General features: G+C 39.5%; 1 protein-coding gene across 1 annotated transcript; it reads right to left on the reverse strand.

The window, feature by feature from the left end:
* Positions 1-20,032: 20,032 nt before the first annotated feature.
* On the reverse strand, positions 20,033-47,905 carry EOGT (EGF domain specific O-linked N-acetylglucosamine transferase). The gene is made up of 16 exons (XM_083351197.1): positions 47,809-47,905; positions 47,090-47,556; positions 46,094-46,194; positions 40,662-40,770; positions 38,826-38,920; positions 37,349-37,453; positions 33,350-33,456; positions 31,549-31,652; positions 28,118-28,210; positions 26,626-26,697; positions 26,387-26,473; positions 23,717-23,785; positions 23,558-23,619; positions 21,849-21,968; positions 21,009-21,111; positions 20,033-20,652 (listed from the first exon to the last, which is right to left on the reverse strand). Exons 2-16 carry the CDS (start codon positions 47,297-47,299, stop codon positions 20,506-20,508), a joined length of 1,584 nt encoding a protein of 527 aa, XP_083207323.1. The 5' UTR covers positions 47,300-47,556; positions 47,809-47,905; the 3' UTR covers positions 20,033-20,505.
* Between the last annotated feature and the right edge of the window lie 6,022 nt (positions 47,906-53,927).

Here is a 53,927-nt window from a genome sequence, read left to right on the forward strand (position 1 = left end):
CTTATAATAGTGTCCTCCAGTGCTCCATCTAGTAGGGTTAGCACAAATGACAGCAAAGAGTTACATGTTTTCATATAAGAGCCCATTGTAAGTGGTTAGAATGCAGGCTAACTCTGCCCACAGCCTGGAGTTCAATCCTGACCAGCTCAAGGTTGACTCAGCCTTCCATCCTTCCGAGGTTGGTAAAATGAGGGCCCACATTGTTGGGGGCAATATGTGGAGTCTGTAAACAGCTTAGAGGGCTATAAAGCACTATGAAGCTGTATATAAGTCTAAGTGCTATTGCTATTTCAATATCTTTTTGGTGCCATCTGGATTAGTGCTAACAAGACATAGAAATCAGATGTTAAGAGCCCACAGTTAAGAAAAAGTTTCAGCTTCTCTTATCCACATTCTTCCAAACTGCTTTCCTGCTAATTTTTAAAAATTATAAGTGGTTGCCACTCCAAATGGACACTTAATAATTAATACTGCTATTTCCACTCCCTAATTATTTATTCAAACAATTTATCATCTCTTCTTCAGACCAAAGATTTTCAGAGTGGATAACATTTAAAACACAATAAAACAACAGAAACAAATAAACAAAACTGCCAAGCAAAAACATATTAAAGCTCTCTTGATTAGGAGGAATTACAGGGATAAAAATGAATATATTGCCGAGACTACATTTTTCATTTTGAATTATTTCAATCTGTATTGAGTAAAAAGGCATTAAATGACTGGCACTGACCAAAAAAGGGTTATATATGGACTAACAGAAGCCAAGGATTAAATTCAAGGGCTCATAGAATTCCATAGAATAAGATGGTCTGGCAGATAGTACTATCAAAACAGCTTTGACAGGAATATCATAGTGGAATATTTATTATTTTATCTATTAATTAAATGTATGTGCCACTCATCTCGATAACCAAAGTTATATTTCCTATGCTTCTATCACCTCAGTGTAAGAGGCAGAAATTTCAGAGGGCTGCAACGATTTCAAAGGGACTTCATAACATTAAGTCATTTATGAAATGTTTGAGTGAAAAGAGGAAGAGAGCAGTCCAAACTGTCCCCTCTTTCTTCATTATTTAATTTATGAGGGTTACCAGATGTCCAATAAAAGGAGTGCATGTCTATGATAAAGGGTCTGGAGGGTAAACCATATGAGGAACAATTGAGGGAATGGGAATGTCTATTATGAAGAGAAGGATTAGGAGTGATACAATAGCAGTCTTTGAGTATTTGAGAGGCTATCACACAGAAGAATGGGTTGACCTATTCTCCAAAGCACCTGAGGGCAAGACAAGGAGTAATGGGTGGAAGGAACCTTGTTAAAGAGGGATCTAACCTAGAAATAAGGAGAAATTTCCTGACAGTGCGAACAATTAATCGGTAAACAGCTTACCTCCAGAAGCTGTGGGTGCACTCCATCACTGGAAGTTTTAAGAGGGGACTGGACAGCTGTTTGTGCGTAATGGTGTACGTAGGATCTCCTGCTATGGGCAGGAGGTTGGACTAGAAGACCTCCAAGGTCCCTTCCAACTCTGCTATGTTCTATGTGTTCATGACCTCTGTCCAGCAGACATTGCCTTAAAATCAAATATTGCTTTTTTGAGTGTCTTGTTGGAGAGGGGGGAGTGAGGGTTTGGGTTTGGTTTTCACAACAGCAGTCATTCAAACTTTCATGTATTTTGTGACCTTGAAAATTATCTGGTTCTTTCTTCCCTTGTCTGTTGACAGACTTTACAGACTAGATTTGCATTATTCATTTCCCGATTCCTAGCAACTGGCTTCAGTCCAGCCCTTCAAATCTATGACCACTGTAGTCTGTAGATCAAATGACTTGTCACATGTTTCTATCAAGTTTGAAAAGTGTGTTGTCATTAATTATATATTATCATTACCACGTGTTTGAGAAAATAAAGATTTGGTGGGAAAAGTCTGAAATGGTATACAGTTTCCTGCCTGAGCAGGGGGTTGGATCATCATCATCATCATCATTATATTAAATACTGCAATTTGAAAAACAGTCTTTCTGATGCTGTGTATGTAATTTGTAGCCCTAAGTACATTATTTTGCTATTTTTGCTGTAACTTTTGTTATGGATGTCAAAAGTTAAAAAGTGTATCCTCCTTTTCCAATTGTCCATGCTGTCCTTTGCCTGTTCAGATACCTAGAAACCCTATGAGGAAGGAATTAAATTTGCCTTGATAAGAGGCAACAATTTGCTCAGATTACAAGATTTTATTAATCGGATGAAATTAAGATCTTTCATGTCTTAACCTCTGCACTTCCACACTTAAAGGGTTTCAATATTTTCACAGCTACAAAAGGATTATGGAAATGTATCTCCTTTCCTGCAAAAAGCCAGAAATCCAATGAATAGATTGTATCCTTCTTCCATATGCAGTGGCACTGTTGCAAAATGCAACAGTCTTAGAAAATGATTCATCATAGAATGGAACAATGTTGAAAGCCATAATTCCATTTCATCCTGAGATATGTTTATTAAACTTCACCAGCCCATATATTTCTTTAAAGTATACCAAGCTGGCATTGTGCATTTGTAACAGTTGCAAGGATTCTGTATGTTTTTTATCTGATTTTTGATCCCTTCTATAGGAGAGTGGTTAGCTAAACTGTGGGAACAGGTTTCAAAGACCTAAAATAAAAAGTAAATTTGATATGCAATTCAATCTTATTTGGAACCATTTAAGAAAACCATTCTACACATGAAATGGTGCCACATCCAAAATGTGGTTTATGTTTTAACGTGACATATAATCTACATATTTTTCAGTATTCTCAGTAATCACTATCCATTGTTTTTATTAGACATATGAGGGTTTTTTTCATTATCTGATATTTGTTGACTGTCAGGTCCTATTTTATCACTTAAAGGAAAGATACCAACAATTTTTAAAATATTATTTTGCACTTGTGCATTTTTTTCCTTGTTGATAATGATCATGCCCAACTTGTAAACTTAAATACATTAAATGGGAAAACAAACACATTAACAGTACACCTGCAAAAATTCTATGCACTCAAATCAATGGGCAAATGTAAAGGTCTTTAAAAAAAAGTCACTTCAAGAAAAATCTAATGGAATTCTTCCATCTGGACTTTGAAATATGAAAATAGGGGAATGGATTTTGCATGCCAGATTTAGCCTATTCACATTTCCCATTGATATTCCCTAGTTTACTCACCATGGTGTGAAGCAGGGCTTTTTTTCTCCTAGAATGCTCAGAACAGAGTTCTGGCACCTTTTTTGGATGGAACCTTGTAGGGTAGGCAAGGCGGGTTGTATGACGTGTGAGTTCCAGCACCTTTTTCTTTTACAAAAAAAGCACTGGTGTGAAGATTTGAGCTCCCAAAAGTCTCCAACCCAGCAGAGATAATGCTGAGAATTCTTGGGACTGAAGACCATATAGATAGTGGTAACTAGGTGTATTGCTCTGCCCCCGGCCCAGCCAAGTCACAAGTACTTTGGAGGCTCTATTTCAAGGCAATATGAGAAAATAATATTAAACACCAGTTAAAGAATATTCAAGAATACAAAGAAATTGCTTGCACTCATCCTGCCAGTTCAGGAACTCCAGAGATGAAACTACGCAGAGGCCTTCATAGACAGCTACAATGCACACCCTCCCAATTATGTCTGTATTATCAATGCATGTATTATATATTACAACACATATTAATACAACGCATGTATTATATAGAATTGATTAATTCTGTTGCATGAAGTTGTTCCAACTAGCTCACATAGACTGTTAAAAACATAATAAATCACACCCGTTTTCAATGAACCCATTTCACTTGATTTTGACAAGGACAGAAAAGGTAAATCTAGGTTATCCTATTCTGGGAATGCTTTACCTATTCCTGCCAAGGGTGAAACCATGAGGATTAAAGACTATTTGTTTACAACAAACAGCAACAAAATCATCTCAAGATGGAAAAAAAATCCTGCTCTACACAGGTATCCCATATCAAAGACTAGACAAAACAGAATATAGTCATTTACTGACTACAAATAAATGCTTTTTTTTATTCTACTTAACCATTTTATGAGTCAACTTTATATTGGTTAAAACACGAACCTAGCAATTGGGAGACTGGGAGTTCTAGTTCATGAAGCCAGTTGGGTGATCCATGGCCAGTTGTCTTCTCTCAGGCTTAGGAAGGAGGCAATGGCAAACCCCTGCCTAAAATGTTGCCGAGATAACTGGAGAAACTTGTCCAGACAATCACCAGGAGTCAAGACTGATTCGAAGGCCAACCCCTGCTAAAGTTATATGGGACTATAATGTGTATTCTGCAGCTTAGGGAAAGAGGCACATACCACTATCCAGTTCTTCCTTGCCAATCCTCTGGAAAAACCACTATCACTATACTAGATCGGATTGGAATTGATTAAATCATTTCGCTCATTTCCTCTGATTAGAACAACTTGCCCTACCTTCTACTCAAGGAACAATGTGAAAACATAACTTGGAAAGTTTCACACTTGCATACGGTGACCTAGTCAGCTGATACAGATGCCCAATAATCTATTTGATTGCAGTTCTGTATGCTTCTTTTTTTCCTTTTGTAATATACGCTTCTGAACCTTTCACTTGGAACCTACAGTTGAATAGGAAACCATAGTAGCCTTGCTTGAATCAGTAATCATTCTTTCTCTTGCCTCCAGCTGCCTATATTAGTGTGCAAATCCCCATTGCAGTTATAATCAGAATGGCCTTTAATTATGATTCTCAGAGCCAGCATGTTTCTTTTTCTTCTCCTCTGTAATCTAAAATGTGCCTGTTAATCAGGTCCAGAATCATTGGATTGGATTTATGATAATGAACCCTGACAAACATCCCTAGTGGAATATCAGCTCTGGGCACAAGCCTTCAATTCTGAGCATCATCCAATATATAGATGCCTACCTAAATAGCTGACAAGTCAGCAGCCATACCTGTTCATTTGCTTTATGGGTGCATTAATAAGAGATGGAATCTGCTGATTGAGCAAGTAAAGGTTTAGTAACTTAGATTTGGCTGATCAAAGTATTAGGTCTGAGAGTTAGGATATTATACTGTATATTCAGAATAGAATACAGAATAGCAGATGAGTCTTCGGTGCTCTCTGAGTTTGGTTGCTTTCTTGCAAACATTTCATTATCCAAACTAGGTAACATCATCAGTCCTAGGTAACTCATTTCAACCCTGAGCTTTATTTATACAGAATAACAGAATTGGAAGGGACGTTAGAGGTCTTCTAGTCCAACCCTTTGCTCAGGCAGGACACTATACCAATCCAGACTGTCCAGTCTCTTCTTAAAAACCTCCAGTGATGGAGCACCTACAACTTCTGAAGGCAAGCTGTTCCACTTATTAATTGTTCCCACTGACAGGAAGTTTCTCCATAATTCTAGGTTGGATCTCTCTCCATCTGTTACTTCTGGTCCTGGTCTCAAATGCTTTGGTAAACAGATTGACACCCGCCTCCCTTTTTCTTTGATAGCCTAACCCTCAAAAATGGGAAAACTGCTCTCTTATCAGCCCTAGTCCTTTTCTTCAATATGTAAATAATACATGTCAAAAGTTTTGACATTATTAATTGTCGCAAACTTAATAACCAAATAATTAGCAGTTTTGTTTAAAAGGGCTTTTGATTTGTTTATAAAAAGTTACCCATTTGGGGGCGTTTCCACTTGTTTAAGTATCTATATGAAGCCTACTAATTTATCACATATATATATAGATCCCAATTTCTGTAATGAATGTGGGCAACTTACACAGTAACACAATCCAAATAGAGAAATACCAGTTGAAAATGGAAGCAAAATAAATTAAAACTTTTTTTTTAATGGCAAGAAAAACCCCCCACAGAAAGTCCATTTAGTAAGCCATTATGTAACCATCTAGTAGGTTTCTCTCGATCATGGAAACACCAAGCCACTTGACAAAACTATGCTTTGAGGACCTCCCAGAAGCCCCACTGTGTTGGAGCCAGCCTCACCATACAACAGGTCCAGCAATTCTAGGAGTTCCCTCCAAAGTTTGGATATATGGTACACCATCAAGAAATGGCAGCCAAATTGTAACTTTTAATATAGCAGAAGAAATAAAGGGAACATTAAATAAATTAAATTTTAATGAGTTTCACTTCATTTTCATTCCTCTGACAAATATACATACCATCAATTCGTTGTCCTAAACTCTAGGCTTGTTTGTTACCCCCTCCCAATTTAAACAGTCAAGTATGGTCCACATCCCTACCAATTGTATATTTCATGGTGATTTTACAGTTCTCAAGAGATGGTGGATCCTGTGTCTGAGCCTTGTCTGAATGAGACTTAAGTTGTTTTCGGCTGTCTTGGAAGGAAGCATGGCCTGTTAGCTGTGGCCTTTTCCATACTAAAATTGATCTCAAATGGAAATAATTGGTTTAGATTTTTTTTCTCTTTGTGCATTAGAAATGGGGGTAAAATTCTTAATAGATTTTTTAAAAAAGCTTTTTAGGTTGGGCTGGGAGAGACTGACAGGATTAGAGCTTTTGGACTCCCCCATTTTTGCTTAATGACTACCCTCTTTAGAGACTGTTCAAAGTTATGCTTCTGAAAAAGTAATTTTACGGCCGGTCCTCAGACTTGAGAATATTGAAGCATCCTATAGTCGTGATCAATTGTTGCACACTTCACAACTGGCTTCCAACAAGCAAAGTCAATGGCTTGCAGTCAAATTGTGAGTCGTGATCATGTGACATCTTGCTTAACAGCCAGAGGTTGATTCACTTAATGACTGTAGTGAAAGGAAAGTTGTAGGTCTGGCGTGGACATGTGGTGTTTTGCTTAACAACAAAGTTGCCAGTCCCAATGGTGGTCATTAAGTGAGAACTCTTTATAGTACATTTTCTTGTTGTAATTTTGTTTCACTGAGAACCGGTTTAGTGTGGAGAAACAAAGCAGTAGATCATTTTACAAAATAAAGTTATAAGATGCCCCTTATTTCCTCTGTCAGAAAGTGCTGGCACCCTTCAGCAACAGAGTGCTTTGTGCCAAAGAACAGTCAGAAGGAATATAATAATTGACAGAATTATTATATTGCCAGGCATCATATTACTTTGTAAAGTAGTACATTTACATAACAAGAACAACCCACATGTGCAGCCATTCTCATCCGTATCACGATAAACTCATCTGAGGAAGAATGGAAAAGGTTAGCACTTGATCTGGTTGTCAGCTAATCTATTTAACCTATTCCATGGAAAGACAAGCAATTTAAGCCATGGCCATCCAAGGATGACGCAACTGCCTTTTTGCTAGTAAGTGACCCTTTCTGCTTTGTAACCTGCAGCATTTGAAGTTTTAATTTGTTTTTAAAGAAGAAATGTCTGTGATTAAAGTGGGTGGAATCTCAAGTTAGGCTGAACAGCCAGGGGACTTATCCTGAACACCTAGGTATTAGTAGCGAGGGATGTAACACACACACACACACACACACACACACACACACACACACACAGCACCCTGGCTTAAGATATATTTCCTATGACAGTTATTCGAGTATAATTCTTCATTCCTCAAGACAATTGAATCAAATTGAATACTTTATTTATCCAAGTGTGATTAGACACACAAGAAATCTGTCTCCGTTGCAGAAGCTCTCAATGTACATACAGAACAGCAGAATAATGACAAGTAATGAAAAAAGGGCCACACATTGTACAAACTAGTTTTGTGGAAAACTATGTGACTGGAGACTAAAACATATGAAGAATGGTTGCAGGAATTGGATATATCTAGTATGGGTATAAAAAGAAGGACTAAGGGTGACATGATAGCAGTCTTCCAATATCTAAGAGGTTGTCACAAAGAATAGGGGAGGGCCAACCTATTCTCCAAAGCAGGGCTTTTCAAGCAGTGGTATGGGTACCACCTGTGGTACATTGGCACCTGGCAGGTGGTACACGACCATCCTATAAAAGTGGTAGCAGGGGAGGGGAATGGCAGCACCATACAAGCCTGAGCGAGAGATGGCTGGAGCTGCAGGGCTGTCAGGGCTCAGTGGAAGCGCCAGGATCAGCGCCAGGCTCCAGCTGGAGCTCGGCGCTGATCCCAGCACTTCTGCTCAGCCCAGAAGCGCTGATCAGCTGGAATGTTGCAGCATCTCCAGGGTCTTGTGATTTACATTCAGATGCTTGGCAACTGATTCATATTTATGACGGTTACAGTGTCCCAGGGTCATGTGAAGTGACCAAAACCTGCTGCAACCACCCAGCAGAGGGGGGTGGAATAAAAACCAAACACCCCACCCCCACCTCCACTGCCAATCCTCAACAGAAATGCTTACAACAATGAAAACCTCGGAGAAGAGGAAGAGCGCTGCCAAACGGCAGGCAGGTGTCTTTCTCGGCTGTTGCTTGGGGGGCACTTTTTTCAGTGCCATTGTAACTTCACACAGTCACTAAGCGAACTGTTGTAACTCGAGGACTACCTGTACTTCATTACTTTTTTCCTTTTTTTTTTTTTGGTCATCAACTTTTCGACACCTTGTTAGGCGACTGGTGGTACTCGGATGTTGCCATATCCTAAAAGTGGTACAATGTGTGAAAAGGTTGAAAAGCCCTGCTCCAAAGCACCTGAAGGCAGGACAAGAAGCAATGGATGGAAACTAAGCAAGGAGAGAACCAACCCAGAATTAAGGAGAAATTTCCTGATATTTAGAGCAATTAATCAATTGAATGGCTTGCCCCCAGAATTTGTGGATGCTGCATCACTGGAGGTTTTTAAGAAGAGATCAGGCAACCAATGGCATAGGGTCTGTTGCTTTGAGCAGAAGGTTGGATTACAAGATCTCCAAAGTCCTTTCCAACTGTTATCCTGTTACGATTTGCAGAACTTAGAGGCATGGAAAGAGAGAAATTCCATAGTGAGCCCATCTGCTATAGGAGTATTATAAGATTGATGCCAACTGACCATGGATCAGCTCTGCAACTGGGAAGGACTCAAGTAATTGTATTAAAGCTACTTCCATGCCAGTCTTAGTACTGGTTTGAAGCCCAGAGTCATTTCTGCAATACTAGACTTGTATGAAAGGTTGAGTTGTCATGTGAAGATTTAATCACATGCTACATGGGATTCAGCCAGAGGTGGTGGTGGGGGGGTTGAGCCAGGTAAAAGCATCTTTCTGTAATGTCCTTCACAACCAATTGCTCTTTTTAAAGCACCAAGAGATATGTTATCTTTATATGCACCTCTGCTTTGTAAGTGTCTCACAAATGTCTCCCAACACAGGACACCCAACGCAGAGACTTCACCTAATGTTTTCAATTGCCATATCTTCTTCTGCTATCATTTGGGCAGTATTTCATGACAGAGATTACTAGAGACATTTAAAACCCCAAAGGTATGCTTAGTTTTTAAAAGGCCACACATACTCATAAGTTTTTTTGGGGTACAGCAATTTAAAAATTGAGAATTATTATAACACATAAAACTAATGATTGGCTCAAAATATGTGGATTTGTCCCCATCCATTTTTCTATATGAAATTATCAACTCTGTCCTTCTACTGTACATTGGGTGTGCAAGCCAAGATACCAGACTTACATGAGCCACCAGGAAAAGTGTCTCCAATGGTTCCACCTATTGTTTTGAATAGATACCTACTCCTCAATCACAGTTCATTTATAATGCAGTTTCTGTGCAGGATGAAACCCTCCAAGCACAAAGGGAATATTTTCACTGAAAAAGTCAAATGAAAGTCAACAAATGATAAGGAGAAATATACCCTGTAAGCAATGAAACAAAATGCCACTAATTTCCAGAACTTAGTGTAACTTGGAATTAAAGCAAATGCAATATAAAAGGACTTTCAAAGAATTCTTCAGCTGTAGCCCAGTACAAGCTAACCTCTAACATGTTTTGAAAGGCAAAGGAATTTAGATTTGCCTCCTTACCATTCCTTCTTAATGCGTGCTTTCCAAAGTCCATATGCTGCACCGTCCCCATTTTTTTTTAAAAAAAGGTTTTCTCCAGATTGTGTTGTTAACAGGAATGTTCTAGGTGATTTCATGTTAATACAATGTAAAATCAGAATAACAAGAGTTGGAAGGACCTTGGAGATCTTCTAGTCCAGCCCCCTGCACAACTAGGAGACCTACACCATTTCAGACATGTAGCTGTCCAGTCTCTTCTTAAAAACTTCCAATGATGGAGTACCCACAACTGCTGAAGGCAAGGCATTCCACTGGTTAATTGTTCTCAGTTAGGAAGTTTCTCCTTAGTTCTAGGTTGCTTCTTTCCTTGATTAGTTTCCATTCATTGTTTCTTGTCTTGCCTTCTGGTGCTTTGGAAAATAGGTTGACCGCCTCTTCTTTGTGGCAGCCTGTCAAATATTGGAACATTGCTATTATGTCACCCCTAGGTCTTCTTTTATTTTATACAAATTGATTTTATACATATCAATGCCCATGAATAGTTGATCAGTATAATCATGTGTCAAATGTGTCTCCTTAGAAGACCATATAGGAGCTGTGACTAGGGGGGCCTTCGCCCAGGTTCGCCTGGTGCGCCAGTTGCGGCCCTATCTAGACCGGGATGCCTTGCGTACAGTCACTCATGAGCTCGTGACCTCTCGTTTGGACTACTGCAATGCTCTCTACATGGGGCTGCCCTTGAGGACCACTCGGAGGCTTCAACTGGTGCAGAATGCAGCCGCGTGAGTTGTGTTGGGGGTCTCCTGATACTCCCATGTTACACCTCTGCTCCGCGAGCTGCATTGGCTGCCAGTTGCCCTCCGGGTGAGATTCAAGGTGCTGGTTATGACCTACAAAGCCCTACATGGCATGGGTCCGGATTACCTACGGCAGCACCTGCTGCTGGCATCAACTTCCCTCCGCCCAGTGCGCTCCCACAGAGAGGGCCTCTTCAGGGTGCCTCCGATCAGAGAATGTCGATTGGTGGCCCCCAGGGGGAGGGCGTTCTCTGTGGGGGCGCCAGACCTGTGGAACCGCTTGTCGGTTGAACTCTGGGTGGCCCCCGACCTTCGCTCCTTCCAGCGCGATTTAAAAACTTATTTATTTGAACAATCTGGCCTGGTTTGATGGGTTTGGGGTTGGATTTAGTTTTAACACACTTTTATTATTGTATTATATTGGGCATAATTATTTAATTCTTTTTAACTCTTTTTAACTTTTGTATTTACATTTTGATATTTATTGCCCTGTACACCGCCCTGAGTCCTTCGGGAGAAGGGTGGTATAAAAATTTAATAAATAAAATAAATAAATAAATAAATGCAAAGACAAGATATTTTCAGCATGCCTCAGCACTGTAATAAGATTAGCCCATGCTTTGTCTTTAGGGGGAGGGCGCTGCTTTTATTTATACAATTTCCCATTAATGCCCATTAATCTAATTATGCTTTCTTTGTCCAGTATTATGGTATCTAGTCTCCTCCACCAATAGCTTTGATACTGAGGTAATTATGGATGGGGATGGTTGGGCAGCATCTGTGATGAAATCACCTAGAACATTCCTGTTCACAACACAATCTGGAGAAAACCTTTTTTTAAAAAAATGGGGACGGTGCAGCATATGGACTTTGGAAAGCAAGCATTAAGAAGGAATGGTAAGGAGGCAAATCTAAATTCCTTTGCCTTTCAAAACATGTTAGAGGTTAGCTTGTACTGGGCTACAGCTGAAGAATTCTTTGAAAGTCCTTTTATATTGCATTTGCTTTAATTCCAAGTTACACTAAGTTCTGGAAATTAGTGGCATTTTGTTTCATTGCTTACAGGGTATATTTCTCCTTATCATTTGTTGACTTTCATTTGACTTTTTCAGTGAAAATATTCCCTTTGTGCTCGGAGGGTTTCATCCTGCACAGAAACTGCATTATAAATGAACTGTGATTGAGGAGTAGGTATCTATTCAAAACAATTTCATTGCTAATGATTTGCCACTTTCCTATTCTCCCATTAGTAAAATAGAAGGCAAATTTATTCAAACTGCCCTCTTCAAAACATTCTGCTTTGTAAATGGATTCCATTAGCATTGCAAATTCTGATCCTTTAGGTCTTGGGGTTACTAACTAGCTTAGGATACCGAAGGTTAAAGTATTTAATACAGTTACATGCACTGTTTACCAATACACTAGAATTTGCATTGTATGTGCATAATGTATAAACATCTTTCTGTCCAACAAGAGAGATGAATTGGCATTTTTATCCTAGTGCACTGGGATATATGACAAACTCAGTAATGTATGTGTTAAAATCATAACTAATTTATCTTACGGATGGGTCCAAAGCATAGACAAGTATAGGGACCTGATATTCACACTATGAATATGCTTTGGCCGGCATGCTAAGCCAAGTTAAGTTTGCAAATGTAAATGACAAAGTCGATAGATTCTTAAATATTTTTGTATCTGTGGAAAAGAAATTTTGTTCTGAGCCTGACTGCTTGCTTGCAGGCATTTCAATATCCAACTAGGAAATATCATCACTGTGAATAAGTATGTGTTTGCTGCCTGTATGCAGTAGCTTGCCTTGTCAGCTTTTATGGGGATTGGTCTGTTTGTTTATATCCCACCTTTATTATTTTTGCATAACTCAAGGCGGCGAACATATTCTACACACCTGCCTCTATTTTCCCCGCAACAGTAACCCTGTGAGGTAGGTTGGGCTGAGAGAGAGTGACAGGATTAGAGCTTTTGGACTCCTACTTTCTAGCCTGAGGCCTTAATCACTAGACCAACGTGGGTCTCTTTTTTTCCCTATACTTACCTTGGACACAGGATAATATCAGCAACATACATAATTGTGGACGCGGTGGCTCAGTGGGTTAGGACGCTGAGCTTGTCAATCAGAAGGTCGGCAGTTTGGCGGGTCAAATCCCGAGTGCCGCATAACAGAGTGAGCGCCTGTTACTCGTCCCAGCTTCTGCCAACCTAGCAGTTCGAAAGCACGTAAAAATGCAAGTAGAAAAATAGGGACCACTCCGGTGGGAAGGTAACAGCATTCCGTGCGCCTTTGGCGTGTAGTCATGCCGGCCACATGACCACGGAGACGTCCTCGGACAAGCGCTGGCTCTTCGGCTTTGAAACGGAGATGAGCACCGGCCCCTAGAGTCGGAAACGACTAGCACGCATGTGCGGGGGAACCTTTACCTTTACCTTACCTTATGACATATTTAACCATGTCAAGTACCAAACTAGCAGCAGCAATAATGTGCTAAATTTGAAGTCTGTGTGTGTGTGTGTTTTCTTGTGGCTTAATTATATAAACCAGCATAATCTGGTTAGTTACAGTATTTGTTTTGCATATTACATAAACAGAAAATCTATTAATTTTGGTAACCAGATTAAAAATGTTGTAACAAACAACTAGCGAGTTGGCATTTGAACAGCAGCATACACAATATCCGTAAAGATGTATACTAATTAAGTAGATTTAATTTGAGGAATCTGCAGACATCAGGGGATTGGGGAAATTTTGGGTATTGGTGTTTCTAAGGAACCAGACTCTTTGTTATCATCAAGCTTAATTTGAAAAACTGAGGCTAATTTATTTAATTAGGAGGATACTCATTAATGTTTTAATTGTGCCTCAGTCATTTCATACAAAGATGAGGTACATCACATTATCTCAAATTCTATTTATATCTAATAGCCATATACTATTGTGGGATGTCTTGATCAGATGAAATTAGACTTCTTTTAGCCTAAATTTCTTTTCTATATCCTCTCCTGCTTTTCAATAATGGAGAATTCTATGTGGCAGAATTGAAGAGCTTCACAGTCATTGCTTTAATGTCATGTGGCTATCACAAATATGGGAAAGGATACCTCATAAAGAAAGTATTAATGACATAGTTATAGCATAACAGTAAGATTTATGGTGACAACACTAAAGTCAAATAGAGTTGTCACTGATATGTCATGGAAGACTCGACTTTTACCCATCGGATTGCCTCAGAAGTCAGCTTTCCTCAAGACTTAGAAAAAGCTTTAATCTGACAGCTAAATCTATACATGGAGAAGCAAAACACACCATTTTCTACAGTTTATGAAGATCCAGATGCACTTATCACAGAAAAGACACATCTGAAATGTTGAGTCTCTTTAGTCAAGGTTAACATTTGCCCAGAAGGCAAATAATGTATGCCTGCTATTTGCATCACGATGTGCAGAGGTTAAATGTAACAAACTATCATCACGGAACATCTGCTCACAGGGACGCTTCCAATTAAAATAAACATTTTAATCTGCAGCTAAATACATTAAACTGTTTTTGTTAGCTTGTTTATACATTTTATTGTTGACATTTTTATAGTACTGTAGAATTATGTTTGTACGCCACCTTGAGGACCTAGGTGATAAAAAGAGGGGATTATACACTTTTGCACACTGGATCTATGCTTTCAAATAGATCCACTGAAATAAATGGAAATCAATTAGTGATGGTTAACTTAAGCTCTGTTGATTTCATTGAATTTAACCTAAATATAATTAAGCCTAGACCCAACCCATAATAATTAAATGACTCTGTTAGTGTGTTCACATCTAATTATAGGTGAGTAGTAGAGTTTCTGATCTATGGTTTTAGATCCTAAATTTCATTCTCCAGGGCATCTGAATTATCACTCTTAATTTGACAGTATTTTGGCACCATCTAGTGGCATATTAAATATTGAAAAATGGTAAAGGACCCTGAAAATAGATTACACACTGTAAAATATATATAAAATAACTGCGCAAAGCATCCATTCTATTGCATGAAACACATGGGGATGCAAATATTACACCTCTTTAAAGCAGCTCTCCCTAATGAATGGATGGGCATGTAGAGAAAGCAAAATCTCACACTGTAACCTTACTGTTTTTCAAAGAAATAGCTTTATCAAAAAATACCAAATGCTCAAAGAACAAACCTTACTGTTTTTCGAAGAAATAGCTTTATCAAAAAATACAAAACGCTCAAAGAACAAAAGCTAGTGTTTTATTTAAAAAAGCCAATAGCAAATGTGGTTCGGGAATAAAACAAAAAACAATCCAGAAACTGGTGGCACAGAGCAAGGTTTTTCAAATGAATAAGAAATGTTTTACTCGCTTTTAAAATTAACACAGTTCTTCTAAATCTCTATTCAAAAGTAAAATGAATTGTCCTCAAAATCCTTGTTCTTTTCACATGAATGGCTTCATACATTTTGAAATACCAGCACATAAATAATTGGAGTGTATGGAGCAACATTTCATAACAGAATGATAATATAAAAAGATCCTACTGTGTGTAGGTTACTGTTCTCTATGTATTGATTACAGGTAATCCTCAGCTTACAACCAGGATTGAGCCCAACATTTCGGTTGTTAAGTGAGACATTTGTTAAGTGAATTTTGCCCCATTTTATGACCTTTCTTGCTACAGTTGTTAAGTGAATCACTGCAGTAGATACGTAAGTTAGTAACACATTTGTTAAGTGAATCTGGCTTCCCCATTGACTTTGCTTGTTAGAAGGACACAAAATATGATCACATGACCCCGGGACACAGCAACAGTCATAAGTATGAACCAGTTGCACAAGCATCTGAATTTTGATCACACAAGCATGGGGCAGCTACAAAGGTCGTAAGTGTGAAAAATGGTCGTAAGTCAGTTTTTTCAGTGCTGTTATAACTTTGAACAGTCACTAAGTGAACTGTTGTAAATTGATGACTACCTCTATATCCTCCCAAAATATTTTCAGGCAGCACTTTACACTGTGCATCCCATTATTGTCAGCATGCATTCCATCCAAGTATTACAGAGGGTAGTGAGCACAGCACAAGACATTGTGGGCTGTTCCCTGACACCACTGGATGACATCGCCAGGGCTCGTTGCCTTGGAAGAGTGAGGAAAATTCTCAGGGATGACTCACACCCTGGACGGTATCTCTTTACTCTCCTACCATCCGGTAGGAGATATAGGAACATAGCCAGCCGTACCAACAGGCTGAGAAATAGCTTTTATCCGTGGGCTGTTAGGCTTTTAAATGGGACATAATCTTATGCAGAATTGACTTGGGAGGCCAGTGTGTGGTGTAGTTGGTTCACATAGTGTGGTGGGATGGAGGGTTTGTTGTCACTGTGTGTTGGGGGGAGAGAGCACGGGGGGAGGCTCAGCTAATCTCAATGTACACATGTTGTACTTTGACAATAAAGGTTTATTTATTTATTATTATTATTATCTCTTCCTGTTACACTGTAGAAGTGTAGTTTTGGAAATATAACAAATAGAGGGCTATTCAATTATTAGACAATTTGTGAAACAGCTCTATGAGCTTTTGTGGGGAGCAGTATTTCCAATGAATCTAACATCAGTCTTAAGCCTTGCATTATGTAGCCATGTCACTACACTCACTCCTTGTTTAGCAACTGACAATTTGTAAATAGGATGATGATAGTTTATTATCCAATCAAATACCATATTTACGACCATTTTTGTGCAGCTGACAACAGCGCACACTGGAATGAGTAACACTGGTGTAGCTGTAAGAGAGAACTTTATCTTAGTGTGCTCTTCACAGTGTGTCTCTTTTTCTGTCAGGTATTCACTCAGCAATCATTTCACTTAACATTCTGGTTGTTAAAATGGAACTCAGTCACTAAACAAAGAGTGGATGGAGAAATCCTTCAGTTTGCCCAAGTACCTAATTTATTCTTCTAGTGCTTATCCAGGTTTTAGTACAGGTTAGTACAGGTTTCATTCATTCATATCCATATATATCACCAAATGCTACGTATAAATTTTGATGTATCTCTTGAATCTACACATGGACAAAATATTAAATTCCCACTTCATGTTCATTAAAGAAGCAAGTTTCTGGCCTTTCCTCTGTCTATATTTTGGTACAACATTTAAAATTACTATAATGTGAATATTGGTTTTTGCCTAGCCTTTCCTCACAGTAGGAACAATTAACTAATCTCCAAAATCATCAGCACAGTCTTCCATTTCTCTTTAATATTTTGGGACAGTAATAGGTTCCAGCTCACTTTGCTTTCTTTGATTGTCTTTCTTAGCAGATAATTAACTTTCAGTGCTGGACAGCATACAGAGCTCTAGACTATGTGCTGTCCACTTAGTTATTATGATGACCATTCAGAGTCAGTATATCTTTCCAGGACAAACTGCAAAGCTTTAATCTGATGATTGATGAGAATGCATTAAGGTTCCTAATGTTTTTCCAATAATTAAGGATTAAATGTTTGCTCGGGAGGAAAAATGGTTGTAGAACATACATTTTTAAACCCTGGCACATCTGATAATAAATATTTACAGTCATCCAACATGATATATAAATGTCCAGTCACAAACAAATGCCTATATTTTACAAAGTAAATTTCCCTTTTATTTTATTTTATTTTTAAAGAAAAACACCAATACTGTTTTGTTTTTTTGGGGGGGGTTGCTTTCTTAATGATCTTTTGAAGAAGTTGGGAGGGTTTTGCGAAGAGTATAATTTTCAAGTTTTATCGACAAGAGTTTTCTCAACGAATTCCCTCATTCTAAGAAGGAATGACAAATCTTCATAACCCAGCCTATTTCAAAAATCTCTGAGTCATTTTTAAAGGAGTCCAGAGGCTGCTTTTTTTTTAATCTCCTCCTATAAACACAACAGCCAATAGGGCCACTCTCTGAACAATTGCTTTTGATTATTTAAAAAAGGGTCAATAATATCAATCATTACGTATCATCCATGTATTTATACTTGTCTACTTTTGCATACAAATAAGGATCACTTGTTTTTGTCAAGGGCGGAACACCCTAAATCAAGGTTGCAAGCATTCCAGCTACCGTACAAACATTCAAACAGTGCACATTAGAATCAGCATCATTCTTATGTTTTTTTATATACTCTCAATGGCAAGGGATGCAGATAAAATTAATTCTAATCAACTTTAGTATTATAGTTATTTCCATTAGAAACAAGAAGAAATTAAGTGACAGGAACCTATCCTAGTCCTATCTGGACTATCGGAATGTGCATTACAATTAAATGAAAAATAGCCAATGATGTACATTCATGGAAAATTATTTAGGAAATATTATTCAGTTGCAAACATTCTCCCTCCACCACCACCCCAAAAAACCACCATTGAACCACTTGGTCAGTTGTTTAAAACAATGGTAGCAGAACTCTAAATAGTATGTACACAATGTTGAGGGTTAGATAAGGGTTAGACAAAGTTAGAATGATTGTAGCGAGGTTAGCAAGATAAATCAAGGAGATTAAAAAGAGTGAAAACATTGTCCAAGTAAGAAAAATACACATAGTGATACTTAAGACAGGAGTAAATTGCTAAGATAAAACACAGTAAGATCCCATGGAGAAAACTACTACAGTAACAAATTAAAATATTTCATCCATATACCTGCCGTCCCTTGTGTAATGAAACGTACACCCACAAGGAAGCAAGCAGAGGAATGATTAATGCGTAAAACTAAATGTGCAGGTAGTCCTCATTTAACCATGGCAAGTGGGACCAATAACTTTGTCACTAAGTGACAATGACTATGGAGATTCTCAGTCATCCAGGTCATAGTTATCCCAAAGATGCTTTTTCACGAGGCAACTGGACTTTCTTGTTTTTCTTTGTAGACGTTTTGCTTCTCATCCAAAAAGCTTTTTCAGCTCTGACTAGTTTGAAAGAGGGGTCAAAGAGGCCATCTAGGCCAAAATTGAACAGCCCTCTCTCAACAGAGGGGGAGGGATCCGACATCATCTATCTCCAGTCTACAACACAGTCCTTTCAACAGTTCCAGGAAGGCTCCACACCCATTTGCACTACTCAGGTGTCCCTGAAGACACAGATAAGCCTCAAGGTAAGAAAGGCTGAGCGCCAAAGAATTGAGGCCTTTGAACTATGGTGCTGGAGAAGACTCCTGCGAGTCCCTTGGACTGCAAGGCATTCAAACCAGTCAGTCCTAGAGGAGATCAACCCTGACTGCTCTTTAGAAGGCCAGATCCTGAAGCTGAAACTCAAATACTTTGGCCACCTAATGAGAAGGAAGGACTCACTGGAGAAGAGCCTAATGCTGGGAAAGATTGAGGGCAATAGAAGAATAGGACGACAGAGAATGAGGTGGCTCGATGGAGTCACTGAAGCAGTAGGCGTGAGCTTAAATGAACTCCATAAGATGGTAGAGGACAGGAAGGCCTGAAGGAACGTTGTCCATGGGGTCACAATGGGTCAGACACGACTTCGTATTAACAACAACAAACTTTAACGACTCGCTAAAAGAATGCAAATGAAAGGAATATAATTCATTCTGCACCATCCAGTAAGAGCTGAAGAAACCTCTTGGATGAAAAGTGATACATTTTCAAAGAAGAACAAGAAAGTCCAGTTGTCTTGTGGAAAAACATATTTGAGAAAAGTGACAATGACTACACTGATTTATGACAACAGTTCCAGCAGCTCTAGTTGCCATTAGAAGAACCCTGCATTATGTCATGCGATCACCATTTATGACCTCCTGTTGGCTTCCCCATTGCCTTTGCATGTGGGAAGCTTACAGTGGAAGTCGCAAATAGTGATCATGTGACCACAGGTTGCTGCAACCACTGTCATTGTGAGCCAGTTGCCAAGTGCCTGAAGCATGATCACATGACCATGGGGATGCTAAGATGGCTATAACTCTAAGGATCAGGCTCCTCATTCAGCACTGCATTAACTTTGAATAGTTGCTGAATAAATGGTCATTAATTGAGGATTACCTGTATAATGACAGCTCTAAATGTGAAATGCATATAGCAATAGAAACAAAAATATGGATAAGCATTCTTCAGAGAGCTACTTCTCTTTTAATTAAAAATGAAGTTAGAGTGCCAGATCTGGATTACACTGCTGATTAGGACTGAGGCCCTCTGTGAATTTCATGCCAAAATCCTTCTCTCAGCTATGATTTGCTACTTTAAAAAAAGTGTAACATTTAAGCATGTCACACAAAAGTTGCATTATCAACCTGATTTCTTAGCTTTTTCATTACACAAAAAAATACTGACTAGATGCAGCTCAGCTGGAGGTTCATTTCTAGATCACTGTTAGTGCTGAGGAAAGGAGAGAGACAGGGAAATACAAGGCTGCAAAGGCCTTGATACAGGTCACAAAAAGAAGCAGGAGAAAAATGGTCCAGTGTGCTTATCTTTCACTCCACTGCTCTGGAGCAAAGAGGCTGACAATCCTAAAATAAATAGAAGATTATAGTGCAAACATGGTCAACTTAATAAATAGATCATGCATAATGCAAATTCCTCAAGTAAATTAGGACAGGGATTGTCAGTAAGAAAGTAATAATACAGAAACAACATGCTTGGAGGGAGACATTATATATGACTCCTGCCCGTTTAACCTTTTTTCCCTTCTCCTTCTTCAAACAAGTTCATAATTCATGATTCTACTTCAAAAAAGCTGGCATTCTGAATTCTTCAGCATTTAAAAAACTCTGCAAAGGAGGCCAATTATTTGACCTAGAATTCATCATGTTTTCTCCTAAATGGCCATTTGGAGTGTTGTGACACATGATCAGCTGCCAACAGAACCAGACGGACAAATTCTTCCACATCGAAGGCGTAATTTGTAAATTTTGGATGTTTTCCTAATGTCGGGTGATGCCCCTGAAGGAACAGGAGTTAACATTATTTTAAGGAAGCACTGAGGTAAAACTAGCACACTGAGTAATTATTATAATTCATAATAGCTGATTTATTGATCCTCTCCAAAACTACCATATCAGTCAGAAACCCCTCACAGCAACACTATTGACAGCCTAAACTAATGGCCAATTAATTTCATTATTCTTCCTCCCCCAGCTATTAATATAAAATGACTCCTTAATCAGAGCAGAGAATTTAATTTGAGCTGTAGAGCAGAATCATATTTCATGTAGAAGAACTGAGAAAGGTAATACAAAAACAATTAAGATCCAAGGAAATAAAGTCCTTTCCATCCATCCCACCCACCCTTCTAGTACCTCATCCTGAGGGAACACTTTATCCTTCTGCTGCCAGGTGATATAATGGATACCTCTCAGTCTTGCAAGGTCTAAGTAGCAACGTTCATCTTTACAATTGTACCTACAGAGATGCAGAAATGATGAAGGTTTATCAGAGACAATTTTACCAGAAAACTGTTTTGCTTGTTCCAGCTCTGTCCCTATAGAAAGGAAAAGCAAATTATGGAAAGCCAAAGATCAAATACTTCATGATTATCTTTGCCAGGTGTAGTTGTTATCACCTGTGAAACTAGGGAATAGAGAATGGAAAACTGCAGCAGCCACACACAGTTTTAAAACACAGGATCTTCACCGGCAGCAAAATTAATCCAATCTACAAACTCAGCCATGTTCTCATGAGAGAGAAGATAAAGAAGCAGCCACAAAGAGCAAGCATATCATCTTTGTGGTTGATATCCACAGGACTTGCCACAGACTGAAAGATCAGATGTGATTTTTAAGGTCTATTTAAAAATGATCCAGGCAACAACTAGTTTTCCTGACAAACCACCCAGACAAGGAGACTGGATTTAGCCTGGAGGCTGCCTGCTGTCAACCTCAATCCAATAAAAGTCAGCAAACAGGGTTACCACATCGATTTGAAGAAGCATTTCTGGATTTTTACCAATTATGACCAAGGTAATTTCGACTGCTCCTGGGACACAGGAAGTCGTGCCATCCTTCACTGTCACACATATATTAAAAAACACAAATTTGGAGCTTTCTCTGCAGCAGGAGATCCATCTTCATGTAATGCATGCCCACATCCTCATGCAAAGGTATTAAACATACAAGTATAATTGCCAAGGAAAGACTTACAGTTCAAAGATGACAGCCCAATCTGGCAAAAAAAGAAGATGAGTAAGGCCTGCTCCGTGCATTCCAATGAAGATATCAGAATTGTGGGTTATCTTCAGCTGCTTCTTAAATTCGAGCTCCCTATATAAACCATCACAAGTAAGGATATATACATATATTCACACACAGGCGCACATGCACACACACACACACACACACACACGGATATGACAAAAGTCTTCTAGGAACATAATGCGTAAGAAATACATTGAAATAAAAATGTCCTTAAGCTACATCACCCTGTGTATTTCTAAACCGCCTCACAACTGCGCTTCCCTAGTTTGCAGATCTCTTAAAATGTACAGTATAAATCAAAGAGACACAAAATGACCCACCAACAGTGATTAAACAGTGATTAAAAGCACTAGCAATAATAGGAAATGAAAATACAGCTGACAAAAAATCAAAGTAGAGCCAATGGCAAAACAGAAACAGGATTTCCTAAAGTGCCTGAAATAATAACATCTTTCAAAATGTTCATCCTGCACATTATTTCTGGGGAAACAATTTCACTGATGAGTACTAGCAACAAGACAGCTCCCATCTGGAAGAAGGTACCTGGAGGAGGGCCCTATGATTAAGACTGAAGGGTCAGTCAACAAATCCATTCACTGTAGCATCTGACTGCCTGGAAACTCCTTACAAGGCTGCCATGCAAATACACATTAAAAAAATGTATATGTCATTGTCTAACACTGGGCTTAGACAAGTACATTACTAAATTCAAATCCATGGATTGGTCTTTACATCAGTATGTTTTTCAGAAGTATATTCTAAGAAGTAAAAGAGAGCCTGTAATACATCATGGTGGTTCATTCATTAGAATGTGTCCTACAGCTTCAGCAATTCAAAGTAATTGGACTCTACCCAATGGTGGTTTTGCACTATAGAAAAACATTTTGGCTTGTTCCAAGGAAGATATTGAATGTTTGTTCTCAGCCCACTGCAATTTCTCTACAGAGGTTGTGGGGAACCTTCTGAAATACAACACAGACTCCTATTAAGTAAGGAGGAACAATGATGCTCTCATTCTAGCCATGTAACATGTAACAACTTTGCTGTACGAGTTGCATTGGATGCTGGTGTGTCTCTGAGTCCAATTCAGGATGTTAGCTATGACCTTTAAAGCTCTGCATGGCATGGCTATCTAAAAAACCATCTTCACCCCATCACATGAGCCTGTACCACCTGCTTAGAAAGAAAAAAATATGTTGCGAACCCTCTCAGTTAAATAATTTTTGACTGGCAGAGTCTGGGAAGAGAGCCTTCTTGCCCACTGGCCCTGCTCTTTGGAACATTCTCCCCCTCCCCAATTAAGAAAGGCAAGACCCCACTCTCCTGGGATTTCATAGCTAAAGACTGCTCTGCCTTATTGCTTGGGACTCACCAACAAGCATGCAGCAATGGGGCTGGTTAGCTCCTGAAACTCCCCTCCCCCTCCGCCATTTAATTAACTCTTAAGGTAAAAACTTTAATTCTCCTTGCCCATTTTAGATTTTAGTTTAGTTTTTAACATTTTACTTCTACACCGTCCTGTCAGGCAGATGGGCAATTCCTAAGATAGACAGACAGACAGACATAACCCAAACCTGTAGATACTGACATGTCATATACTGATTCGGTATGAAAAACAGCAAGCCAGCTCTACTTCTCCTTTCAGATATACTTACTTGTACTTGTAATTCACTATTTGGACATCAAATAATGGCAGTGTTTTCAAAGCATTGGCAAGCTAAAGAGGGAGAGGAAAAAACAAAAATGTTCAAGGCAGTATTAAAGTGACAACCATAAAGCAAAGAGATGTAACAGAAGAAAAAAAACAATCAAACCTCATTCTGGTTTAATATCTTTCTATACTCTGTACTCCGGGCAAGTATTGTAACTCTGATTTTCCCATCCTATTCAAAAACAAAAACAAACAAATTCAGCAAAAACAGTTCATTAATCAATTCATTGCACCAAAACAAAGAAAAGGACCAGTAGAGTGACAACAGCCTTAACAGCAACAATTAGTAGGGTGATGAAACTGTCTTTTTCTTTTAATCACCTCATTTATATTTATATAACATGCAAGGCTGCAAACACCTCAGGTAAAGTTTTAGTAGGGGTATTTGTGGCAAACAGCTAAGCCATTTAAGGGACTTTCAGCTACCTCTGTGCCTGAAGAGGCATAGGCTTTTAAATACTTTACATTTATTGAATATAAAATGGACAACATCATTGAATGCTATTACTGAATCCAAACAGGGCCACTTAATACACAGATGAGTAATGGAGGAAAAAGTAAGATTAGCCTTCCAAATAAAGTTATTTTCCTTCCCAATTTAAAAATCATTCAATCCTCAGGGGTAAATTGTGAAACAAAAAGGACTACAAAGGTTTAACGGCATGAAATCTATTAAGACCAGCAAGAAATGTATAGCTGTGAAAAGCTGGAAAATGTTAGCCCCTTGTGATAAATACGCTGTTAATACTTTAAGGAACTGAACTGATTTTTCTTTCACAGCCTGTAAAAACTGACAAAAATAACAGCCAAATTAACTGAAAATCAGCAAAATTACTGAACAGGAAACAAACAATGATCAAGGATGTATCAGGTGGCTTTCAACTCTGCAACGAACCTGGCTGAAGCCATCTTGCTCGTTTTTGGTTGCCACAAGAATGGGGGGAGGGATGTGGAGTTTTATGCTAGTCTAAACAATTCTCTGACCTGTGGGAACCAAGGCCATTTCTTTGCGTTAGACGGGGGGTTTAACCTTATGTTAGAAAGCCCGCCAAACTATTCCATTGGCGAACGTAGTTGATTGCATAGTACTGGGGTGGGAAGTTTAACTTTGTATTAATGTAACTTTTTGGAGGGAACTTTAGTCTTGGTTTCACTTTTGACCGTGCCAATACTTGTAACCAATAAACATGTTCTTAGAGGAAAACTCAAGCCTCGGAGTTCTGTTTTAGTTGGTCTTGTCTATAGAAACCACAACAGTGGCTTTTAGAGAATAGACTTCCTAGTAGAACAAAAGGAAACTCTTGACAGGTGAAAATTATTCTGGAGCTATTGGATATATCAGAGCTGCTGGACTTCAATGTCCAAGGTCCTACCCTAATTATCATTATATATTATTATTAGCTTGTTGCATTTTATATTCTCTTTCCTCTGTACCTCCATTAAGCATGCATATAGCCAGCATCTGCTTGAGCCCTGCAAGACTACCTGTGGAAGATGACCAGGATGAGCCCAAAGGAAGGGTCAAGGGCATCATCAGTCTTGAGTCCCTTCATGCCCATAAGAGATCTAAATCCATCCCACCTTGAATTCCATTGACTCTTATTATCTACTGCCAATTCACTTCGAACGTTTGACGTTCAGTTTCTTGTAGAGAGTGTTAGCATGCAATAAACCTGTATTCATTTGAACTGCTTCGGTTTCTGATTCCCTGCACAATACTCTTACAATCTTGTGGGTAACTTGAATTGAGAGGCAATGATAGGCTCAAAGCTACTCTCAACCAGTTACATAACTAGGAGGTGGGGGGCGGGGGGGGGGGCGGGGTTAACTTGTGATCTCTTCTGTCCTAATCCACTTTTCTGGCAATAGCCATATTTTCAAATACAGAATTCTCCATAGTGTCTTCCCAGGTAAAAAGAGGAGTACTTAAACTACAAATACACTGTTACAGGATGTCAGAACTGTGAGGACACAGTTTTTTAAACTTCTTTTTCTCTCAGGATTCCTTCCTACTTTTAAAAAATTATGGAGGACCCCAAAAGAGTTTTTGTTTATGTGGGTTATATTTACTGTATTGAAAATTATAATGGACACATTCATAGAATAGTTAGTTATTGAGCCATGTAAAAATAGCAACATTAAATCCATTAATACTAACATATTTTCCATTAAAAATCCTAGTATTTTTTTCAAATAAAGGTAACACTTAGAAGAGTCTCATTGTTTTGAATTTTTGCAAATATCATCAAAATCTTGTAAATAAATTTTGATTTCACAGACCCTTAAAACGACTCTCAGGGGTATGCTGACCCTGCTTTAAGAAACACTGTTAGGCTATGAGAAAAGTTTTGGAAGCAGAAATGGGGAGGGAGAGCATACAATTTCAGTTTCATTTCAGTACAAGTCCTCAAGTTACAACTGGTCACTTAGCAGGTTTCCCACCCACCCCCAGGTCACATGACTGCACTTTGCATGCTTGGCAATTGGCCTGCATTCACAGCTGTTTGCAATATCCTGCAGTCACATGACTGCAATTGCCGGAAGCCAGCATTTACTTCTGGTTTCTGGCAAAAAACACCCACTGAGGACAATAGATTCACTTAATGAGTGCAGTATTTGCTTAATAATGACAACGTTCACATTACAACCATCATGTTCATTTAATGACCACTAAAAAAAAGTTTTTGTTTGACAACAAGCACGACTTATGACTGTAATCCTGGCCCAAATTATGGTTTTATGTCAAGGATTACTGTTGTAACCAAACTAGTACCTTAGGCCCATCTTGGGTGATATTTAATCTGTGCAACACATGTTGGGAAAAGGCTCTGAATAATCCTGTCCCATGACAGCCGGAGATCTGCAGTTAGACCAGACACAAGAATAATGTGTAAACATGTTTATGCTTTAAATGAGAGAGAGAGAGGAATAAAAATCACCATGTTTATTCAGACCCAAATATTCTGCTTGGTTTAAAAAAAAGAGTGTGGTAATCTCTCCAGATTTACTCACCAATGGTGTATTATAAAACAAGCCAAACCTCATTCGAGGTAATAGTGTAAAAACTGCTTCTTTGAAGCAGACCTGGAAAATAAAATTAACCATTTACAAGGATTTTCTTTAATATATAAGGAGAGAGGCACATAAAGAGTACAGAGAAGAGCAACAAAGATGACTAGGGGGCTGGAGACTAAAGCATTTGAAGACAGTTGAAGGAATTGGGTATGTTTAATTTAATGAAAAGAAGGACTAGGGGTGACATGATAACAGCGTTTCAACATTTGAGAGGCTGCCCCCAAGAAGATGGGTCAACCTACTCTCAAAAGCACCTGAAGGCAGAACAAGAAGCAATGGACGGAAATTAATCAAGGAGAGAGGCAACCTAGAACTAAGGAGAAATTTCCTATCAGAGTTAGTGGAACGACTTGCCTCCAGAAGCTGTGGGTACTCCAACACTGAATTTTTTTAAAAAGAGACTAAAGGCAACCTCGGCTCTTTTATGACTCATGGACTTCAACTCCCAGAATTCCTGAGTCAGCTTACATAGGGTTAGGGAATTTCAGGAATTCTGGGAGTTGAAGTCCATGAATCATAAAAGAGCCAAGGTTGCCTACCCTGCTTGAGCAGGGGTTTGGACTAGACGTCCCCCAAGGTCCCTTCCAACTCTGTTATTCTATTACAAAGTAGGATCCATTAACACTGCAATGGAAAGTATTTCAGAATATTTTTGTAACATTGCTGTACATTGCCCAGGGTCACTTGTTTTGGGAGATGGGTGATTTCTCTTGTGATATGTGACGATTATAAACTCTCATAACATAAAATACTTTCAAGAAGTATTGTGTAATGTTAGTTTAATGGTGGAAGTTGTGGCACAATTTTGAAAGGTAACTGGCATCATGTTGCCATTCCAGACTGCATCTCCACGTACTAATTTCTGCTACCATATTTATTATTAGATTTCTGTGCTGTCCATCTTACCAAGCTGACTCTAGGCAATTATAGGTGGCTTTTGATATTGGCTTTTGCTATTCCTGCAAATAGTAGCAAATGTGGTTTATATTTTTATGCCCAGAGTGGCCTCTCATAGATTTTTTAAAAAAAATATTTAGAATGTCAGAAAATGATTGTGGTCATTCAACAATCTTTTCAAGTTTCATAAATTATGTTTTGTGAAATTGGGCGGGACTATTATAGTTTCTTTTCTTTTCCTTTCCTTTCCTTCCCCCTTCCCTTCCTGTCTTTTGGGATTCATTCCTAGCTTACATTAAACTATAATGTAGCTCCTTGGTTCATTCAAATGCAAGTAAGATGACTTCCTGGTTTATGCAACTGAGCCAGCTGCAAACAGGCAATTCTTATCTTTAACTATTACAACTCCAGCAATCAAAGGATCAGATTAAACTAATATCTATCAAACATTAGACATAACCATCACAAAACAAATTATTCATTATGTTTAAAATAAAACAGTAAAGTTTTAAAATGATAGAACGCTCCATACTCTTTTTGAATCATACGATTTCAAATGTATTATTTCATAGTCGGTAAATGCCTTCCATGTTTCACTGAACAAATCTCCATATCCATATGTACTCTGAAAAAAAAAACAAATGCCAATAAGATTTTCCTTAATATAGTCCAAATTTGTATGGGGTCAATTTCATACAATAAGATTAGAAAGAATTTTTTAAAGAATTCAGCATAAAAGAGATAACATATTAATACAGAGATATGGTAAAAAGAAATATATTTTTTTTCCACATATGTTTGCAATTTTATTTTAATTAATATGAAGGGTTGTTTTTTTACAAACTGGAAATATATTGGAGGGTTTGTTCATCAACACAACCAATGCCAGGGGTAGGCAACCTCGGCTCTTTTATGACTCATGGACTTCAACTCCCAGAATTCCTGAGCCAGCATGGCTGGCTCAGGAATTCTGGGAGTTGAAGTCCATGAGTCATAAAAGAGCCGAGGTTGCCTACCCCTGACCAATGCCAAGTAAAGGTCAGAGTTCAATACAACTGGAAGATACTAACTGACCCGGCAACTATATTATCATCATATACCGTATTTTCCGGCGTATAAGACGACTTTTTAACCCATGAAAATCTTCTCAAAAGTCAGGGGTCGTCTTATATGCCGGGTGCTGAAAATTTAGGGACAGGGCTGGCTGGAAAACCTGGAGCGGATCTCTCATTTAGTCTGCGCAGGGAAAGCGGGACCAATTGGAGTAGAAGCTGCAGTCTGTGATTTTTTACAGGCTGGGGTCTGGGCGTTTTTCCTTCTAAAGTTGAAGAGCAGCTGTAGTCTATCCCAACTTGAAAGGCAGGTGGGGAATGCCGCAGCCAGAGCAGCTGCTTAGCTCTAAGGACACATTTGACTCAGGAACTGGGCGGGCTGGCTGGAAAACCTGGAGCGGATCTCCCATTTGGTCTTTTTTTTTTAATCCCATTTATATCCTGCCCTTCTCCAAAGACTCAGGGCGGCTTACACTCTAAGCACAAATCAACGTGCTTAGCAATAGTCTTCATTCTATGTATATGCCTGCTTATTAGAGCTTTCACACACACCCCACAAGCAGCATTATTACAAAGTAAGCTTATTGCTCCCAACATCTGGGTCCTCATTTTACCTACCTCGGAAGGCTGGAAGTCTGAGTCAACCTTGAGCCTGGTGGGATGCGAACCTGCACTAATTGCAGGCAGCTGGTGTTACTTAAGGCTCTGTGCAGGGAAAGCTTTAGAGTGAATTAGGAAAAGTGAAAAAGTGAATTAGCAAAATAGGAAACGGTTGCTGGAATTGGGTATGTGTAGTTTAATGAAGAGAAGGGTGAGGGGTGACATGATAGCAATGATCCAATATCTCAGGGGCTGCCACAAAGAAGAGGGAGCCAAGCTATTCTCCAAAGCACCTGAAAGCAGGACAAGAAGCAATGGATGGAAACTAGTCAAGGAGAAAAGTAACCTAGAACTAAGGAGAAACTTCCTGACAGTTAGAACAATTAACCAGTGGAACAACCTGCCTCCAGAAGTGGTGAATGCTCCAACACTGGAAGTTTTTAAGAAGAGACTGGACAGCCATTTGTCTGAAATGGTATAGGGTTTCCTGCCTTAGCAGGGGGTTGGACTAGATGACCTCCAAGGTCCCTTCCAACTTCTTCTTCTCCTTCTCCTTCTTCTTCTTCTTCTTCTTCTTCTTCTTCTTCTTCTTCTTCTTCTTCTTCTTCTCCTTCTTCTTCCTTCTTCTTCTTCTTCTTCTTCTTATTATTATTATTATTATTATTATTATTATTATTATTATTATTATTATTATGTTTAATCCACTTGCACTGTTTTATGTTTACATGTTTGATGACAAACAGCCTTATGTTTATAAGTGACAGTTTTCCTACTAAGTACCTGCATGTCATAAGCATTTGAATTAAAATTATCATATTAAAATCAAATCTGATGTTTTTTAATTTTTATTTGGTGTGCGTTGGAAGAGGGGTAGTCTTATACGGCGAGTATAGCCCAAACCCTATAATTTAACAGGAAATGTAGGGGGGTCGTCTTATACGCCCAGTCGTCTTATACGCCGGAAAATACGGTACTTCAGTGTTACCAAAGGTCCTTTATAAATAACAACAATTTGTCATTTATATTTGCTCAAAAACAGGATAAATGCATGATTTTTAAATTGCATTTCTGCTTCATTACACTTATGTAGAACTTTCACAAGTTTTAGTAAAAAGCTAACATTTTTCAAACATTTGAGTAGAAAGTTGTACATGTTAAATAAAAAAGTTCAGCTTTACTTAATAATTTTTTAAATAAGGGTTAAACTAATGTGTCCAACATAAAGAGAATGCATAAACATCTTCAGCTTTATAGAGTAAGTTAAAACAGTGCACTGGCACCATCATCTGGCAATTGTAGGAATTAAATATACTATAACAAATTTGGGAAATAGCATAGTTTAGGACAGGGGAGGGCAACCTTGGCTCTTTTATGACTCGTGGCTGGCTCAAGAATTCTGGCAGTTGAAGTCCACGAGTCATAAAAGAGCCAAGGTTGCCTACCCCTGGTTTAGGACAAATTCCCATTACAGTACTATCTAGATGTTATCAAAAATGCACACACAGTGCTTCCCCCCCCCCAAATAGGTGATAGTCAAATGAGAAATCTAGCAGAAGAACCACATGTTAGACAGGCAGGTAGTCCTCAATTTACAACTAGTCACTTAGTGACCATTCTAAATTATTATGGATTTCCTAAAAGCTACTTACAACCAATTTTCAAAGTTATGACAGCCACACACATAACCCCACTGTCACGTGATCGCATTTGGGGTGCTTGGCAACCAACTCACCTTTATGACTGCTTGCAGCATCCTACAATAAGCAGGAGTGCAATTTGCAATGTTTTTTGCTGCTTTCTCAAATTTATTTCTGGCTTCTGGCAAAAAAACCCCACCCGTTGGGGAAAATTGATTCATTCATCCATAGCATTTTCTTAACAACCATGGCATTTGTTTAACAACCCACCACAAAAAATGTCAAAAAATCAGATCCAGTCAAATGATGCCTCACCTTACAATCACAAGCACAACCATAATTCTGGGCTGGATGTGGAGTGATTTGCTGAAATACAGACTCATAGATGCCCCCCCCAAAAAAAGATAAGCATTAAGAATATAAATTAAAATGCTCAGTAAAAAAAGCCAAATCTTATTGCTTGTGCAGCACCTTATACGAAATATACCTCATTTAAAAATACTCACTGTTTGCAATAGTTTACACCAGTCTATAGCTGACTAATTAACATTCCTCCCAAGGTAGCATAACTATAACTCATCCTAAACCTGGAACTGTTTACCTCACACAAAAATAATATCTCAAATAATGTTATGCCCTATCCTAACCCTAACTATCATTATGCTCTTACTTACAGTATCCCACATAACAATGTTGATATCAGTGCCGAAAGTGTTGGTAACATGCTGAGTGATGTAAAGATTCACAAAGTCACAAAAATGATGGTACATATTGACACCTAAAAGAAGGAAGACAAATTAAGCTTGTTGTAGTAAAGACAACTAGAACTACATAGTCATTTATAACTAAGGCTTAGGACTTTATGCAAAAACATATGTTCCCATAGGTGCACCCATGCCACAGTGCTAAAATAGAGGTACACAATTATGAATTATTTAATTAATTCATGAATCTGTCATTAAAACACATTTAAGAAGCTGAACAAGGATGAGCTTTGAGACCAGATTGCCCCAAGCTATTATTATTGGCAACATATGGGTTTTAAATGAAATCCAGTCATAAGAAGCTACTAATTTGATCAGAGCAGTAATCTTGGAGGATTTTATATTCTTGATAAAAAGGAACACCACTATCTTCAAAATGGCGAGTGTACAGAGAAGGGGAATTGGTGTGAACACACAGCCAACAGTTTGCATTTTAAGAAAACCTTAATGAGTTTAGTAAAAAAAAATCAAGTTATGATAGTTTGCGCAGCCCAGCTTATCCCACTGAACTCCAAGCTATACAGATAATCCACAACTTATAGCCTTCATTTAGTGACTGTCTAAAGTTACTATGGCACTGAAAAAGGTGACTTACAACCATTTTTCACACTTACGTGAAATTATTTCCTAACGCACATGAACAAATTGTTTTTGACCATCTGACCAAAATTCAAGCATCTGGTAACTGGTATGTATTTAAGACAGCTGCACTGTCCCGTGCCATGTGATCAATGGGGGAAGCCAGATTCGCTTAACAACTGCACGATACACTTAACAACTGGAGTGATTTGCTTAACTGTGGCAAAAAAGTTCGTAAAATGGGGCAATACTCACTTAACAATGGAAATGTAATATGCTTTGCTGGCTTGGGCTCAGTATGATATCCAAGCCTGTATATTACTAATTCACATTATGTGTGAATCAGGTCATTAAGGCGTGTTCATATCAATGGGAGCATGACTACAATAAGAGTTGACAGTTATATAGAAACAGTATTTTAAACAATTGTATAGATTTGTGTACAGATGGCCTTTAGATCAGTGTTTCTCAACTTTAGCAACTCTTAAGATATGTGGATTTCAACTTCCAGAACTCCACAGCCAGCAGCTGGGAAACTCTGGGAGTTGACTTCCACACACCAAGGTTAAGAAACACTAACTTTAGAGATTAATCAGAGTATATAGATAGTCCTAGATTTACCACCACAATTGAGCCTGGGATTTTAGTCATAAGTCATTGTGGTCAAAACTTGAGTCGCCACATGATCAGACTCAATTTTAAAACTGTTTTCATGATGGTCCTTAAGTAAGTCACTGTGGTTGTTAACCAAATCATACGGTCGTAAGTCTGAATGCAGCTTATCCAAAGGGCATTTCTTGCCGATAAACAGCAAAAAAACATCACAAAACATGAACGTATGACCACGGGATGCTGCAATTGGTCATAAACGCAAGCAAGTTGCCAAGCACATGAAATACAGTCATGTGATGGCAGGATGGTATAGTAGTCGTAACTTCGAGGACAAGTCAACAGTTACTTTTTTTAAGTCCATTGTAACTCTGAATGGTCGTTATGCAGCCAGTCATAAGTCAAGGACTACCTGTAGCTTACAATTAGTACCTCCTGATGCTTACAGAAATAGAGCCTGTCTTATTAGTATAGAGAAATGAGGTTACACTTTGGAATTTGAAAACACCGAAATACCTTGTACCTGCATCAAGCTTCATGAAATAAGTTGGTTTCTCAACAATGACCTCACAGCTGCCATCTTCCAATGGTCTGGAGCTCATCTCTGTGTACGTCTGGAGCTCCGCAAACCTGTTAGTTACCACCATTTAAATTAGGCTTCAAAAATGTATTCCAGGCTGATTTTTAAGCAATACACTTCTCCTACCGTTGTTGAAGTCTTACTAAATTTGACATTAAAATTATTTTTAATTGTAATGGAAGCCTCTTCAATAAGGCTTCAAAAGGTTAAGCTCTGCTTTGAACTCAGACAGATGCAACGTTTTTGATCTATAAATTAAAGGCTGGCAAAAGTAGACAGTATTCCCTCTGTCCAGGTTTTGTAGGTCCAGCTAATTGGAAGATTCATGTCAAATGTGTTTACCACGAATTTCAAGATATATCAGCAAAGACATAGTTATTAATGACTGCAGCTACATAACAGATAGAATTTGAGGCCAATTAGCAAGATTCGTGGGTGAGCCAGTTGCCATGAGGAATTAAAGGTAAAGGTAAAGGTTCCCCCGCACATGCGTGCTAGTCATTTCTGATTCTAGGGGCCGGTGCTCATCTCCATTTCAAAGCCGAAGAGCCAGCGCTTGTCCGAGGACGTCTAGACGCCAAAGGCGCACAGAACGCTGTTACCTTCCCACCGTAGTGGTCCCTATTTTTCTACTTGCATTTTTACGTGCTTTTGAAGTGCTAGGTTGGCAGAAGCTGGGACGAGTAACAGGCGCTCACTCTGCTATGCAGCACTTGGGATTCTACCCGCCAAACTGCCGACCTTCTGATCGACAAGCTCAGTGTCTTAACCCACTGAGCCACCGCGTCCATGAGGAATTATCAGCTTTCAAAAAACGCTGTATGGGTGACTTACCACAGGGTAGCTCCAAGTCCCCTTCATTAAACAGGATCATCTTGCAGGACTAAAAAAACTTGCTACTTTGTACAATTCCTGCCCTGTGAAAAAGCCTCCCCTTCTGAGATTCAGTGAACACCAACCCTCTTAGTTTTTTGGAAGGTCATTAAGACCTGGCTAATTTCCCTTGACATTAAGTAACAGAATAAAAGAATAACAGAATTGGGAAGTGATCTTGGAGGTCTTCTAGTCCAACCCCTTGCTCACACAAAACACCTTATACCATTTCAGACAAATGATTGTCCATTCTCCTCTTAAAAACCTCCAGTGATGGAGCACCGTAACTTTGGATGGCAAGCTCTTCCACTGATTAATTGTTCTAACTGTCAGGAAATTTCTCTTTAGTTCAAGGTTGGTTCTCTCCTTGATTAGTTTTTTGATTCGTCTGGATGTTAGAGGAGCTTATAATACATAAGTTATAACATCTATCCAAATATCTATGGCCAGTCTGCTTAGGTCAGGGGTGTCAAACTCAATTTCATTGAGGGCCACATCAGCATTGTGGTTGCCCTCAGGGGGCCGGGTGGGTATGGCCAGGGTGGGCGTGGCCTACTGGGTAGGTGTGGCTAGAGTGCGTATGGCCTACTGGGTGGGCGTGGCTAGCTCTACATCGTTCGCATCAAGGGTGCCTATGGGGGCCTGGGCAGGAGTGGGACAGATCTGAGGGTCTCTGGCAGAAGGAGGGTCTCTAGGCCAGGGCCAAGGCAGTGGGGGCCATTCCCTCACTGTTTCCAGGATGGCTTCGCGGGCCACATAAAACCACTTCGCGGGCCGGATCCAGCTCCCGGGCCTTGTGTTTGACTTGTCTAGCTCAGGTACTCACATTTACTTCTACTTAAGTTGCAAAATATGGATCTGGGGTCCAATATATTGCTGATGCTTTAAACTAAAATTGTACATCAGTGATTGCATGATCTCTGTAGATGCCATACGCATCTGCTAGAAATAAATGAAAATTGTAAGTCTACTACACAGTAGCTCACTTTCCTTTTGTATTGGATTATTTCTATTATATTTTTGCTTGCAATTTCTTTGTTAAGAAAAACATATTCAGTGCAGATCATTTGGGAGATGACTGGCAAGCAAGGTCACAGTTTTCATTTCTATTATATTTCTGTTTGTTTAAATGTATTTTAATAAACTGCCTAGATTTATGTATTTAAGATGGGCAGCCATACATATTTTCAAAATTAATAAATAAACAACATTGCTCCCATATTGCCTCCGGGGATGTGCTTTGAAAATAAAAATTGTAGGTAATTGCCATTTTGTGCTGTGTTTATAAGCTTATTTACCTATTCCCTCCCCCCCAAAAAAAGAGTGTGCTAAAGGCTAGGATAAGTGATGGGAAGCATCCTCCGCTGTTTTGTCTTTTGACAATAGAATTTTTCTAGCAAGCCAAAGTCGTAATGGCAGCTATTTGGTATATAAGCAAATTCCCCACTCTCCTGAGACACATTTTCTGAGCATAACCTGAGCATGCTCTCAATATTCCAAAAGTAAGCACCAGCTGAAAAAGGTGCAAAAAACTATCTTACAACATGGTGGCATAGTGGTTAGAATACAGTATTGCAGGCTGATTCTGCTTACAGCCAGGAGTTCAATGCTGATTGGCTCAAGGTTGACGCAGCCTTCCACCCTTCCAAACTCGGTAAAATGAGGACCCAGACTGTTGGCAGAAATATGCCAACTCTGTAAACCACTTTGAGAGTGCTGTAAAAAAAACATTAAAAAGGCTGAGCGCCAAAGAATTGAGGCCTTTGAACTATGGTGCTGGAGAAGACTCCTGCGAGTCCCTTGGACTGCAAGGTGATCAAACCAGTCAGTCCTAGAGGAGATCAACCCTGACTGCTCTTTAGAAGGCCGGATCCTAAAGCTAAAACTCAAATACTTTGCCCACCTAATGAGAAGGAAGGACTCACTGGAGAAGAGCCTAATGCTGGGAAAGACTGAGGGCAATAGTAAAAGGGGACAACAGAGAATGAGGTGACTGGATGGAGTCACTGAAGCAGTAGGCGTGAGCTTAAATGGACTCCAGAAGATGGTAGAGGACAGGAAGGCCTGGAGGAACGTTGTCCATAGGGTCGCGATGGGTCGGACATGACTTCACAGCTAACAACAACAACAAAGCACTATGAGGCACTATATATTTATTTTATTTTATTTTATTACATTTGTATACCGCCCTTTCCCTGAGGACTCAGGGCGGTTTACAGGGAATTAAAAATCAAAACATACCAAAGTTAAAAACCAAGTTAAAAAAATATTAAATTCACCCTGTACTCTTAAAAAACCCCAGTTAAAAATTTTCTCCTCAGCCTGGGCCCGGGAGCTCAAAGAGCCAGGTCTTCAGGCCCCGGCGGAATGATCGGAGGTCGGGGGCAGTCCTCAGCTCCACCGGCAGCTGGTTCCAGAGGGCAGGCGCTCCCACTGAGAAGGCCCTATCCCTGGGTGTCACCCGCCAGCAATCTCTCACCGGCGGAACCCTGAGCAGACCCTCCCTGTGGGAGCGCACTGGGCGAAGGGCGTTTGATGCCGGCAGCAGGTGTTCCCTCAAATAACCCGGACCCAGGCCATGTAGGGCTTTATAGGTGATAACCAGCACCTTGAATTTCACCCGGAGGGCAACTGGAAGCCAATGCAGCTCGCAGAGTAGAGGTGTTACATGGGAGTATCGGGAGACCCCCATTACAACTCGCGCGGCCGCATTCTGCACCAGTTGAAGCCTCCGAGTGGTCTTCAAGGGCAGCCCCATGTAGAGAGCGTTACAGTAGTCCAAACGGGAGGTCACAAGCGCATGAGTGACTGTGCGTAGGGCGTCTCGGTCCAGATAGGGACGCAACTGGCGCACCAGGCGAACCTGTGCAAAAGCCCCCCTGGTCACGGCTCCTATGTGATCTTCAAAATTGAGCTGTGAATCCAGGAGGACGCCCAAGTTGCGATATAGGTCTAAATGCTATTGCTATTGCTCAGTCATGATTACTGGAACAGAAAAAGAGCATCCAAGGTGCCTATTCTGCCGAGATGACTTGTGAAGAAATAAAAGAGCATACTTACAAGACTTACCAAGATTGCAAGGGACTCTTCTGCTGCCCTTCAGCAAGGAAAGCTTTAGTATCCATATTGCAGTGGCCACCTATTTGACCCTTCTTGAAGAAATCTTCGTTAAATCTAACCAATGAAGGAAAGAAGGTTAAAACAAGATTAAATAAATTAAAAGCTCAGTTTTGAAATTTAGGATTTAGAAAATGCTCTCTCTTGGCATGAGCCATGGAAGCTTTGTTTTAAATGTGCTAGAATCATAAAACAGATCATAAGGAAAGAAATCTAGTTCATTTTTAATGGTTTTTCCTCCCCGTGGAAGCAATCAATATACAAAAATATTTTTCTTTTTTATAACAAAACAAGAATTCTAAGTTGTTGTTAGTTTGTTCAGGTACTACCTATATTTCCATGTACAATTCAAAACATAAGGAGGCATGAGCAATTCCTTTCTCTCCAAATGTATCGCTGAAGATATGGCCTCCACAGGCTTTGGTTTATTATGATGCCTCAAAAAGAAGTATACAAATGTCATGTTCTGAAGTTTCACAGGTTCAAAGAAACACCCAAAAGATGATATAGAGGAATTACTTTGCTGCAAATACAAAGCTTAATAGTAGTGTGAAAATTCCACCTTGGTTGCCAGGACTGTAAACCTCCAGCTTAAGATTTATTGCTGTATTTCCAACTTATGTACTGTACTTGAAAGTCTCTCTCTTAAAGCTGACAATAGTTCCTTGTGCTGAAGCAGAAGTCTTCCCAAATTAGAAAGTTATAATGTTTTTTTTTGAAGAAGAGAGAGTTATAGGAACCACTACGTGCAAAAAACAAAACAAAAACTATTTACTTATTTGGCCCTTTCAAAATTTGCAATGCTCATAGTGCATTTAGGATGGTGAATTCTATGTTGCTTATCAGAAACCGAGGTGTTGTATAATATGGTTACAATTTAATGGAAGAACATGAGCTTTATTTCTTTAGCATATTTGTATCTCACAAAAAGGGATTCTGGGCAGGTAACGCAGTTTGACATGAAGAACTTGAATTGCTAAAATCTTCAAGATTCTTTGGATCTGAACTTCCTGAAAATTTTACCAGTCAGGGTTGACATTAGTGAGGCAGATAGCCCACAAATCTAATCTGATCTAATGCAATTGCTTATAAGAAGCAATGGTTGAGGGTGGCAAACAAGATATTGCACTGATAAAGGTGGCTAAGCACAATCTGTTCCCTCGTGGAAACACAGTAGATTATTTCTGATCCTTTAAGCTTCTTACAGTAATTCATTCTTCAAGCTTTTCTCTACAGCTATGAAAATCAGTAACACCCTCCGTTAAATGCTGTAGATTTCTGTACCCCAATATTGATGTATTAATAAGTGGAAATAAAAGAAAAAAAGTAGTAGGACTTTGTGCATACTCAAGTGCCTTAAACTTAGAACCGCAATTCCTTAAACAGAATTATTGAATGAATAATGATGAAACGTGAAGATGACACAAACCTATCATGGTCTCTCTCTGGATGCCTTAAATCAATATATAAATGTGTTGCTTTGCAATACTGAAGGTAACGAGAACATTCAAGTGAAGAATCTCCCTGAAAGAAAATGATATCTGTGGGTTACTATGATGCGGTTGGCTGACAAGTGAAAATGAATTATCTTAACTAAATGAAAAAATCTGCAGCACTCTGGATTTTAATATAAAAAGGTCACTCAACTAGGGCTGAGGTGATGGTGATTTGCCAACGTTGCCTGTTCTGGTGTTCAACAAGACATTTTTGTCTTTGAATCCAACCTTTTGCACAGTTCCCATCTTGTACACAAATCACAACCTTTGTAATTCAACATGCTGATCTAAGCTAAAAAAAAACACTTCAGGGTTCAAGACCCAGTTGCAGGAAGTCCTCAACTTACAACCACAATTGTGGCCAGAATTTCCATCATAAGTCGTTGCAGTTGTTAAGACAAGTCGGACCTGATTCTGTGACAATTTTAATGGCGGTCATTAAGCAAATCACTGCACTTGTGAATCCAGCTTCCCCGATGGACATACTGTGCCGAAGTTTGCAAAAAGGGTTGCAAATAATAATCATGTGACAGCAGGATACTGCAACCAGTGATAAATGCAAGCCAGTTGCCAAGGGCCCAAACTGTGATCACAGAACCGTGGAGGTAATATGACAGTTTAAGTCATAAGTCACTTTTTCCAAGACTGCCATAATCCTGAACCTTCTTTACACAAGTGGTTGCAAATGGAGAACTACCTAACTGAACGACTGTTTGCTCCTGAGGATATCTACCCACCCAGTGAAATCTAGATCAGTGTTTCTTCAACCTGGGCAGCTTGAACATGTATGGACTTTAGAGTGCTTGGTGAGGAATTCTGGGAGTTAAAGTCCACAAATCTTCAGGTTGCCAAGGTTAAGAAACGCTGCTTTAGATGAAAATTTCATAGTCCCTTCATTAGAGATTGTCCCCATTTGGGCTGTGGACACATGACTTCTCAGTTGCTGAGAACTGAGATAAGCGTCCCCCTAAATATTTGAAGAAAGGGACGCGGTGGCTCAGTGGGTTAGGACGCTGAGCTTGTCGATCAGAAGGTCGGCAGTTTGGCGGGTCAAATCCCGAGTGCCGCATAACAGAGTGAGCGCCTGTTACTCGTCCCAGCTTCTGTCAACCTAGCAGTTCGAAAGCACGTAAAAATGCAAGTAGAAAAATAGGGACCACTCCGGTGGGAAGGTAACAGCGTTCCGTGCGCCTTTGGTGTCCAGTCATGCTGGCCATATGACCATGGAGACGTCCTTGGACAAGCGCTGGATCTTCGGCTTTGAAACGGAGATGAGCACCAGCCCCTAGAGTTGGAAACGACTAGCACGCATGTGCGGGGGAAACTTTACCTTTTTAAATATTTGAAACAACACCCGCACCCACCCCCAGTTTCCAGAAAGTTGGTGAAGATTTGGTTATTCCACCAAGACTTTATCCCACTAGAGCAGACATGTCAAACTCGCGACATCAGTGATGTTGCGCAACATATCAGGACAGTTTTGCCACTGTCGGCAATGGGGTGGGCGCGGCTTCCGCGTGACGTGTCCAGCCCATGGGCCGGCAGTTTGACACCCCTGCCCTAGAGGATGAATTAGTTTTATTATATTTTGAATATTAATTCCCAGATTTCATGTAGCTTTTTTTAATGAATGGTTTTAGTTTTAAAATCTGATTAGCTCATTTTAATCCCAAATTAGAAATCTGGGGGAATTTTATACCACTCAGTTAATTAGAGTGGCGTATATTCTATGTAAGTTAAAAAATAAATAAACAGACTAATATGCCTACCACATTCTTAGGCTTGCAATGAGTCTTCACATCTTTCATCCTTTCTTTAACATAACCGAAATCCGCTTGCTTCCAGAAAATATCCTGGGCCTGCTCAATGGTATTAGCCCTGGCATATAAAACAAAACACAAGGAATCTCTTTGAGAAAAGTGAACTATAGCAGAACCTCAGGCTACAGACTGGTACGTTCTAGTGCGTAATCCCTAAATTAGTGAAGCAATGAAAAGGACATGGTTTTCAAGCCTTCTCCCTCTGTGCAGAAAAATAATACTGATGGATACCTTGATTAAAACAAAAAATAAACAAACCCTTTAAAAAAGGATAACCTTGGTATTGAAAAGTTTGCTCAGCTGCCAAATCAAGACAATGATGGCGACTGATGTTGTGCCACCAAATTGTTTTTGACTCCTAGCGACCACATAGATCAGGGGTGTCAAATTCGCAAGGTCACGTGATGTGTCACGACGTATCACAACTTTTTTCCCATTGCCGGCAATGGGGTGGGTGCAGTTTTGCCATCTGGCCCATGGGCCGGCAGTTTGACATCCCCTGACATAGACAGATCTTCTCCATGATGATCTATCCCTAATTTGGCCTTTCTAGTCTTTCAACGTGACTTATCACCAGTGTAACTGAGTCCATTCACCCTGCTGCTGGTCATCCTCTTGTCTTTCCTTCCATCTTTTCCAGTATAAGAGCCTTTTCTGGCCAACCTTTTACTAGAGATTAAATGATATGGATTTTCAGATTGCTAAATTATTCTATTCTACAAGTTAGACCCCTAATATCCAAAAGTTGCTTTATATTTGTGGAACAAGTCAGAAGGTTTAAAAACTAGCACCAAGCAATGACTATCTTTCTCAGATTTTGGTATGCATGTGGGCATCACTGAATATTTAAAAAGAGAACAAACATGAGCATGTTTAGTATTGGAGTTGACCTAAGGGGAGCAGAGCAGTAAGTGGGCAATTTAAGTAGAATGATTTTTGTTGAAAAGTATGGAGAATTTTTGGCTACGAATCATGGGAATGTATCTAACATTTTATGTAAGAGCAAAAAATATTCGCCTTTGCTGTTTTCCGTCCCATTCTGGAACAGATCCAAGGGAAATACAAGGGATTGAAAAATAAGAGAAAGATGGCAGATACAATTTCTTCCATCTCTCATCTAGACTGGACTACTGTACAACTCTCATAAAGCTAGCAATATATTGGGCTATCTTAAGGAATAAAAGGAATAAAAAAATGATCCAAGAATGAACAGTTCCATTTCCATCAGAAAAATCTCTTTTTGTTCTGACCTGTGATGAATCTCCTCAATTCCATGATGTCCCATGGAGGGGGAGGGGAATTCAGTTTTTCCTTGAAGTAAATAATCTGAATCAATTCGAGGTGTTTTGAACATAGTTCCAGACAGAAGATTTTCTCCTTTCAGGATTGGAAGACCCTGGACTGCCTCAAACTTCTTCAGATGTGAAGGATTTACTTCTAGAAACTACTGAATACATAATTTGTAGAGCTGTGGTCCCAGATTGGTGAACTGTGTGTATATGTATGCCTAGTTCCATGCCTATAAGATGGCCTGACTTTTCAGTCTTCACTATGTACAACGCTGCAAGGCACTTATAAAGCCCTTAACCTTCCATATGGGGACAATATATTGCCTTCCTCGGCAATTTAATTTTATCAAGGTTTCAAGCAAAATTAGATCCCTCTCTAACTTAATAAGTGGAAGAGCACTGTATTTGCTTGCATGAACGTTCATGGGCATATTAGTGCCCTGATCACTATCTGAATTCTTTCACTGATTTGCATGGACTGGCCCCACTTCCTGGGTTTGTTTGGACTGGCCTCACTTCCCCTCATGGAAACTTTTAAAAACAATTTGTTCGTGTGAATTAGGAAATGATCTACTCCGAAAATGAAGCTTCCTCTGTCTTTTTATATCCAAGAGTTTTTTCTCATTTCCGCTAAAGGATGAAAGTGAAGTACAGAAATGATGCAATAAATAAACAAAGGAAGAGACTGAGGTAAAATGACCCAGTTCTACTCTCCTTAACATTGTTCCATCTGTCCCTTTCAGCTTTTAGGTTTTTGAGGGTTTTTTTTAGTCTACCTATACATTATCAAAACCATTTTAATGCTTTCTCGTGTTTTATGGCCACTCATTTCTTAATTACCCACTTCCTGCCAGGAAAGTAATAGTTTTCCTTCCCAGGTACAGGTAGTCCTCGACTTACAACAATTCATTTAGTGACCGTTTAAAGGTACAATGGCACTGATAAAAAATGACTTATGACCGTATTTCCACACTTACAACTGTCGCAGCATCCCATGATTACATGATCAATATGTGGATGCTTGGCAACTGGCATGTATTTATGCCGGTTGCAGAATCCCAGATTCACGTGATTCCCTTTCGTGAACGTCTGAGAAGCAAAGCCAATGGGGAATCCAGATAAGAACTGTTACTTAACAACTGCAGTGACTTGCTTAACAACTGTGGCAAGGTCATAAAAGGGAGCAAATAATCTGTCTTGCTTAGAAACTGAAATTTTGGGCTCAGTTGTGGCCGTAAGTCAAGGACCGCCGTAATTCAGGTTTTTTTGGCCTGAATATGTTGAACACAGGGGAAGGAGGGGGGAGGAAAGCAGTGTTTTCCTGCAGTCTTTTTCCAACTACTTGTGCTTTTAAAAACTCTGCCGTTCCACCAACATTCTGCTATCTTCACTTTTCTGTATAAAAGCTTTGCAAACAGACAGGAACAGTCATTCAACAATCCCTTTCAAATCCAATAAAGGAGGATATTTGTAGCTCAGGGTTGACGTGAGGGGTCCTTGGTGCTTTCTGAGCTTGCTGGTTTTCTTGCAGACGTTTTATTACCCAGACTAGGTAACATCATCAGTGCTAGTAAGGACTGCAGTTTGCTATCAGTTTATATTCTTAGTGGCTTGCCTGTCAGTGATAGTGTGGGTGATCTTAGAGATATTTTGGTTGGGCTGCTTGCTGTTAGCTTCTTTGGCAGTTTCTTGACTGAGATATTGTTTACTTGATTGTTGGTCTGATGTTAACCTTGGAGTTAATCTATGCTGATCTGGGTGCTGATTGCTGATAGAGGGGTGCTTGGGTCTTTTTCTATCTTTTTGGGCTGGGTGATAGTCCCTTTTGCATAATCTATAGATGTTCTTATGTCTATGTGTCTACTGATGGCTGATTTGTCAGAGTGCCGGGCTTCTAGAAATCCCCTTGCGTTTTTGAACTTCGCTTGGTTTAGGATGGTCACATTTTCCCAACTGAAACTATGGTTAAGTCTGTCTATATATGGTGAAATTAAAAAATTTAAAGAACTTACATCATGTCTTCTGACTACTAGGTGGTGTTTGTAGATGCATTCATTCCACAGGGAATATGTTGTATAGACTGTGCAAAAGGGACTATCACCCAGCCCCAAAAGAAACAAAAAGACCAAGCACCTCGCCATCAGCAATCAGCACCCAGATCAGCATAAACGTCAGACCAACAATCAAGTAAACAATACCCCAAATCAAGAAACTGCCCAAAAAAACCAACAGCAAACAGCCCAACCAAAGAATCTCTAAGACCACCCCCACAACACTGACAGGCAAGCAACCAGAATATAAACTGACAGCAAACTGTACTCTTTACTAGCACAGATGATATTACCTAGTCTGGGTAATAAAACATTTGCAAGAAAACAAGGAAGCTCAGAGAGCATCAAGGACCCGCCTTTCAAACCCAACTAATTCAAGATTCCATGTTGCTAACTTAGGTAGGTAGGTAGGTAGGTAGGTAGACAGAGAGACAGATAACCTTTATTGCCATTTTTTTTACTGTGGGCACAATGGCACACATTAAAAATGAAATTTAGTTGCTTGCTCTCAAAGTGTACACATACACAATACACATATAAACATTCTATATACAACATATGTATATACCAGGGGTCGGCAACCTAAAAAAGGAAAAGAGCCACTGGGAACCGGTTCCATCACAAATTAAAAAAAGTGGGAGGCGTGTGCGTGTCCATGCACGCGCATGCGCAAAAAGGTTTTTTGCGCATGCGCGGACGCACGCGGCTGCCATTTTTTAAAAAATGAGATGGAACCGGTTCCCGGTTGCCCGATGGCGACGGCCCGTCTGCAAAGCTGCCGCTTTCGGCAGCTTTGCAGACGGGCCGCGGCAGCCTCCTCAAAGAGCGGTGCCCCTGCCCATTCCGGGAGGTGCACGCGTACCTCCGCGCGAATGGGCAGCGGTGCCGCTCTTTGAGGAAGCTGCCACGGCCCGTCTGCGAAGCTGCCGCTTTCGGCAGCTTCGCAGACGGGCCGTGGCAGCTTCCTCAAAGAGCGGCGTCCCTGCCCATTCCGAGAGGTGCGCGCGCACCTGTCCGAACGACCGGAGGTGTGCGCGTACCTCCGCACGAATGGGCAGCGGTGGCAGCTTCCTCAAAGAGCGGCACTGCTGCCCATTAGCGCAGAGGTACGCGCGCACCTCCCCAAAGGTTTGGGGAGGTGCGCGCGCACCTCCGGTCATTCGGAGAGGTGCGCGCGCTCCTCTTGGAATGGGCAGGGGCGCCGCTCTTTGAGGAAGCTGCCACGGCCCATCTGCGAAGCTGCCGAAAGCGGCAGCTTCGCAGACGGGCCGCGGCAGCTTCCTCAAAGAGCGGCACCGCTGCCCATTCGCGCGGAGGTACGCGCGCACCTCTCCAAAGGTTTGGGAAGGTGCGCGCGCACCTCTCCAAACGGGTGAGGTGCGCGCGCACCACTGCCCGTTGGAAGAGCCGCAGGTTGCCGACCTGTGGTATATACCTACACCCTTACATATAAATACATATAATTATTAATCACTGTCCATCTTGAATACATGGTAGAAAGAGGAAGCTTGAGAGTTCACAGGGTTAATACTGAATGGAACAAAACTGTGACTGAATCTGGATGTTCTGCTTCGGATACCACAAAGCCTCCTCCCAGAAGGTAACAAGGAAAACAGGTTGTGAAGAGGATGTGTAGTGTCCCAGACAATCTTATGCAGTATTCTTAAAGATAGAGATATCCACACTACAAATCTTAGCCAAAGTGTACTTCTCTAATTCAAATCTGGTTTTTCCCCCCCAAAAATCAAGAATCTCACATTTCTTTTTTTAAAAAGACAAGGTCTAAAGCATCCAATTAACATAGGGTATCCTGGCAGAAGACGGTAGAGGGACAGGAAGGCCTGGAGGAACGTTGTCCATAGGGTCGCGATGGGTCGGACACGACTTCGCAGCTAACAACAACAATCCTGGCAGATATTGTTGGAATGCACAAGCACCCAACAGTAGCCATGATATGTGTTCAGGTGTTCAGTAAGTACATAATATCTAAGCACTGAATTTCACATGAAATTTAATTTCATACATTTTCATTCATACTTACCATCCAATTTCAGCATAATCACATGCTGGATATCCAAACCTGTTTTCTGGTTTGCATGATTTCTCATAACCCCAACAAGCTTTCATTTTCTTCAAATGTTTCTGTCAATAGAGAATTATCATTAAAATGATAAAATAAAAGCTCTTAGGAAACCGTGCAATTAAGATGGTCAATTTCTGCTTTTGGAAAATGTGACTGAACATTTTAAAAAAAACCTGTTGAAATCCTCAGATAAGGTGTAAATCAAAAATTAAAAAATCAGCTCTGCATATATTTTATATTCATTGCTTGCAAAAATCTACAAACACATCATAGTCTACATTCATACCCACCAGACTACAAAAGAAAGAAACATCGTTCTAATACAGCCTTTCAAACTGTTTTATAAATCCATTCTAGCTGGACATTCTGGATGTTTCAATTTGAAGATCAGGCAAGTGTGTTCTAACACATCAGCAAATAAATACATACAATGGAGAAAATATATTACTCAGTGCAACAAGCCATGCATCATATCATTGTTATATCAGCATATAAGAAGGTCACTCATCTTAAAAAATACAATTTTGGCAGGTTCACAATAGCGATAAAACAAAACAAAGAAAAAAGCAAATATTTGGTGCCTCCAACCTCCTCCTCCAATGTATTATTTCCCAAGTTCCAACTTCACTTTATGGAGGAAGAACCCGCTTTTTACAGCCTTCTGCCAGGTCAAGAGAGTGGGACATTGGCAGATCCCAAGGAGAAGGGCATTATAGTTCACTGGGCACCCACTTTGCGTATTCCTCCATTGTGAACGCTATCCATGTATCCCTGTTTTCCAGTTCTTCAATCATCTGGGAATAAGGATCCACCTATCTACTATCTTCAGTGACAATTATTCTACTACAGAAGTTACAAACTGATTGGACTTAATCTGATGTTTACATCACTTTTAACTGACATGATTCTAACACTGAAACAAGTCTCCATTAGAGTAGGAAAAGGAATACTTACTTTATACGGGCAAAGAGGATCTTGCCTGCAAGCAGTGGCAATGCCTAGATTATTGTGTAAAAAATATGGGATATGTTCTTCTGGCAACATGATGGTTTCATAAGGATACCTTGGCTCTTGCAAAATGTTGCTGCCATTGTGAAGATTTTCATCTGGTCCCCTGGCTACTATTTTTGGAAAAACAGCTCCCAATGCAAGCAGTATTAACATGGCAGTGGGAAAAACCTAAAGTAAACACACCAAAGATTTATGGGCTGTAGAATAACAATTCACCAGCCCTTAAACATTTATTTTTAAACTCATGCAGTTATATTCCCTGACCAAAAAAAATTCTTGACACTGGTATACTACTAATATTATAGATACTAAACCAATGAGTAAGAGGATTCTTTCATTCCCAAGAGATTCTTGTGAATCAGACAGGAGAAATTATGTTAGGTTTCCCAAGAGTTCTATTTTCTCTGCTTCTAAAAAAGAATGGAAAGCAAAATAAACATTGTGCAGAAACATTTTATAAGACAGTGTATTAAATTTCATAAAAGGCCTATCTTGTTTCTCTGAAAATTGGGCTGTATATGTGCATTAAAAACTTTTATATGGTAGTTAAGGAAGGAAGTCAAACTCTTTTTCAAGAAGTTTCTTTAAGACATGAGGAGGGATCAGATCTGATACAAATTTCACACAAAACAGTATCTGGAATTATTTTCATGAATGAATACCTGTTATTTTTCTCCGGTGCCAGAGCCAAAACTGGGGAGCCAAAATTGTGGTTTGCTTAATAATCCATTCAGTGAGTGAGAGGGATTTGTCCTCAAATCCTGTGCCATAAACCAAAAAAGCTGACTTCACAAATTGTACAAAACCAAACCAACTATACCAGGCATAGCATATTCTGAACCTTGCCCCAGACTGCTGTTCTCTCATTACAGTATTTATTTCATCACCAAGATGGTATTATTAGGTAAACAGAAGCTGTCTGCTTTCTTCCTCAATATTTCTCATGTCTACAGCTATCTCCAAATTTAAGTCATGCTTTTGACTTCTTCTAAAATTCTTCTTGAAGCCTTTGCTATACTTGTATTTCCCAAATTCTAAGACAGTTAGCGAACCCAATTTAACCACACGTAGCCGAAACCATCTTATATTTTTCTGTTCACCTGAAAAGTATCTCACTTTTTTCCCCCTCTGTCAAATTCTAAAATGTAAATTCAGATTATGGCAAGGGGAATAATGCACAATAACTGCAGGAGTAAAATCAGCAATAAATCATTCAAAAGTTAGTACTGCAGAATTGGAGAGAGGAAGGAGAAAGAAAGGTTTCCATAAACTAGAGCCAAGTTTCCAAACACAACAGAGGAAAGGGACAATGGAAGCCTGAATATACAAAAGCCCACGTGTAGATCTTTAGTATCATTCCTAGGACAGATCCTGATGGGTGAAAAGGGAAGCTGTGATAACAGTTTCACAGGGCAGGTGAGTTTGCTGGGGATATTTAAACAAGAGCAAGAGGGGAAAAAAAACCAAGAAAATTGTTCAGCAAGGCATTTTCTGGTAACAGAAAGCAGAGCAATCCCAATCCCTGAAATCCGCAATGCTCTTTTAGGGAGACGATTGACCTGAGAGAGAGAGAGGTCTTTCATTTGGACCTCGCAAATATTCAGGCTCGAAATGAATGGGATTTCCTGCCAGCCTCATCTTACGAAAGGAGAAGAGCCCAATAAGCGATTTCTTGTTCTCCAGCAGGCTGGCCTGGGCCGAAAGCCCCGCTGCAAACGCCCGAGGGGACGAGTGGGACCCCCCACCCCGAGGAAGAGAATCCCCGCAGGTGAGAGGCGGGAAGATCCGAAGCGCCGCCTCGGGAGAGTCCTACTTACACCGGGACGCGCCAAAACTCTCCAACCCCGGCAGCGATGGCAAAAGCGCGCCTCCTTCGCGCAAGGCAAGCGAAGGGTCCAGCGGCACCTCGGAGTTTCTCCGGCCCCGACCCGGCCCCGGATCCTCCTTCCCCCGCGAGGAAAGAAGGCAGGCAGGCAGGCAGGCCGGTAGAAGACAGGCAGGGAGCCCCGATGGCAGCTGCGGAAGGAGGGGCCAGCGCGGGGTGGCTCGGCCCTCCGGAAGCCAAGCCGCGCTGCTGGAGAAGCGCAATGGGGAGGCCTGGAAAGGACTGAGCCGGGCGGCTTCTCCACCGGCCTAGCGTCCCTGGGGAGTGCGAAGCCCTGCGAGGGCAAGAGAGCCGCGCCGGATAGTCCAAGGCTGTTTCAGCCGGGAGGATCGCCGTCCAAGCAAGCTGGGTCTCTCACGGAGGCCTCTCCTCGGCGACAGCCACAGCTGTCTGGGATGTGAACTGAGGCTCTTTCCCACGTTCACGTGATCTCGGAGGATGCCCAAGCCCTCGAGTCTTAAAACAGCATGTCTCGAACTCAAACAAATAATAATAATAATAATAATAATTAATAATAATAATAATAATAATAATAATAATAATAATAATAATAATAATAATAATAATAATCAGGGACTCCAAGGACTACTTCTTTCTTAAACAGGAGGAATGAATATTGAAAGACGGCGTATTTTCATTAAGCAGCAGGTGGGAATAAGAGAAGGTAACTAGGTATTTTCATTAAGCAGCAGGTGGGAATAAGAGAAGGTAACTAGATGCAGCCTAAATGTTTGTGGAGATACCCAATCATCCAGGTCATGGTTGTGATACATGCAGCCTAATTTGGACAGGGAAGGAAGACTAACGGGGAATCAGAGATTGATTTGATGGGGAAGTTGAGGAACATCCTGGAAAAAGGCAACGGAGAAGGAATTTATTCTTGCAAAGAATGCCCTGGATGTATCCACTGGTCACCAGCAGTAAAGCTGCAGGGCATCTTCACTTTTAATATTGTTATCCCACCTTTTCTTCAGCAGCTCAGGTTGTCTTGTATTGGGATTTTCCCTTATTTTATTCTGAATAGCAAACTGTCTTGCAGGGGTAGGAAAGTCTGGAATGATTAGCTCAAATCACCCTGGGTCTCCAAATCTTGGACCAATGTGTTGTTGTAGTTGTTAGTTGCGAAGTCGTGTCTGACCCATCATGACCCCATGGACAACGTTCCTCCAGGCCTTCCTGTCCTCTACCATCTTCTGGAGTCCCTTTAAGCTCACGCCTACTGCTTCAGTGACTCCATCCAGCCACCTCATTCTCTGTTGTCCCCTTCTTCTATTGCCCTCAACCTTTCCCAGCATTAGGCTCTTCTCCAGTGAGTCCTTCCTTCTCATTAGGTGGCCAAAGTATTTGAGTTTCAACTTCAGGATCTGGCCTTTTAAAGAGCAGTCACTAATTATAAAACTTAATGAGACTTAAATACATGTGACGATATCATATCCATGTCTCAAATAATATTATGACAGTAATTGAAACAACTTTATTTCAGTATTTTAATTGTAGTGAATGCAATCTTTCACAAAATGTATGTTGAAGAAAAGACCTCAGTGCCCTCTTTGGATGTTGTTTGTGTGCTTTCATTCAAAACTCTTCTAGTGATGTCTTCTTCATTCTTGGATTTATTATTTGTTTCTTTAGTGAAATGGATCAAAAAATTCTTCTTATCCAATCTTGCTGAAATTATTTCTGATTCAGGAACTTGTAGAATCTAAGTCTTTAGCTGTTTTGATGAATCAATGAAATTGGATTATATCAAATGCAAAATTGAAAATGCCCCTCCAGATTCTTACTAATGATACATGGTATTTTTGTAACATTATACAACTACAGTGCAGTATTGTTAAGGGGATATATCACTAATGGAGACCATCTGTGCTACAGTAGTTGTAACAGTACAGTATAATTATCTAGTGAGGAAATAGTCTGAAAAAGAACTTTTAAATCCTCATTTAAGTGGTTTGAAAGAAGCAACAGAGCCAAAAATTCTTAATTTTAGTTTTAATTTAACTTAATTCTTTAAGAACTAAAATTCTTAATTGTTTTGATTTTTGAAAGGGAGGAGTCACTGCCCATTTGCAGTTTTAAATTTGCACCAATATGCTCCTGCAATCTGAATTCTTTTTATATGACACAAGCTATCTAGTTCCCAGCCGAGAATTAATTGGTCCAGTATGATTACATTAAGTTCATTAAAAATACTTATTTTTTTTCCTTAAGCAACAGGATTTATGCCACTGAGACAATGTATGCCAAATATGTACACTGCATCCTAGATCAGATGTGGGTATATCCAGAACTGTTATCGTGCTCTCTTCACACTTGTCACACTTGGCATCCAATGCTACTATTTATATGGCTTTTTCTCTCAGCAACAGTCCTTGCTCTCCACTCAAACAATTAAGGGTTTTAGTTGAAAATAGGCTCTGTTGCTTGTTTCAATCCATTTTTTTCCTTATTTCACTCCATTATATCACAGAAAAAGGCTGGTTTTATAAAGCAATAAGATATAAAAGTTTGAAATTCAGGAAGGCACAGATATTTTCTCACAGTATTGTGAAAGTAATATCAGTTATGATAGGAATATTATCAGTAACCACAGGAAAACCTTTCATTTCTGTGCTAGGAAGTACAAGTTGAAACATATCTCTAAGTACTGAACTGACTTCATTTCTGAATTGTTCATAAAATGGCACAGTTTGCAATCTTCAAAAACAATAGGAAGATTGCCCCTATTTTAAACTGAGAAAAACTGCATTTTGTGTAGTTTGAACACTGTACATAGAAAATGCAGTGTTTCTCCGTTTAAAATTGATGCAATAGTATTTCAAAAGTTTTAAGCACCATATACTTTGTTGGCTTCTAGAAAAGAACTAGCATACAGTTAATTAACTAGCATTAACCCTAACCCTACCGTCTCATTTAGAAAATATAAACTGTTGAAAGATTTCAAAAAGTGTACAAAATGCAATGGAGAATGAGGATCATGTGACCATAGCAATTCAGAAATGCTAAAGAAGCCACAACTTCCCCAAATTTTATTCCTTCAGGAGTAATGAGTACCAGCATTTCACAAGATAGCCAACTTGAGGTACCTTTCTTGGCAAAAGCTTTGCCCTGTGATGCACCAGTGAAAAGTTAGAGGGGCAAGATTTTTAATATATAATTCCAAAAAATACAGCAAATAAGTGAATTGTGTACCTTGAAAGAAAGCTTAGTTAAGACAGGAAAATGGAGAAATGTTAAAATGTGCAACTAGTGATAGAAAGGTAGTAGGTAGCCTTGTGAATAGTTGAGTAGTTGTTGAAATGAGGTATTATCACTATCATAAAATTATGTCTCTATCCTTTTTTTTTAATATGAAAGTGATGCTTGGGTATGTCACGTCCAATCTAGTGGGAATGTGATACCTAAGAAGGGTGTGCGATGAAAGATGAGCATCAACAATGAATAGGTACAGATTAAACCATTATGAACACTATACCCAGAGGTTAGTTTGACCATATAGGAAGTATTGCAAAATAAATGTATGGAGGAGGAATGAATGAGTCAACAGAAAGAAGATCAAGAATTTTGTGGTTGGATGGAGTTGAAGAGTTCTTCAAAATAAAGGATGAGAAGTTTAAAGAACAAAAGGCAATATAGAAAGCAGTGCATGAACAGTGGGGAGGTAAAATGAAGTGTTATAAACTAGATTTAACTATATTTAGTTTTTAGTTTAGTTTTATTAAATTTTTATACCGCCCTTCTCCCGAAGGACTTCATTTCGTTATGATCTGTCTTTAAAGTATTAATACTTTTTGCTTATCTTAAAATGTGTGATAATTTTGTATCACCGTATGTACCAATAAAAACTCAACCCATGTAATAAGAACCTATTTTATCAGATTATTTGTTTGCAAACTGTTATTAACAGCCACCAGAATATATTTTTCAATTTAAGAAAATATAAAACATTATTTCAAATATTTTACTTAGACCGACCAAAATTTAAACATACTATTTTCACAATGTTAACAGTATTTTATAGTACTGTACCATATTAATGTAAACACTCATTTTGTTAGATTTTCTTAGACAGCTAAAAAGATAAATATTCAGACACAATGAAGATTTAAATAATTAAAATATACTGCTGTAATTCATTACATTTTTTATTAAAAGCCAAATAATATTCCCATTGGATATTAAGAAGGGCTTGGCCTGATTATTTGTCCCACTCAAATATACTGAGATGTTCAAAGTGCCTATTGGCAGAAACGTTTTATTACATATTCTAAGCTACATATTTCTTAGCAATTTGCTTCCCAAATCATATTCTGTCTCTCTCAATCAAATGTGTAATTTTATTTCTACATCAGAAAAATAAGAGTAACAGTATTTGCTTCTTGCAATACTTTTTATGTTACCATTATGAAAATAACCATTTTTCAGAATATAAAATGAATATATTCATTCCCTTGTACATATCAAAACAATCGTGTCTGCAGACATGCAGAAACTGTGGAACAGTCTTAAAGGGAAGAATGCATTGAAAGTGATCAAACTATTTTTAGAATAAACAGTCTGAAACATATATTTTTATTTTAATTATTTTAAAATGTAAAAGTAGGTTAAATTTCATAGGAATGGCATGTCTTGTCTGAAATTAGTAAAGGAAATAGGATGTCAAGCTGCCAAAATTACATTGCAGATTGCCTGCATTTTAAGTCTAAGTTGAAACCAATGGTTATGAATAGGCCACATGTGATACTAATTATCTAAAAAGACAAATTATTCAAAGATTGTTTTAAAAACAGGGGTGTTCTGCCAGCCTGTGGGCCAGATGCATCATAGCGAAACCACGCCTACCCCATTGACGGCAATGGCAAAAAAGTTGATACGTCGCGACACGTCATGTGACGT

Source organism: Vipera ursinii (assembly GCF_947247035.1).
Source record: "Vipera ursinii genome assembly, chromosome: 2".
NCBI lineage: Eukaryota > Metazoa > Chordata > Lepidosauria > Squamata > Viperidae > Vipera > Vipera ursinii.

Coding starts and splice junctions, on each gene's coding strand:
- EOGT (XM_083351197.1), bottom strand. CDS start 47,299: ATGTTAATACTGCTTGCATTGGGAGCTGTTTTTCCAAAAATAGTAGCC. Junction 28,211..31,548: donor ACATTGTTATGTGGGATACT/GTAAGTAAGAGC, acceptor TTTTTTTTTCAG/AGTACATATGGATATGGAGA. Junction 23,786..26,386: donor TCACCCAAGATGGGCCTAAG/GTACTAGTTTGG, acceptor GTTTTTGAATAG/GATGGGAAAATCAGAGTTAC.